Consider the following 72,089-nt stretch of genomic DNA (forward strand, 5'->3'; position numbering starts at 1 on the left):
CAGAAACGGTTATGGATTATATTAACTGAGTGGTCTAAATGCCAGATTTCAGATTACAATAAGAGGGAGCAGAGCCCAAATAGTTTCGACCAGCTAAAGTGCTATGGAGCTTGTGATCAGCTTCTAGCTTTTTTTGGCTACAGCTATGGAATCGATTTCTATGATTCGCCCAAGCTTATAAGTACAAACGAACTAATTCAACAACAAGTAGTAGAACATATCAACTGACTGATTATGGAATTGGGTCCCATGTTTCGTCCCCATCTCTTATCATTGCCCCAACAGAGAGAAGGGCAGCTTTATTAGCTTCAAGATCTGCTTCTTTGTTGTTGTCTCTCAATACATGGAAGTATTTCAGTTTTGGAACAATTTCCCCAAACTTCTAATTCTAGATATCAGCCTTGCCAATCTTAAATCCCGTGAGGATGAGTTGGTCACCATGGTTTTTATTATGACTTGAGAATCCCCAAAAATGTTTGCCTCCTTGATTTCAAGATTCAAGAGCAACTTAAGACCTTGGAAGAGGGCCAAAGCCTCAGCTTGAATGCTGGAGTTGATCCCCAGACCCCAAGCAAAGTTGTGGGTCGATATGCCTTCAGTGTTTTTTACAATTCCTCCTGCCCCAGCCTTGCCAGGATTTCCCTTTGATGCCCCGTCAAAGAAGAGAGAGTGTACCTTTTGATTGGAGATCCAGTCTTGAAAATCTTCATTATTTTTCCCCCTTATTTGCCAGTCTTTAGAAGAGGAAATATTTATGGTAGCTTGATGAAATTGCAGATTTAGGGAGGCACCCCAAACAGTATCTAACTGATTTAGATTTGAAGCGTCTTTTTGATCTCCCAAGCATTCTTTTAACTGGAATTTTATCTTAGCCGCTACCACCTTGACATCATGCTGAGTGTTTCTAAAAATTCTGCCTTTCCACTCCAGCCAGATTTACCAAAAACGGATTTTAGGAAGGGAAGACCAAGCCGCTTTAATCACTTTGTTTTTGGGAGAAGGGTCGGGATATAGGTTCTGCCAATTAGCAAAAAGATCAATTATGGAGCTGGGAAGAACAAAATTGGGGTTCCAATAACCCATTAGCTCACTCCAAACCTACGCACCGAATTTACAATTTAGATTGAGGTGTGTGGCACATTCCACATTCTCTCTACACAGGGGACACCTGGACGGGCCATGAAATCCACATTTCTGCAATTTGTCATCAGTGAGGATTTTCCTGTGGCATAAAAGCCAACAAAACATGTCAATTTTGGGCAGAGAGGAGAGACACCAGACTGCCTTCCAAGGAGCAGGATTAGGAGGGACATGCGGTCTCAAAGAGAGTTTAGCGTAGCCTTGAGCTACGGTATAGCCTGCAGACAACGAACCCCAGCCACGCGAGTCTCTTCTGCGCACATGTGTGGGAGCAATACCGTTCAGCATAGCACGTAGGCAGCTGCATTCCTGAAGAAGCTCCGGAGGCAAATCAATAAACTTCCAACCTGCCCAACGCGTCCCAGCCCACGTGGATATATCCCATAGAGTGACTTTTCCTGAAGCGGTCATCCAGCGACGCAACACATTCAAGGAGGAGCATTCACCAATCGGGTCTCGGTCCATGATGCAATCAGTCCAGATATTTATCTTCCTCCCATTTCCAGGAATCCAGTAAGAATTGGAGCGGATCAGGGGGGCGGCTTTGGAGCAGAGCCTTACAAAGGGAGAGATGCCTTGGGGGAGAGGCCCATCCAGGCATCTAACTCTTTCGCCTTTGAAATATTTCCTCCAAAGTGCTAATTAGGCCTAGCCGAGCTTGGGCGCAATAATTTTCCAGAGAAGTTTGGCTCCCATGGCAATGTTCTGAAGGGAAAGGTTCTTGAAATTTAATCCTCCCTCCATTAGAGGCTTGGAGTTAGTCTCCCAGTTTACAAGAGGGATTTTCCTCTCATTTTGTTTGCCTGCCTTCCAAAAGAAATTGCTTATATGCTGGTCCATTTTCTGAAGAATGCTAATTGGAGCAAGGAGAAATGAGAACTGAAATAAGGGGAGACTGCAGAGCACAGCTTTGATGAGGACTGACTTGCCCGCAATGTTAAGCCAAGTGAATCCCCATGCCTAGAGTTTGTTCTTGAATTTTTCCACTTGGGGGAGCCAATCCCTGCTGTAGGCCCACTTGAGGAAGATAGGGAGCCCAAGATATTTAAAAGAAGTCCACGCTGAAGAGGCTGCGAATCCAAAACATCTAGCAATGGAACTAAGCAAGTTGGGCGTAGTATTCCAACAGTAAACGTGGCACTTCCCCTTGTTGAGACTACTTCCTGACGCCATACAAAACTCATCAAGAGCTTCTTTAAATTTGTTGGCCGAGTGGATCGATGTAGCCCCCAGCAGTAAAGTATCGTCTGCAAAAAGGGCATGATTGATGCTTTTGACTCCTCTTGCAATGCTAATCCATGAGATCTCCTGCTCTTGCATTTTCTCGTTTAGATGGAAATTGAGAACGGAGGCTTGGAGAACAAACAGAAGAGGAGAAAGAGGACAACCATGCCTAAGTCCTCTTGAGGCTTTGAAGAAACCAGCAGCTTCGCCATTTACAAGGGGAGCAATCCATGGCTCCGAGATGTAGGCTCGAATCCAGTTTATAAAATTCTCCCCAAAACCAAACTTTTGCAAAACATTCAAGAGAAAATTGTGCCTAACACGATCAAAGGCATTTGCTAAGTCCAGTTTCACAGCCATACCTTTTTTCTTGCGCTGCTGGCTTGAAAGGATAGCCTCTTGAACTAAAATGAAGTTATCCACTAGCTGTCTACCATGGATAAATCCCCCTTGATTCACTGGAATGATTATGGGAAGAAGATATTTTAGCCTGTTAGCTATTACTTTGGTGATCAGCTTGTAGCCAGTGTTGCAAAGAGAGATGGGACGAAATCTGTTGAAGGAGCTGGCGCCTTTCTCCTTGGGGATGAGTGCAAGGAACGCAGAGTTTGTACTACCTCCAATTTTTTGACAGGCTTGGGATTTTTGGACCATTTTATAGAGATCTTTTTCCACAATATGCCAGCAGGATTGAAGAAATCTGGCGGAGAATCCATTCGGTCCTGGGGCTTTGTCTAGGTTCATGGCAAAGAGAGCATTCTTGACCTCAACCTTGGTGACTTTAGCTTCTAGTTGGTGGTTCATCTCAGCATTGATTGAAGGGGGAACCCAGTCCAGAAGACAAGAATTCTGAATCAGGTTCACATCCTCACTATACAGATTTTTGAAATGAAGAAATGTTGCTCGTTTGATGCTTGCAAAGTCCTTGTGATTGGTAGTATCTTCCTTGATTTCAGCAATGGAGTTGAAGAATTTTCTGGCTTGAGCTTGCTTGTGGAAGAAAGAAGAATTTATGTCTCCCGCTTTGAGCCAAAGGTAGCGAGATTTAATCCTCCAAAATTCTTCTTCAGCCAGGCAGGCTTTATGAAAGTGTTGTTGGAGTTGGACCTTCTTATCAAGGATTTCTCTGGTTACATATGCCTCTTCCGAAAGCAAATGATGTGCATCTAGCTAATTTTGGAGGTTTTTCCTTTTAGCTGCTGGATTAGGAAGGGTTTTGGCCTCGCACTTTAGAGCATATTTCATTCTTCTGAGCTTTTCTTCCCACACATAGAAAGGTGATCCATTAACTCGCTGAGACCAACTTTCCTTGACTATCTGCAAAAAGTTGGTTTCCTTGACCCAAAGAGCGCTAAATCTGAAGGGGATGGGGCTAGGATCGGGATGGGCCCGGAGTTCAAGCTTGATAGGATTGTGATCAGATATGCTGCAAGAAAGGATTTGCATACTAGCGTCTAATCCAAGCAAAAGAAAGGAACTTTGGACAAAAAATTTATCCAGCCTTGCTGCAATGTGGCCAGGGCCTACTCTTTTATTTGACCAAGTATACTTACTAGAAGAGGGCTTGATGTCTAACAGGTCCCAATCTTGCAGGAGGTCTTTTGCCCATTCCCTTGCTGGATCTCGCACAATGCAGCCTCATTGCTTTTCTGAGGTGTGCAACATGAGATTTAGATCACCTGCAATAATTATGTTGTCTAGGTTCCCAAGGTCAGCTTGGCTTCCTATTGAGTCCCATCAGGCCTTTTTTTCTCCAGCATTGACTGGCACATAGACATTGAAGAGACAAAAAGATTCTTTAGTAATGAGATGATGCATTTTTAGCAGCAGCCATTGTGTATTTGAAGTCACAGATATTAATGAAAACTTACTATCATTCCAAAGAGTGCCCAACCCTCCAGAGGCTCCTCCGGCTGAGACAGCTTTTGCTTTACTTTTACTCCAGAGTTTTTTGCTTGTTTGGAGGAAGTTTGAGTCCTCCATCTTAGTCTCCTGGATAAGGAATATGTCGGGGCTTCTATTCTTATTAAGTTTCTTATGGCCTCTTCCTTGATTTTGCTCCCCATACCCCTACAATTCCAGGAGACTATTTTCATTATTTACCTTTGCTCTGTTGGGCTCCCTTGGAGCCTTGAGGCTGGTTTCTCGCCATCTTCGGCTTTTTTGCTAACAACTTCTCCAGAGTTGGTTGGCTGCCCTGTAACTTATCCTTGTACGTTTCCTGCTCTCTTTTCTCCCGATCTGTTTTGCGGCCTCTTGTGGATCTCCTTATAGAGGCTTGGGAGTCACCTATTTCTCCTTCCTCCTCTGAGTCTTCCGACTCTTGGTCCTCTTCCTCAACTTTGACAGGGATTCCTTTTGAGCTTTCTACAACACTTGCATCCTTGGAAAAGGTTGGTAGGTTACCTTTATCTGAAGACACTGCCTTTTGGTCCACGTCCTCCTGGGTGCCCTCTAGCTGCGAGCTAAGAGGATCAAACTTATTTTTTGGAACAGGCTTGGGCGGGATCTGCTGAGTAGAGGCCTGGTGATGACCTTTTCCATTAGGGCCTCCCGACTTTTGTGTCTTGTGAGAAGTTTTGGAGCGCTTGACTTGATTCCAGCCATCCTCCTTCCCCTGCATAGCTTCATTGTTGGACGGGCAACCTCTGGCAAAATGGCCATAGACATGGCATTTCTGGCACTTGAAGGGCATCTGCTCATAGTCCAGTTTCTGCACATGCGTCCAGCTTTCGACATTGATTTTGATGGCCTCTGGCAGCCCCACCTCCAGATCTACTTCTACATAGATTCTGGCGTAGTCGTATTGGTCCTTATTGTTTGCTCGGTCTATGAATTTCCCAAGGGCATTTCCAATGTGAATCAAGAAGTCCCAATTCCAACAATGAACTGGGAGATTTGGAAGCCTAACCCACATTGGGACTGCTTTGGGCACATCCACTGCTGGATCAAAGTCCGGAGTCCATTTATTTAGATACAAACCCTGAGGGCCCATGAAGTAGGGGCCGTTTTGGAAGATCAGATCTTTGTCATCCTTTGAAGAGGAAGAATCCTCTCCCCAGAAAATAAGAGGTAACACTTCCTTTAATCAACGACGCCCAGTTTCTGTTGACCCAACTCTCAGTGGTTTTGGGGGATGGCCATAGCCGAGTGAACTGGCCGATGAGAGCTTGCTCGGCCAAAGACAATGCAACCTAGATCGGGGTTTCTAGGGGAAGGGAGATCTCAGGTATATCATCCAATTTTTTGACGAATTTCGCAGCTTCTGAGTTCTTCTTCTTTGGAAGCCCTGCCAAGAGTCAATTGAAGGCCTCAACAGACGAGGACATCGGAGGAGGAGGAGGAGGCGCCTGGGGAGTGCCCAACACCTCCATGGGCGCGAGCCCTAGAGTGCGGACCTGTCACAATCAGAACGCAGTAGCAGGAAGCAGCGCCAGATCGACCGCAGGAAGCCCTCGGCGGACACGCCCGCAGGGATCAGAACTCACAGAGAGCGGGCACGCTCGCAGTCTTCAGAGCGCGCGGAATGCGGATCTCGCAGGTTGCAGAGCGGGAGCCGAAGCTTACCATAGGTGCCCAATATTTGATGCACTACAATAAACATACTTAAAAAATATAAATTATTATTCTAATATTTTTATAGATTTATTTTTCAAAACCTATATAATTTATTATTCTAATATTTTTAGATTTATTTTTCAAAACCTAATAAAACTTAATTTTATGATAAATTAATTTAAAAACCAAATAAATTAACTCGGAAACATGAAAAATAAAAATATCTCAAGATTTAGAGATTAGAATCTTTATTTTTTCATTTATAATGAGATTTAGAAAAAAATTGCTAGAGAATTTCTTGATAGTTGCACTGCAAAGTGTCAAAAATATTTATGATGATAATGATGGTTAATGTCCAGTGAGACCAAACTTTGGTCTATAGGACCTAAAGAAACGAAGTATTTAGTTTGATTTATGAAAAATCAAAATATCTCAAGAGTTTATAATGTTTCTTTTTTCATTAAGGATGAGATTTAGAAAACTTTTCCCACCTAATTCCATGATGTTAGTGGCTAGGTGTCAAAAATACTTATATATTAATAATATATGTTAAAATTTTGTATAATAAATATTAATTTTTTATTATTATAATTGATTTTAAAACATTTAAAAAAATATAAATTATTATTCTAATATTTTTATAGATTTATTTTTCAAAACCTATATAATTTATTATTCTAATATTTTTATAGATTTATTTTTCAAAACCTAATAAAACTTAATTTTATGATAAATTAATTTAAAAACCAAATAAGTTAATTTGGAAACATGAAAAATAAAAATATCTGAAGATTTAGAGATTAGAATCTTTATTTTTTCATTTATAATGAGATTTAGAAAAAAATTGCTAGATAATTTCTTGATAGTTGCATTGCCAAGTGTCAAAAATATTTATGATGATAATGATGGTTAACGGAAGTATTTAGTTTGATTTAAGATTTTGTTCCTATGCTCAAAAAACTTGGAAAGAAGCCTCTCGAGCTCACTGTAATTTTGACAACGTAAAAGTCATTTGATTTAAGATTTTATTCCTATGTTCAAAAAGCTTGGAGAGAAGCCTGCTAGCTCACTGTAATTTTGACAATGTAAAAGACTAGGAAGGTCAGTGTTGTAGCAAAGTTTTTGAAACTGAGATCTAATGTGGTTGTAAGCTGGGCACTCTAAGAAGAAGTGATTTTCATCCTCGATGTTCGTATTCTCACAGAGATGGCAGAACCTTCCATCCATGGTGTTTTAGGAATATATATATATATATTATATATATATATATATATATATATATATATATTAAAAATTTGTATAATAAATATTATTTATTGTTATTATTATTCACTGATTTTAAAACATTTAAATATAAAAAATATAAATTATTTTTTCTAATATTTTTACAAATTTATTTTTCAAAACCCAATAGAACTTATTTTTATCATAAATTGATTTAAAAACCAATGAAAAATCAAATAAATTAACTTAAAACTAATGAAAAATTAAAATATCTCAAGATTTCGAAATTATAATCTTTTTTTTTTAGGATGTGCTTGAGAAAACTTTTCCTTTTAGAATTTAGAAAACTTTAAAGGACAACACACTTCTTAGCTAATTCTATGATGAAAAAATCAAAATATCTCAAGATTTAGAAATTATAATCTTTCTTTTTTCATTTAGGATGGGACTGAGAAAACTTTTCCTTATTGGGTTTAGAAAACTTTAAAGAACAACACACTTCCTAGCTAATTCTATGATGGTTGCAGTGCCACATGTCAATTTTTATTTGGAGGGAGGAGGAAAAAATTACACCTATATTATTGGTCAAATCTACCCAACCAAACCTATTATATGAACACCTTCAATGTAAATATTAATTTTTTTTATTATTATCATAAATTGATTTTAAAACATTTAAATATAAAAAAATATAAATTATTATTCTAATATTTTATAGATTTATTTTTCAAAACCCAATAAAACTTAATTTTATGATAAATTAATTTAAAAACTAATTAAAAATCAAATAAATTAACTTAAAGACCAATGAAAAATCAAAATATCTATATTTATATATATGGGATTTAGAAAACTAGCTCTAGGGTTTAATTAGCTATAGAATTTAGAAAACTATAAAAAACAATACACTTAATTTCATAATAATCCATAATGATTATGATGATGATCGTTAATGTCTACTGAGACCAAACTTTGGTCTATCCGACCTAAAGAAAGAATTATTTAGTTTGATTTAAAATTTTACTCTTATGCTCAAAAAGTTTGGAGAGAAGCCTCTAGCTCAATGTAATTTTGACAACATAAAAGGCTAGGAAGGTAAGTGTTGCAACAAAGATTTTGAAATTGAGATCTAATGTGGTTGTAGGCGGGCACTCTAAGAGGAAGTGATGTTTATCCTCGATGTTCGTATTCTCACAGAGATGGCAGAACCTTTCCATCCATGGTGTTTTAGGAACTCCCCAACAACCTGTTTCACTATGGAGCTCATGAGAGTTAGTTCTAATCTTGGCTATATTAATTTTATTTTTTGAGCTAGTTAAAACAGAGAGATACTTTTGATCTTTTAGGGTGGGGTTGATGACCTTCTTATAATATCTGAGTTAGTTCTAATCTTGGCTATATTAATTTTATTCTTTGAACTAGTTAAAACAGAGAGATACTTTTGATCTTTTAGGGTGGGGTTGATGACCTTCTTATAATATCTTAATTTTCTTTTAGCTGCTAAATCTTTCTCACACCATATTTTTTCTTTGAATTTAGAAATAACAATATTTTTAATACTATTAATGTTTTGCAACAACATTCGTGTCGATCTTCATGTCTTTATACCAACCTCGTTTGAACCTTAGGAAACTAGCTTAAAAAATCTATGATCTCCTATATTATATGTCACGTGTCAATTTCTATGTGTACAATCTCACACCACATTTTTTCTTTGAATTTAGAAATAACAATATTTTTAATACTATTAATGTTTTGCAACAACATTCGTGTCGATCTTCATGTCTTTATACCAACCTCGTTTGAACCTTAGGAAACTAGCTTAAAAAATCTATGATCTCCTATATTATATGTCACGTGTCAATTTCTATGTGTACAAAAAAACTAAAATACACGGATTTTATTGATCAAATCTCTCCTGCCCAACCCATCATAAAACAAACCCATCATAAAAACACCTTCGTGTAAAATTTAATTATTTTATAAAAATTTAATAATAAAAATAAATCCTGTAAAATTAATAATAAAAATAAATTCTCCAAATAAATGATCCAGTAAACTTGTTATTCGAACAATTTTGACCAAGCACTATCCAGTGAATCGGCCATCGCAAATCTCTGAGCAGGGTTGCCTCTATTCAATGAATCTATATATGCCAACGCAGTCCTTTTAAGCTTCACTATTCTCATAATCTCTTTGGTCAGCTTTTTGGTTCAGCCTGCTTTTTCTACATTGAAAAGGCATTGGCATCTACGAGGAAACCATTTTCCATTCTTTATATGATGCTCAGAGCCATTACGCGGGCGCTCTCTTGTTTGGGCATTGCCTGTAGTACTTTATGCCTCATTTCTGTTCAGATTTTGCTTATTATTTCGATAATTTAATTGGGTTTTATTAACATGTTCCTAATTACTGATCACATATCTCTGTACCAACGCAGGTTCGTTTCGAAGGGCACTCGTCTGAGTAGAAAGAACAGTTTGCCCACATTTATTTACTGTTTGATCGTGTTGTGGCTGCTGATCTTAATATGGGTTCTTTACCAGGTGAGGAACGATTAGAGTATCCAGAAGTGAGGAGGGATGAGTCTGTGGTGGACAATTATCATGGGGTGCTTGTACATGATCCTTATCGATGGTAAGCTTCTTCTGCACAAAAAAAATCGAAAATCCATAGCTGCTTGTAACTGTTTTTAAATAACACGAGCCGCTGTGGACTGCACACTAAATCTAAGTCACCTGCCATTAGCCTGCTCCTGTAGCCATCTTCATAACACATATGTTCTGTTGATGAAATTTAAGAATTTTTTTTTTCTTAAATGTTTTTCAGAGAAATTGCTTCAAGAAAATTTAACAGCGTCTTCTTTCGCATTCGAATCTTCTACAATCTCCCAATATTTACACCAGCCTTTTCCTTCAAACTCATGCCAAAAATGGGTGGTGCAGATCACAGTGAGATTGGAAGCCGGTGAATGGCTTTTCCCCCCAACGCAATATTTTATTCTTTTCGGTGGGTAAACCCTTATTGAGTGGAGATGTTACAGAACTCCTTGCAATACCAGCTCTTTACAAGCAGAACACCTTCGACTAAAAAATCAGAACTGAAGTATTTATTCCATCAAAGTCAGCCAGTTCTTGCAGTTCGCCCGATCTGCAGAGACTGCATTAACGTGGGATCACCATGAAGAACGGTCCTGTGAACCAATGCCCATTTTTTTTTCTTCTTCTTCTTGTTTTACAGTAAACCCCTTTTGACTGGAGAAGATACAGAACTTATTTCATTTTCACCCGTTTTACAATCAGAAGAACTTCAGCTAAGAAGCTCTTACTTAGTGGTATCTATTCTGTCAAACTCACCCAGGACTTGCACTGATCTCATTTGCAAGACTGCATTAATACGGGGACCACCATTAACAGCACTTCTGCATTCGCATGGAACCGGTGTTTGTAACATTAATATGGTCTCACAAGTCTGGAGAACTTGATCAACCACATTATCACAGGGAGCATGGCTACTGGACTTTCACCGTAGCTTATTACTATTTCAAGTGCTTCAACTTACCACTAGACCACAGCTCGACAGAGTCTGAACCGATGCCCTGTTGGCAAACAAATGCAGATTTTTCCAATTGAAATTTTAGAAATTTTTACTGATTCAATTAAGAAAGTGCTATGTTTGAATATCTTCTTATTAAGTTCTGAAAAATATGTTAATATTTTATATTTTTTTCTACCAGGCTGGAAGACCCTGATTCAAAGGAAGTCAAGGATTTTGTTGAGAAGCAAGTGGTCTTAACTGAATCCTTACTAAAGACTTGTGAGACAAGAGAGAAACTGAGTGAGCGCATCACAGCCCTATATGACCATCCTAGATATGACTGTCCATTCAAACGTGGTGATAAGTACTTTTATTTTTTCAACACGGGGCTTCAAGCTCAGAGTGTTCTTTATATTCAGGTATTTTTCATGGTCTGAGAAGACATTGACAAGGATATTTTGTAAGGGCATAGTTTGAAGGAATACAGTCAACTTCTTCCTTAATGTGAATAGATCGTTTGTGAAAAGTTGATTTGTTGCTTGAGCACATTACTAGTTGGTTATTAATAATAATTTGGCATGCTAGATTTTTGTTTGCGTGTTAGTGAGATGTTAAATCTGATTGGCTTTCCGTTTTCTTAATCTGTTATATTCAGGATAAGTTGGAAGCAGAAGCACAGGTCTTATTTGACCCTAACAAGCTGAGTGAAGATGGAACAGTAGCATTAAGTATTTCTGAAGTCAGTGAAAATGCAGAATTTCTGGCTGTTGGCTTAAGTACCAGTGGCAGTGACTGGGTGAACATCAAGGTTATCAGGGTGGCAGATAAGAGTACAGAACCTGATACTCTTTCATGGGTAAGTTTTCTTCCCCTCTATTAAACATCGCATGAATCATTTTATGAGTAGACATTTTTAAGGACTTAACCAGCAAAGACTCCTGAATAGCACATTGCAAGGTGGTGCCGTTGAAAGTTTTACCAGACAGTGAACATCTGATAAGTCACAATATGAATCTCATGTAATCTTAATTTGTAAGCCACAAAAATCTTTTTTAAAGCCAAGTTGCTATTATTGGTGGTACAAATTTCCCAAATTCAATATCGAAATTAACAAATGACTGAAATTTGTCAATTATCTTTTAGGAGAGAGAAAAAGATAATCGGGTTATTTTTTCACATAGTGTTTCATTGTGCTAGCTCCTGTATATCATGCGGTCATAACGATCTTGAACATTTTTTTTTGGGATATATATGGTTGTTTTAGAGTGGTTTCCTCATGTTAGGTTTTGCGATTATCACCAGGTGAAATTTTCTTCAATTACTTGGACTCATGACAACAAAGGTTTTTTTTACAGCCGTTATCCAGCTCCCAAGTTCGTACTTCCTTTCAGATGATACTGTTGCTTATGTACCTTACTATAGTTGCTTTACTTTCTTCTACCTACCTATGTACTTTATTACGGTTGATTATTTCATTTCCGAACCTTCACTTGTTTTGTCCCGATAGGGAAGGAGATGGGATAGACGCAGGAACAGAAACGAATATCAATCTTGATCATCAACTATTTTACCATTTCTTGGGCACCAATCAATCTGAAGATATTCTCTGCTGGAAAGATTCAGAACATCCCAAGTGGTCAGTTGACTCTGAAATAACTGAAGACGGAAAGGTTGGTGGAATATTCTGCGTTGTGTTTCTGATAAAAAAAATGGCATCGTAGGTACTTTTATAGATGGGAATTTTAATTGTTTCGTTATAGAATATCGTTTTCCTTTTGCTTCACTCATTGATTCATGCAGCTTCTTGTGCATTTTCTGTAATCGGAATTCTTTCACGATTTTGTGGACTGTTTACGACGCATGATAAGGCCTTTAAATCCAACTAATTATGAGTCCAGGCTTGTTCTTAGATGAGATTTGGCAATTTCTTTTTGGGTCATGTTTAGAAAACTTTTTTTGGCATCATTATGTTTCAAAATAAACAGAATGAGTATTTTCTGTCACTGTTTTAGACCCCCAAAATGGTCATATTCTCCTACAATCAATGATCACTGTCTTCTGCTCTTGCATGTTACGTCCTCTGAGCTTTTGCAAACTTATCATCCCCCAACTTTCTCTTTTGTTATTCCTTTCAGTTTAATATTTCTTGCAATTTATTTTTCTGGAGGTCTTACATTCTTACATTGCTTGTTTTCCAAGAAAAGCTTCACAAGGAAACCTAAGGGATGCTTCTTCATATTCATGGATTGCTTCCCAATTATAACCGTAAGTGTAAATTAGTTTGGCTCACACAAGGGGATTTGAATTGGGCACCTACTAGCATGGAACTAGCTAAATGCCAAGCAACATTGACCACAACTAGTTGAGCTAACCCCCTGGGTTATGTTACCCTTCATATTGTATGAGGTTCCACTTTGTTATTTTCATCACATTGGAGGTTTGTTGCTGGTTCCTTGGATATCTTTAGCTTGGCGGAGTCTCACTTCTCCTTGATTGGATGATTGCTCTTGCTGCCTCGTGGTCTTCTCACATGCGCTTACCTTGTTGATCACCCTTTGGTTGCACTTATGGATGGTTGTGGAGCATATGATCTCATTATGGTGTGGTTTGGTACAATGTTGCCTACAGCAGGGCCATTTTGGAGAAGCAAAGTGTTGGAAGCATCATTTTTGAAAAATTATATATATATCAGAAGCATCATTTTCCAAAAATATTGGAAGCAAAGAGGTGCACTTCTCTTCCAAGATTTTGGAAAATGATGCTTCTGAGATCCAATACTTTGCCTCTCAAAAATGGTCCTACATATATTGCATTTATATTCAAAGAAAATATCTAGATAGAAATGACATTCATACTTCATAGTACATTAATGATCAATTATTCCAACATCAACTATTTAGAGTCCAACAATCACAAATAAACATCAAATTTTTAAGCATATCACATAAAGTAGAAAGTATAAAAATTTTAATCATACAATAGAAAATAGACCATTAAAATATTGAAATAGCTTATCTAGCATCTGCCAACATGACCAAATAGTAATGTTTACAAAATAGGCCATCTACACAATGAAGTAGGGAGATTGAAAACTACAAATTCAAAACATTAAAGTCTAATCTATCATCTATAGACTATGGCATATAAAGTACTGAACCTATCTACTATTCTCTCCTCCTTACACCACCATGACTATTACCTAGGCCCCCACATGGTAGTAGTGTAGTAGATGGTGGTCATGGAACTATAGATGAAGCTCCTACTATTGTTGTTGAAGTCTTGGACATGAGGACTATTACCCACCAAAAGTGGTGGGTACCCCTAGGAGAGCATTTCTCCAAATCATCTTCTTCCAGCCGACAACTAGCAACCCCTGACAACCACTCTCTAGCTGATGTGATGTGCCACTATGTTTTGTCACCCATTTGTCAAGAGCACATGTTAGAAGGTGGGCAATCCGACCCAAAAGGTATGTTATTCATTGTGCAGTTGAGTGCTTATGCTTGTTTTTCATTTGGGCATTTTGGCATGGATTATTGGGTGACTTGGAAGAAGGAAGGGCTTTGATTCTGGTTTTATTCTCTCACTTTAAATGGGGGGTTAATCTTGAATGCTAGTCCCATGGGATCTCCCCTATTGGCCTATGGCTTTAGGAAGTGCACTACTTGGGAAACCCCGATTTTGGTAGCATGGTCTCGTTTTCCCGTTTCATATTTATCACTTCCCTCTGCACATTACGAGCCCTATTCACAATTACCCTTCTCCAAGTCCACATGACCATTGGGTCCACAAGGTATAGCACACCCCCTCTCCTTGTCCACATATCTAGGTCGGGCTTGGAAACGTTGCCCTGAAGATTGATGCAACTAAAAGAAAGTTAAAAGCATATCATGGCCACAAGCAAGAAAAAAAAAAGAAAAAAAAATCATAAAATGCAAAAGATGGTCGAGACGTTAATATTAGCACATTGGCAAAAGCCTAGCATGAACTGTACCCCTTATCATTATGGCCATCACCTTGATTCCTAGGGCCTATAGTTGCCCATCACATCATCAAAGTAACCCATGCACGTCCCAACCCCTAGTGGGGGATGAAATGCCCCACCTTCAAGGGGGTAATATTTGCTATACATCATTCACAACATGCTTTCATTCCTTAGAGCTTCGAGCAGTAATACAAAGAAAAAATCATGAAAAGGTAAAAGGAAAATAAAGAGGGTTGGAAAAATAAAGGTTGGGGTAACTCATGTTTCCACGATTGCTCCCTCTTCAGATCTGTACACCCAATATGTGAACTTCCTCATTATTGCTACCAATGTTACCAGACTCGGAATCGACAATAAAACGAGGCAAAAGAGCGAAGAGTTTTAATCGGATCGGGAAAAAATCGGCAAAAAATTGGCAAAAAATCGTTGAATTCATTAAATAAAAATATACACATATATTGAATTAAAAAAACCATTTTTCATTAATATTGGGTAAAGGCATGTCCAAACAATGCATAATATCAATAGATGTCCAAAATATCATGAATAAATAAGTATCTCATATATGTTATGAGTCCAAACATGATCCAAAGCACTGAGTCTTGAGTCCTTAGAAGCATATGCTTCTAAAAGTTTACAAAAAACTGCATACTAATCAAAAAAAAATCAGCAACTAAGAGTCTAAGACTCTTAAGAGTGAGAACTAGAAGCGATTCCTTCCACTCCTTCGCTTGCTTGACTCTCAAAGTTCTCCAAGTCATGAAGGCTTAAAAGAGGAGGCTCATCTAATTGAACCCAGTTTGCCGCATTTGTAGCTTGCAAATCTATCTCTTCAAGGTCGATTGGTGAATGATCCATACCTGTCATTATCATGAGACATTGAAATGTGAATTAAAGTTTCACTTTGAAGTTTGAAGTTTGAACTTTAAAGTACGAACTAGATTATGAAACCTTCAAATTCAAGCTCTCGAATCTCACCTTGTATTTGTTTGTTGCGAAGTCGTAGATTGTAATGGACAAATACAAGGTCATTCAAGCGTTTTTGTGTCAATCGGTTGCGCTTCTTAGAATCAATTTTCTCAAACATGCTCCAGTTGCGTTCACAACCTGAAGCACTGCACGCTTGGTTTAAGATTCGAATGGCAAATCTCTTCAAATCTGGCGTATCACTACCAAAGTTTTGCCACCAAAGACCTAGCAAGTGGTAAGGGTTTGTGAGTAGAAGTACTAAATTAGTAAATAGTAAAAACTTAAAAAGAAAAGAAAATATAATAAAACATTTAACATACAAAATAAAGTTATCCAAATTTAATGAATTGATGAAGCCTTCAAGTTGGGTACCTGGCAACATCTTAGACCTTTGTCTTATAGCACTGGTATAGGCAAACAATTTAGATGGTGCCCTATAATCTTGTAGTTGGGAAAAGACACGACTTTGTTGTTCTGGATCAGGTAAGCACCTTTCCACGCATGTCATAAGTCCTCTGCCAACCTCCCCATCCTCATTAAATTTGCTCTTATCATAAAAATATTGTGGGTTTAAGAAGTACCCAGCAGCATGTAAGGGGGAATGCAATTGCCTATCCCAACGTGCATCTATAATGTCCCAAAGAGGCATATACTTTGTCTCATCATCCCCATATCTTCTTTTGATGGCCTCCTTTGCGAGATCCATCGCCTCATAAATGTAACCCATAGCGGGTTTGTCACCATCAACCATCCTGAAAGTTCAAGCATTCAAATTTAAAGAAATATGAAACATTGTAGATAAAAAGAAGCTTGAAATGAAATTTAAAAAATGAAAAAGTTAAAAGACTTGAAGTACTTGAGAACTCTAACAAGGGACTTCGTCACAGCAATAATCTCTTCGGTATCTTTCCAGAAACCATCATTAAACACAAGTGCAGCAATTTCGATGCCTTCAAGGGTCTTGGAATGTTTAGATCCCATGTACTCAGGTCCCAAGAACATCCTCTTCAGATTTATCTTTTGCTCAACCACAGATTGCAAAGATATGAAATTTGTTGCAAATCTAGTCACTACAGGTCGAACAATTTCTTTACCTTCAGTGTATATTCTCATAGTGTTTAGGACAATAGTGTGGTTGTATAGATATTTGGTTATGGATTTTGCCTTCTCCACAACCACATGTATCCAATGAAGCTTACCAATGTCCTCAAGCATTAAATCTATGCAATGGGCAGCACAAGAGGTCCAAAAAATAGTGGGGTGCCTAATCTCAAAAAGTCTACCAGCAGCCATATAATTAGCTGCATTATCGGTGACAATTTGTACAACATGTTCTTCTCCCACTTCTTGAACGACTTCCTCCATCATTTCACAGATAAGTTGGGCAGTCTTAACCTTGTCTGAAGCATCCATTGATTTGAGAAACATTGTGCCTGCGGGACAAGATACAAGGAAATTTATTGAAGTTCTATTCCTCTGATTTGTCCATCCATCACTCATGATGGTGCACCCTGTTTCTACCCATGATGAACGAAACTCAGCTAGCACAAGCATGACATCTTCAACACTCTCTAACAACATATTTGTCTTAAGGCTCTCTGATGTAAGGGCTTTGAACCCTGGACCTGCAATAGCAATTGCATCAATCATAGCTTGCCAATAAGGACTTCTGGCACAGTGGAAAGTTATGTCAGAATAGTACCAAAAGTTAGCAATGGCCTTCCTTGCTTGAATATGGATATTTTTTTTCCAACCAGTGGCATCTAAGGTAGGTTGGGAATCGGGTTTTGTGCGGGGAGCAAAAAAGGTGTTTATGTTTCCACCTCCAGTGTTGAAGGAATGAGTCGAAGGACTCGCATGGCTTTGAGTTTGACTTGGCCTTGGAGGCATGTGTGGAAAACATGGGAACGACATTGAGGATTCAACAGAGTGAGGTGACATGGGGCTAGTGGTAGAAAAACTATCAACTCCAAGAGTTCCTATTTCAGTATTTTGCTTTGCTTTCTTGGCATTATGCTGATCTAACATCTCAAGGGCCAAGGCTGCTTGGTATTTGACATTATCGTCAACCTTGTCGCAAAGACCTATATCATGGCCAGGTATTTGTGCAAGGTGGAACTTGAATCTATAAATGCCTCCACTACATTCATTTTTGCAAAATTTACAAAGGAGCTTGGATTTTCCGGGAATCTTGTCACAATACGCCCAAGCAAAGTCCATCTCTCTCGGCATTGTTGTTGCTTTGAACTTGTGTTTAATTTGTGGCTTCTGTTAAGATTTGGAATCGTGGCTTCTATTTAATTTGTGGCTCCTGTGAAAGACAACAAAAAATCAAATTTAAAAATGATCCAAAAATTTAAAATATGCTAGAAATTTAAAAAATTAAATGAAGACAGATGTCAGTAAAGTTGTAAACATATAGAAATGTTGCCTTTCAATAAAACTAGAAAACATGTAGAACCCTGGTTTTATTCAATGGAGCACAACATAGCTCTAAAAATTGGCACAAAAGCACACCAAGAAAGTGCCATCATTTGTCATCTATGCATATGAAGATCGCTGCAAGATCACTTAGATCTCTGCCATGTATCAAATATATGTGTCAAATCAATGTCAAGTCTATAACTTTGATCTATGTTGTGCTTGGATTATTTCTCTCTCTAGTGTACTTGTGCTGGGGTTTATTTTTCTCTGTAGGGCTGCACCTCTTTTGGCTGCCCTACTGTTGTTTAACTCTTTCTTCTTTGGAGAATTTGGGTTGGTTTTTGTTCTGTTTGATTGTCTTGAAAACACTTGTGAATCTCAAATTCTCAACACTTATGAGTATTTTAGCCTTTAGGTCATCCTTGCATGCTTTCCTACTTTCTTCACTTTTTTCAAAAACTTTTATCCTTTATGACTTCCTTGCATCGTCATGTTATGTTTGTAACTTTGCTTATTAATATTTCCAAAAAGATTTTCTCGAATCCTAAGTGAAACACTGAGGCAAATCAAAACTGTGTATGAAGTTTGAACTTTGAAGTTCAAACTACTTGGATATCACTCTCGGGGTAAATAATTGTTTCTGTATATATGACGTTTGAATTTTGAAAGAGCTTTTCTCAATGCATTCTCACGCCCGTCACAGTTCATGGTCACTTATAATTTTACATCCTAAAGCACATTAAAAATTAAATGGGGAAAATTGATGTTTTAGCCATATTAAATTTTAATCAACAACTTCAAAACTATGCTAAGTCAAATCTACCACTCGGTCATACTTCTAGACTCTATATGTTAAGACTTTAAGTTTATTTGTATTATCAACTGATGACGATAACTAAAATTTTTGACAAGATAATTATTGAACCCAATAGATAGAAATGTCGTGAATGAAATAAAATCTAAGAGCCATACAATGTTGTTGCTATGTAAAAGTGATAAATCTTTAAGTGAATGAATTATGATATTATGTTTTGAACTGCTGGGAAGTTACAATGTCATGATCAGTAGCATCTCGTGAAGAACTGTTGGTGGAAGCAACTCTTAAATGCAGACATCAGCACTGAAATGTGCATGGTTGAGTACATAAACAAGTGCGAAAAGTGCTGATACTGATTGACAGCCAGTAATTTTTAAAGCTCCAACAAGGAACAACAGTAAAGTGCATATAGAGTCAAAATCACAATGTCACTGCGTTAAGGCTGTTATATACATGTGACAGTGCTATATTTAAAATTTATACATGTGACAGTGCAGGCATTATTGTTGTATGCCATCGCAGTTATATGTATGGATGGAGTCGATGGACTAGCCGACTAGGCACTCGAGTATGACATCACAGTTATATATATGGCATTGCCGCATTAGCATCTCTGTTCTTCTCTGCTGTATCGCATCACAGTATCACGATTCACATCTATATCTCAGACATCATTATATATAAAGTTAAAAGGAATACCGAATACGTCACCGTTCACGCAGGTTACCTCAAGGCTGAAGGCTCACGCAGGTATATGAATATCTCAGCAATCCGGCTCTGCGGCGGTGTCGACTGAGGACTCTGCGGACTCGGGACTATGAAACATTGAAACAGCTAACCGATAAAGTTATAAACGCGTTACGCCACAATCCGAAACCCAAAACCCGATAAACCTAAACGCAAAACTGGCGGGACTCGCAAAAAAAACGCAGAATCGGAATAATCGCCATACTCGCGAGTCAAACTCGCGTTGACCACGAGTCAAACTCGGTCAACGCGATTTGACTCGCAAAGATTCAGTTCGGATCGTTTCATGGCCGAGCAGAGTTCGAATCGCGATTTTGCCGATTCCTGTTTCACTGATTGCTACCCCTTTGCCCATGCAATTTGGCTTTGAGATGCCTCTAACCCCATTTGTTCCATCATTATTCATATGCCACCTATTGTCTGAAGGATGTACCAGGGACATGTATTTCCCCTTAGGGGTTGGGAACACCTAATAGGGTCGTCTATTAGCCACTCCTACCTAGGGAGGTAACACATTACGTGATCAAAGCCCCAATATGAAGTGTCGATTTGCCCTTGATTAACAAGCTTGGTTCACTTAGATGCACTAATGATCTAGATCTTTTAACTCCAATTCGGATGATGGCCTGAAAATGGAGAGCTCAGCTGGAGAAATGGATGTCACCATTGGATTCGTGTCGTGAAATGGTATCAAAATGACTAAATTTGTCAAATTCTAGCACTGGCACCTCTGGTCCTCTAAGGGAATCTTTTTGGCATCTCAAGATACCCTTGCTCAGGGTTCCACCGCCCAGGCTGCTCCTTGTTTTGCTGCTCCTCCACTGTCGCTCTTTCGGGCAAATGAGTTGAGTTCTTTTATAAAAGAGTGGTAGACTAAACAACAACGAGCTGTTGGCTCATTGGTAAGTGCGATGATTATTGTGGGGGAGGTCGGTGGTTCCAACCCCCGTCCGACCGACTTGGCATATGGTATATGTTTTATGGTGCGGTGGTTACATTATTTTTGGAATGCGGTTAAGTTTATATGCTGTGGTTTTGGTGTGTGTGACAAGGCCGCCCTGTTGGTGGGTCAACCCCATTGGGCCAGGCGAGTTCAAACCCCGTTGACCTCACATTATTATATAACCATTGGCTTTACACGGTTACCTTTGTTATAACATGTGGTTTCAACAGTTATTACTAACGTGGTTCCACCGGGGTTGGGTGGGTCTGTCGGGGGTGGCCTGCAACCCTAAAAATTATATTTTTGTGATTTTTAATAACCAAATAGTCATTTTTTTGACCAGATTTTAAGGGTCATTGGACAAATTAGGTAGGCAACAAATTCGCTCGTCTGGTGGCCGGATTTCGTGTGCCGGGTCATTGCCAAATTGTTGCCTTGTTAAGACTGCCACTTGGCCAAGTTTGACCCGAACTTTGACCAGTTATAACTTGAGCATACGAACTCGGATTTGAGTTCCATTCACACTGTTGGAATCAGGGCGACGAGCACTACGATATGGTCTTGGTTTCGCTTCCATTTGATGACTTTGATTTTTGAGCTATTTTCAAGGCCACTTGCATTTCTAGATTCTCCTGGATCAACTAATGATTAATTGTACCTAATGGTGAAGATGCAACACTAGACATTGTGTGTTATTGGCCGGTGGTTTTCATCATGGTCTGGGCAACTTAATTAGGGCCCAGGTCCACTAGAGGAGTGTTATGAGTTATGACACCCTACAAGTGAAGCGTTGAGAGCCATGGGACTCCTATCACTTGCAGAGCATCACTCCATTCCATGGGCACCTACAACACCCCAACAGTCTGTGCTTTGCCCCACATTATTCAAGAGATGATGCACTTGGACCAACTTGCCCCTAGCTGTCTTAGCAGTATATAGGGTTTTGGTAGCTGATCTGAGGCCTAAATGAGGTTTGTCTCACCCCTTGAGACGTGGGAGGGCTAGCACCATTCTTTGAGCCCTCAATGTTGGAGCAAAACCAACTTATTCTATCACTAGGAGACCCATGAGACCCACTTTGTGCCCCGAACAAAAAGTAGGGGTCCCCAGGATGATTTGCATGGAGATTTAGGGGCCAACCCCTAGATACGAATGTATGGAGCCCTTTGCGCTCAACTTGGCATTGGAGGAGCCCAACGCATGCCCTAGAAGCGCCTATGCATGCATGACGTTAACATTTTGACCCTTTTGTGGGTTAATTGCTATGTTTTTACATTGGCTATGAGGTTGGCTTATAAGTTTACTTAGTTTTGCCCATCATTTTACAACTTGGAGGGGCTTTTAGGCTAAAATAGAGTTCATTAGACATGTATAAATTGGAGAGAGATCATTTTAATCTCTCCTTGTCATCACTTGGAGAATTCAAACCTCATAAAATAATCCACACCCATTCCTTCTTGGCTATTGGAGATTCTCGGAATGCATTTTGATGTTTGGAAGCTATTTTCGATTATCTTTGGAGCTATTTCTTTGGTGAATGGATGGATATACTACATGCTATCTTCTAAGTGCCTATCGTTGAAGATTATCTTTTTGAATTTGTCTAATGTATAGAATTGCTGCTTCTAGATTATGCTTGATTGCACCCTAATTTGTTGAAAATAAATTTTAATGGCTATCTAGCTGAGAATTGCATATGTTACTCATTGTATAACATGTAATGAATGTTCCTAGTGGAGGAATTCTTATAGCTCTCCATCAAACTCTATTTATCATTGAGTAGGTAAATACTAGAATTTTGATACCTAGGGCATCAAATTTTGACCTCCTTAGCAACAAATTTGGCTTATCTATCACATCCTTGACTCCATATGCCTAAAGGACAAGGCACTAGTCCAAGTCTTTGGTGATCATCCCAAAATTTTCTCCATAAATTTCTCTCTTTAAATTCGGTCCTTTTAAGGCTAGGGTGAAAATCTAGGGCTTGAAGCGAAAAATTACGGAGGAGGTTTTTTGTTGATTTGAGAGCCTAAACATCAAGATATAGGTCTAGGCTACTTAACCTATCAATTTGGTGGGCATCCACTAAAATTTCATCCATAAAATCTCTTACCCTAGGTGTTGCTCCAAGAGGGAAACCCTAGTCTCTTTTCCCCTCAACTTGAGGACATTCTTGAGGGTTTCATGAGCCTTGGCTTAGTTGAATATCATTGTAAGAATCCCTTTCCCTCGAGCCCTGACCTTGTGAATGCCTATCACTATCGGAAAATCTCGAACCTCAAGGTCGCGAGCCTTCTTTTCTAGGGCTTTTCTTTGAGTGTTTTGCTTCTTTGAAGCCTTGAACCATTATTGAGTCTCTCTTTTGAATGGATTCTAGCTTGATCAATTTGTGCCTTACACCTAGCATATCTATTTTAAGTGATCTCCCTCCTACCGGGACTCCTCCCATTGGTGAAAGTCCGTAAAGAGCAGGGGGTTTTGGTTGAGGTGACATTGGGCCTCTACCCCATTGTTAGCACTTTGTCTAGCTCTTGTCTTGTAGGGTTTCCCTCTCCAAGGCCTGCTAGATTTTGTAATAACAGGGACCACAACTTTGGATGGGGATGGCATCTCAACATAATCATCATCATCTTGGATAAGAGCATCCTTCAATTGCTCTAAATACAACACCCTAGGTCCCACCCAAACTCAAAGTTAAAGATAGAAAAAAAAATCAAGTCTGCGGAACCATGCAAGCTTTGCTGGAACCATGTGGGGAGCATTATGGAACCGTGGTGGGATTGTGTGTCGAACTGTGGTCATTTATGCAGGACCATGTATGAAACTGTCATGGTTCCACAGTGGCATGAAGTGTGTCAAATTCAAGGAACCACCATTTCAAATTTTTGGTTTGCAAAGCACTGGGCGCTTTAACAACAATTCCCGTATGGGGTGGGTTTCATTTTTTGGACTATTAGGGAGTTGTAGTTCCTACAACATTGGTTTGGTATATATGCTTATCTTGGATACAGATTCTATCCTCCCAAGGGGGTAGATGATGGTGTTACGAGATAGATGTTTCATGATGTTATTGATGTTTTGTAGTGACTTGGTGTGCCGATATATTATGTTGGTCTTGTTGCTTCAAAATCTAGCAAGCCTTGTGAGATGCCTCACAAGGCATGAACCAATCTAAGACATAACAATGAGGTGTTTGCCACTGTCATCTTAGCACTCTCTCTCTAGTGTTGGGGCTCCATCTGGTGCATCAAGCCCCCCTTAATCATCCTGGGGGATAGTCATCCTCGTTTGGGCTTTGGATTGTTGCATGCCCATCAAGTAGTGTCAAGGCCAACCTGGGGGCATGCTAGGTCCACCGATCATCTAGAATCCTAAATGCTAAAAATTAAAAGTAGCTCAATATTTTGATATCTGAGGGTACTTTGGAGTGTCCATCAACTACCAAGATCATCCAAGTGCTCAATGCTCTATTGAATAAGGGAAAACACTGCATTTGTTAGGTCACTGTGCTCTTTTGAAATGTTGTTGGCCTGGGCATCATGTGGTGTAGGAGTGGAACAATGTGCTTTTAAGGCCTTAGTTGCTCAAAACTATCTGGGAAAACCATTCAAACTCAAGTGAAAACAACCATCCATTAAAGACCATAATCATTGATGCATTTAAGTAGAACATACTTAACTGTTAAGGGCATAATAATACTTCAAACTAGGATCACCTTCAAATATCTAACTAGACCAAGTCCCATAAAAGTGTTTCCTACCTTTGTAGGAGTGGCTAGATAATTAGCCCCATTAGGTGCTTCCAACCCCTAATGGGGGATGGCATTTCCAAGATGAACCCTTTAATCCACAAGTGTTAGTGAGAATAGGTGGCAATGAAGGGGAATGACTTCATGGCCAAGTGCCATAGTCAGGGGACCAACTAATGAAAGTCCACATCCCGAGCATTTTGAAATAATGGAGGGAGCAATCATGGAGGCATTAGTTACCCCTTTCCTTGGCCTACTTTTTGTTGATTTTACATGAAAAATTCTACAACTACTATGATAAACAATTTGAATGTAATTCCTTTTCACCAAGATAGAGAATTTCTCAACAATAAGCAGTAGAATAAATCATAGAGATAAAGAACACAGTCACACAAAAGACAACTTTTCTTGGGAAAGCCACTTCTTGCTATAGAGTTTTATTGATAGAGTTGCGCAATCAGATTTCTTACAAGGTAAATAGTGACCTTGAGAACACACTTGTTTTCTGCTATACTAGTTGGACATACCTTGCAACTTCTTGCTTACGGCTTGCCTGGACCTTTTCCCTTGCGCGGGAGATCTCCTATTTCCTAGCGTAGTCTTGCCCCCTATTATTTAGGAAAAACCTCCTAAATCCAAACACAAATCTGGCAGCAAGAAGTCTCTCTATCACAACATATTGGCTGCTCCAAAGTACACACTCTCAACAAGATCTCTCACACACACAACCTCATGCATACAAGAATGAATAAATTTGTGCCTTCGTCCTTCCTTTATAGGCTTGATCCATGCTAAAATTGGCGAGTACAAATTTAGAACAACAGTTGTGATTGACTTGTTAATTGAGTTTAACTCGTCCTTGCCTCAATTAGAAACTGAAGCTCCCAACTTGTTTTATCTAAATTTATAACTGCCAATCAATTTGTAGTCAAATTGAAGGAAGGATCCTCATAATTGGTCCTCCAACTCTATGCATGAATTCTCCAACTCCATGAACTCATCCATGGTCAAAGGAAAGACAAACTCGGTCTTTCTGGCTAAGGCACGAGCCAAAGAAGACCTTCTCTCGCTACACATTTTCAACACTCTCTCTTAGCGAGCAATGTGCTTTCGAAGGGACCTTGTCCACTTGGATCTCTGTCCAACACCACCTGGATCTGTGTCCAACACTATCACATTCTCCACTATTGTAGTTGCTCCCTCTGAATTAGAAGAATTCCCTGCTTTCTTCTACGGAATCTAATCTGAAGACCTTTTCTTTCCAACCATGCTCTACGAGTCTACCACCTCAGTCAGAAGTGCCATGTACCCCATGTATCTCAGTGGCTGCTTACTCTGCCTAAACGTGGTACTGGAAGATCCAACTCTCTCTTGATTCCCCCTAAACAACTCTTCTGCCGACTTGGCTCAAACTCTTCATATACTGGGATTCACTGACTGAGTGGCTTCCTCTACTCACACTGAGCTCTCCTCATCATTCTGCTAGTCGACCCAGTTGCCAACTAGCTGAGACTCAAACTGAGATACTGGCTGAGGCTCCATCTTGAGAGATCTATCCTTCTCTCACTCAACCATAACTTCTCTACTCTAAGAGCTTCTTGCCTTGCTACTCATCCGGGTGGAATTTCTTAAAAATATTAATTATTTTAATAACTCCTCATCTGTGTGGAATTTCTCAAAACGATTTCTGGGTCTTGGTGATCTCATGTGCCTTAGCCTCTCCTCCAAATTTCAAGGCTAGAGCACATCCGATGATACCAAAAATCAACACTCCCTCTTAGCGAGGAATGTGCTCTAATAATGCTTCATCACTGAATCATCACACTGATCCTCTACATCGGTACCTGTGCTGATGCTAGGCCTACTGCCCCACATCCACTACACTGCTGCTTTCTGTACTGTTGCCCATGACACTGCCACTACCACTGCTACATCTGTACTGCAACTCCCTCTCAACATGTTATATCATGTTTCCCATAGCACTGCCACTGCTAATTGCTGCACTGCAACTCCCTTCACTTATCCATTTCTGCCACTGAAATGGATTCTTTACCATCCCAATCTTCTCCTTGAAATAAACAAACTTTGTTCTTCCTAGAGCCTTGGTGAGGATGTCTGCCACTTGTTCTCCTGTAGGAGTGTAACTCAATTGCACTGCCCCTTGTTGGACACAGTCTCCGACAAAGTGACCCCTGATATCAATGTGCTTCGACTGATCATGAAATACTGGATCCTTAAAGAGCTTGATGCAACTCTGATTATCACACATGATTCTGGTCGCTTCCATCCTTCTTCTGAATAGATTCACAAGCAATTTCCTAAGCCATATGGCTTCTCACGAACTTGTGCTAGCTGCCATATATTCTGCTTCAGTTGTGCTCAGAGCCACAGATTTCTGTTTCCTACTGCACCAGGAGGTCATTCCTGATCCAATGTTGAAACAGTACCCAGTTGTACTTTTCTGATCTACTAAACTTCCAACCCAATCTACGCCAGTGAACACATTCAGCTTGATGTCATTGCCTCTGGTGTACAATAGTCCATGCTCGACTGTTCCTTATATATACCTGAGAAGATGTTTGGCTATTGCCCAGTGCGCCCTCTTAGGTTCTACCATGAACTAACTGAGGGTGTTGATAGCGTAACAAATGTCTGGCCTGGTATTGACCAGATACATCAAGGACCCTATAAGCTGCTTGTACAAGGTGGGATCAATGTCTTTATCTTCTAATGCATCAATCTTCTTCTAGTTGGTGATCATTGGAGTAGCCATAGGTCTACAGTCCTGCATCCTGAATCTCTTCAAGATTTCTGTAGCATATCTCCCTTGTCCCAGGAAGATTTCACCCTTTTGCTGCCAAACTTCCAACCCCAAGAAATAATGCATCTGTCCCAAATCCTTCATGTCGAATTCTGTGGCTAGGTTCTTCTTGCAGTCTTTGATGAGCCTGGATGATCCTGTCAGGAAGAGATCATCCACATATAACACTAGGATTAGAGGCTCATTCTTTACAACTAGATAGTAGAGATTAGGGTCTGCGTCACTCTTGACGAACCCCATCTTCTGCAAGTAGCTATCAATTCGACCGTACCATGCTCTAGGTGCCTGTTTCAGCTCATACAAGGCTTTCTTTAATCTGCATACATGAGATTTCTTCTCATGTGTCTCAAAACCTTATGGTTGTTCGATGTATACTTCCTCTTCTATTACCCCGTTCAAGAATGTTGTCTTGACATCCATCTAGTGGATCTCCCACCCCATTTGTGCTGCAAGAGATATTAGGGTTCTAATAGAAGTATACCTGGCTACTGGGGCGAAGGTTTTTTCATAGTCTATCCCTTCCTTCTGAGCATACCCCTTAGCCACGAATCTGGCTTTGTATTTCTCCACACTGCTGTCTGCAACATATTTGACCTTGTAGATCCATCTCGAACCTACCACTGATTTGTCCTGCGGCCTAGGTACCACTTCCCAGACATCATTGACCATTATAGAGTTGTATTCCTCCACCATAGCATCCACCCATACTTTATGCTGAACGACCACTTGAAACTAGAAGGTTCTCCAACCTGAGCTACTAAGGCCTGGTATCTGTCTGGCTATCTTCGCTCCCTTTTACTATTCTTGGGTGAACCAATGAAGTCTTCTGCATCCAGTAGAATCTGTCGGAGTTCCTGACTTGTTCTTCCACTGGTAGTAGGCACATCTATCAGCTCTTCTTCTTCCTGAGATTCCTCTTGTTTTGAAGCTTTGTCTTCAGGAGAATTTCTGGTACTAGTTTCCGCTGGTTGAAGTGGTCTGACCAACGGCTTATCTTTCGACTGCTCCTTGGAAGGCATTTCTTGGGATTTCCTGAAAGCTCTATCCTCCATGAACTTTACATCCCGCCGAACTATTACCTTCCTACTCCCTGGAAGATAGATTCTGTATGCCTTAGCATTCTCGCTATATCCCTCAAGATATCCTATCTCAGCAGTTTGATCTAATTTCTTTCTCTTCTCTTTGGGTATACGTCAATACGCTAAACTCCCAAATATCTTGAAATGACTGACTTCAGGTGTCTTCCTAGTAACGACCTTCTCTGGAGTGATTTTGCCCAATGCCCTGTGAGGAGTCCTGTTTTGGACATAAACTACCGTGTTGCATGCTTCTGCCCACATGAATTTAGGCATATCCTGATCATACAACATTGCCCTAGCTCCTTCCACAATAGTCCTATTCTTCCTTTCTGCTACTCTATTCTACTTCGGATTGTAGGGAGCTATCCACTCTCTTTTGATGCCTTCCTTAGTGCAAAAATCGGTGAAGTCCTTGTCAACATACTCTCCACCATTGTCTGAGCGCAACACTTTTATCTTCTTTCCTGTTAGATTCTCCACTAGAGCCTTGAACTCTTTGAATCGACCGAAAACCTCATCCTTGGTTTTCAGAAAGTAGATCCAAGTCTTCCTGGAATGGTCATCGATGAAGGTGACGAAGTATTCGACACCACTAAGAGATTTTGTGGACATTGGTCCACAGATGTCTGAGTGTATCAATCCTAGCACACTCTTCGCCCTATTGTTACTTCTGGAAAACACAACTTTGGCATACTTGCCCAGAGCGCACCCTCTGCATACATCATCCCGTTCAATACTTAATTCTGGAACTCCTGACACTGTTTTCCTAAGAATTCTCAGAGCCCCATGGTGTGTCCCATCCTCCTGTGCCACAACTCATTCAAATCTTTGTCTCCATTATTGCGTATCAGTGCCATTGGTGATCCTAGCTGTAACCTGTACAACCTGTTACTTTTGATTCCATTCTGAGCCTTCTTTTACAAACTTGGGTGTTTGACATATACTTTCTCCTTAATGAAGAAAATGCCATAGCCCTTGTTTTGAAGTTGAAACAGGGAAAGTAAGTTCATCCCCAATACTGGCACATGCAGCACATTGGTTGCTTGAAGTCGCTCTCCTGCTTCGGTTTGAAAAACTATAGTACCTCTTCCTACTGGAGTACACTTTGCCTTATTCCCCATGGTTATTTGAAAATTCATTCTTTCTTCTTGATAATTTGAAAAACATTCTCGAGTTCTTGTCATATGCCAGGAAGCTCCACTGTCTATATACCAAACCTCCAAGGAGGCAAAGCTTGCAAGGCAAGCGACTTCTTCTTCCAATCTGGAAGCTAACATAGAATAATCGTCCCTTGTGCATTCCTCTTGGAAATCTGCGCGAGTCCCCTTGAGTGGATGCCTCTGCATCATGCTCTTGACCCATAATCGATTTTCCTTTCCTGTTTTCGGATCTCTCCTCTAATACCATGTGAAAATTTCTAAACTGAAATTCTATCATTGCAACAACTGATTTATTTCACCTACTTATTATTCACAATAAGTTATTTACGAAATTCCTTCAACAAATATTAAAATAAATTCTACTGTAGTTATCACACAACTACTTAGAGAAAAATACATGCACAAGAATCAATCACATCAACACAATTATTTTTGGACAATTGTCCCCGAAAAAACCCAATGTGGGAAAATCGATGCAGCAAATGAGGGCTTTATTAATCTTTAGCAGCAATTGCTTTTACAAGGAATGATTTTATAGAGAAAATGACGGAAAACACCTGAGACTTTCCCTCTGAGACCATTTGACACTTTGTAGACCCTGCTCCCACTTCTGCGTCACCCTTGCATCACTCTGATTGACCCAGCGTGGCTCTGCGTCAGCGTGCGTAGGCTTTGCGTCAACTTGCGTAGGCTCTGCGTCTCTCTTTCTGCACTGTCTTCCACTGTCCCTGCGTCACCTCCTCCTTGATCATTGCCTGCTGCTGAAGCCCTCCTCTTCCTCCACCCTGCAACTCCCTCTGAAATCGATCTCTTCTTCCTTGAGAATCGAATTCCCTTGAGATACTGAGTATCTGTCGGTGTGTCTCCAAATGTTCCTTAATTCTTCTCTTATACTTTTTCTGTTGATGAATCAATGGCCGAAATGAAGTCTCTAATCAATGGCTAAGATTAAAACAGACTTGATCCTCATCTCTTAGAAGCTTCTCACCCTTATCTTTATTAGTACCCAAAAATATTTTTATTTTCCTAAGTTTAGACTTAGGAACCCATCAAAAATATTAATTATTTTAATAACTCCTCATCCGGGTGGAATTTTTCAAAACGATTACTGGGTCTTGGAGATCTGATGTGCCTTAGTCTCTCCTCCAAATTTCAAGGCTAGAACACATCCGATGCTACCAAAAATCAACACTTTGGCTAGCCTGTTGGAGTCATCAGTGCATGTAGATTTTATGTTGTCTATGGACCATGGGTTTTGGTTTCAGCTGGAGTTTGAGTTGCCATTTTCCAAGTTTCTCTTTCTTCAGAATGGTGAAAACAAATTTTAGTCATTAAGCCAACTTCTTGCATGGTGGCATTGGGTTTTTGATTTCACCTGATTGGGTAGAGACTTTAGTAGGTTAGAGTAGGAAATAGCATGCAATGAGTTTGGTTTTTCATTTGTACTATATCGTGAGAATAGTCATAGTTGCGAAATTCTTTAAGGATACCTGAAAAATAAACTAATCCTCATCTGATGTCTTTGGAATTCTTTCAATTACATTCCTATTCTTGACTTCCCAAATCTTTATTTTGTCAAAAGAAGCTTGAGCTTCTTTCTGATCTTCTAGTTGAGATTGAATCTCATTAGAAAATTCAAACAACTTATCACATTGCCACTTTATCTTGTTTTACTTGTTATAAAACATCTCCTGCAAACTAGAAACTTAGAATTGATTACTAAAGCTTTAGCTTTAAGGAATTTTTGTACGACCCTCTTTTGTCCTTCAGCTCTTCCACCTGCAGCTCTAGAAAATTGATTTGCTTCTGGTACTCACCAGCAAGATCTTTCAATTGTAATTCTTGTTTTTCTTAAAGAAAAACCACATGTTTTGAGTGTTATTCCTTAATAGATTCCATCTCCTTTTTATGAAGATCCTCTGCCATTGTCACATCTATGTTGTGCTTTTCAATAAGCATATTCACTCATTGTTGGTGTTTCTCAGCTAATACAATTTCAACTTTTCAATTGACTTTGCAATTCTGAGGCTCAATCTTTTTCCTTTTTCAGCTTGTTGATAGGGATAATGACCCAAGAACAGTCACAAGGGTTCTCTTTGATATGAGGTCCCAATTAGATGTCACACCATTTTGGATAAGAGACCCATCCAGATTCTGGCTCAGTAACCATGCTTGATTTCGTTATTGCCGTGAGATATTGAATGATCATTACAACAGGGATCATGCAAACTAAACTATAGCTATTTAATGTGGAAATAAAAGTACTGTAAACTATCAAATGCTAAAAGATAGATGAAGATAGGAAAAGATGAGCTACTAAGCACGACAATAAGCTGAATCAAGAAAAGCATTAGTTGATTTTCTGGTACTGGAATTTTTAACTTACTAGAGAAAATAGAAAATAGTCAGTGTATGTTCTAACAAGAACTCATTGAAGACAGCAATAGTAAAAAATTAGTAACAATGTGAGAAAGAATTATAATTAGTAACAATATGAGATAGAACTATCTATTTCACACAACAATCCATTAGCTAATATTAGTAAATCTCATAGAATGCACATACAAATGAAAATACTTGAGATTACTTTGAAGCAAAATCACAATGTATGCTCATTGCTAAGTCATAATTCTGGCAGTGGCCTTCTTAGGCTTCTCAATAGTATTTGTTAATAGATATTAGATATAGTATACACCAATCAACTTCCTAGATATTTTTATTTAAACTCTGCAAAATTTTACTAAAGACTTGAAAGTTCAAAAGTAAAGCAGTTAAGGAATCCAAAATTCCTTATCAGGTGTTTCACTTCATTTATAGATTACATCAGTAATTTCTCCTAGGAATTGTTGGGCTGCCACTAGGCAGTTACAATCTTTTCATATTCTCATCATTTTCAAATATAATTAAGAAAATAATTTGTAAACTCCTAGAGTTTGAAAAAGACAACTACTACGATGTGATAGGCTACTCAGATCTTGTCATAGAAGAAGATCATCTTAATCCTACTGGATAGCAGCCCTTCCATGTTGACATGGTATTTTGACATGCTCTGTGATAGGGCTTGTACATCTTTCTTCAGTGAGACCATGAAGGAATTAAAAATTGTTTTGCTGCTTTGAGGGATCCAGAATGTGTTGCTTGAGATTGTATTTTGTGAGTTTGTTGGCGAAGACAATTCTTTAGCAGTCAACAACTCTTCCAGCTCCCTGTCTAGTTCCTCATCTGGCTTGGCTTCTCCCTAGGAACTAATAGTTAGCAACTTGTTCATCTTGATTAATCTCTCAGCTGAGGAATAATGTTGCTGGTACTAAGCTATAGACTTGGAGATGTCTTTCTCCAGCTTTTTTTTGGATCATATGGTCTCTGTTGACATTGATGGAGTCATATATCAATTTTTCTTCACTAATCCTAGGGACCTCCAGCGGAGCTTGTGGATTCCTTCGGCCATTGCTCTAGCTAGTTCACAGCATTACATACTCCTTGAAGCTGAGTGCTTCAGCCTTCTTTCCTTAGCCAATTCCCATGGTGGTAGCAGCTTGGTGGATATCTTCTTGAGTTGTTGGTGGCATGGGTAGACTTGTTCGACCATGGTTTTGTAGGATTCATGCACTTCAAATGTACAAAACCTGTAGTCCTCCATGCTACTTCCCTTCTGCTTCAGATTTTTGTTGTCAGACTTTAATAGCTTGACCTGTTGCTCCAGCTCTACTATGCAGTCATCCTTTTGCTTCAGCTGTTCAAGGAGGTCTTTCACATTTCTCTCAGCAGCTTGAGAAATGTTGTGCTTGTTGAGGCCATAGCAAGTGGATCTTTTTTGGTGTCTGGTGATGAGCCCCAAAAATGGGTAACTTATTGGGCTCATTTTGCCTATTGTTCTCCATTAATCCACCATTCTTCATAGTTTATGCATGCTTTTGAGTATATTTATGTTGATTGAACGAATGAGGATAGTCACTTGACCATGAAGACTAATACGTGTTTATTGCAGATTTTTGGACAGCTTTTGGACCAAGGTCAAGCATTTATGAGCCATTTGACAGCCGAATGCAAGGGGACAAGGCTGAGGATTCGTAGGGAGGGTGCCTCCTGCACTAAATGGCCTCTTCCTCGAGTTCTCCACCATCAGCTCGGAGTTCAGCAGCCCACCAACGTTGATTCCCAAGGGCAGCCGAGCAACTTTTATGAAGTGATTGAGTACTAGCAGTTTGGGTAGCCAAGCCCCTTGAATCAAGGAGGACTGTTGGAGGTCCTCGTGGTGCATAAATAGGAAGGCTTCCAGCCTTTGTAGGTTACTTTTTGAACAGTTGTATTCTGCACTATAGTGCTGCTAGTTTCTCAGCTCATTTTGTAGCTTCTGCTGTACAACTTCTTTTGTGACATGGTTATTTTTGAGTAATGGAAAGCAGTTTCATTTGGCACCAGTTCTGAGCTTCTTCTTAGGAGCCTGCAACTCTTGGGGTTGGGCCCAACCCAAGTGCCAAGGCTTCCTTTGTGTACTGTTATGTGTTGTTGATGTCTTTATCAAATAATTTCTGTTAAGTAGATTAAAGTCTTGCTTGGTTACCTAGGTCATTGTTGATGATTAAAAAGGCTTTTCATGTTCAGATTGGTTTTATAGGTTGATAACGGAGAAGATATTTAGAAAAAGTGTTAAATTGGCAACTAGGGCCAAACTCCATGTGGATCAGCTTATTTATGACAGCTGATATTTTTATTGGATCCCTCTCGTCGAGAGGTGTAGGATTGATCCAAAGATCATCCGATTCCGATAAGTATTTATGGAGATATGAATTTATTTTGTTTATATAATTATTACCAAGCCGACCAGCAAACTTGAGTAGGCTCAGAAGCCGAATAGACGTGTCTATTCATCATCTACGTTCTAGTATAAATTGGTGAGGATTTGAAGTCATTTTAACACACATTCTTGGTGTGTTCTCCTCCTCTCAACGTCTTGGGTTTTTGGAGAAGGAGGGACACCTAAAATATACAGTAGCTGATGCCCTAGCCACAGTTCAGTTGTGCCCTAGCCGCAGTGCAGATGATGCCCTAGCCGCAGGCTTATAAGAAGATCTAAATGCAGATAAGAGGAGACTTATGTGCAGCATGAATAAGCCCCTATACGCTGTCTCAAGAGGCTCCATCCGCAGATGAGAGGAGGGCTAATATAGGCCCTAAATGAAGGTTTGAATCCATTGTCTATTGACCCTATATGCAGCAAGAAAGAGACTCCTTATCCACTGTCATAATCTGCCTTAGCCGCAGTCAAAGAAGGAGGTTCCAGCCACAGCAAATGGAGGTCTTAAGCAGCTGTATAGTAGTGCCCTTAGCCGCAGTAAGGAGAGCCCTTATACGCAGCTCAAAGAGACCCAGTTGCTGTCACCTAAGCCGCTGACATAATGCTACATTGCTGTAGGTAACAGCGTGGCCTATTTCAGGATTGTTTGGGCAAAATCAAGCTGTTCTTGATCTCGGTGTGCTGAGCAAAAGAATCCGCAAAAGGGAGGAGCTAGGGACAGTAGTTTAAGGAGCTGTTTGGATCACTGTTTGAAGGGACTAAAGTTACAGTCCACTGATGGGCTAGGCCGCAGGCCATAGCCAGCAGTTGGAGGCCTTTATTTAGTAGCTGCGTTCAGAAGGTAAGCAGCCCTATAAGGCAGCGTATCATTGGAGGATTGTATGAAAGCTAGCTGCAGTAATCAGGTGAACTGTGGGGCATGGTTAAGGTGTTGTGGCTCTCAGAGGGTGCCCTAACAAATGACCAGGTCTGCCATGCACCAGTCCTTATGAAAGGTACCAGATTAGCAGCCTTGACATGATCAGTGAATCGGCAAAGGAAGGAGAGTCTTATGGAAGGAAAGCTTCAGTAATATGGGTAACTGACTGAGCTGTTCATCTGCTACATATCTTCAGTCCTTGGGATCAGATCTGCAACCTCATTGTGTCATCTTCAAGGTGAAGATCTCTGATGTCTGATCTCCTATTTGGCAAGTCAAGTATTGACTTAAAATCATTGTACTCTATCTCTCTCTCTCTCTGCTGAACTTTGAAGATAAAAGAAGATTTGATCAAAGGGTTTCCCCACACATTGTGGGGTTTGTCCCTGGCTTGCGCCATATCTTGTGTCCTCTTGTCTTGGCTTGTCTTCTGCGTTTTATATTTATGTTCTATCTGCAGTTTATCATAATGCTGATGTGATTGCCAATTGTGAAAATTCAAATAAATTGCTCTAGCATAGAACATACCAAAAATTAACATGGTATCGGAGCTGAGGTGAAGACAATGCCCAAGCAAGAGTGAAAGAGCAATCACCAAAGGCAGTTGGGACAAGACAGAAGGATCAATGGGTTCCCCATAATTCACCTAGGGTGAAGTCAAAGCAGAGAATGTTATCAGAATGGCGCAGCAGAAGTTTCTGATGGCCCATCTAATGATCCCTTCATTGGGAAGTTCGGTTCTAAGGGTGAAAGGAAAGGCAGATGCCTTGTTGAAATAAGTTCGGCCGTTATGCGAAGGAGTGTCCGAATGGCAGGGACACATCTCTTGATGAAGATAACAATCATTCCTGGGACATCTTCAATAATCAAAGGAATGACTGGTAATGCAGGTCATCAAGGAAGTGGTCGACTCCTCCACGAAAGCAAGAAACCCCTGAATCTCTTTTATGTACCTGATCGCAAGAAGAACCCGATGACCATCTCGGAAATGGAAATCAAAGGTTACAAGATGGCACTTATCAATGGAAAGGTACGTGTTTGAAAATATATCTTGTTAAGATGTTTTGAGTTCTGGGTTGTATCAAGTTGCTAGAAGTCCACTGGGGACCATGTCCGTTGACTCAGCACTGGAGGTCTGTGAGTCAGATGGTGACTCGGATGCTTGAATTCAAAGAGGAGCATGTAGGTACATGTCTGAAATGTACCGAAGGAAAATATTATAAGGGGACCATTCCCTTCATGCAGCAGGTCCACAGGCTTGGAACAACCCGAGGAGTTTAAGACTCATGATCGGGAATCCCATGTATACAGGTGGAAGAAAGCTCTCTATGGCTTGAAGCAAAACACCTCGGGCATAGTATGAGAGGATTGATAGCTGTCTAATGCAGCTGAGACTCACCAGGAGTGAAACTGATCCAAACCATTACTCGAAGGTTGTGGATGATAAACCTCTCATACCGGCACCTATGTCTGACAGGTGCAGACCCTCTCATTTATAGGAGATAGAGGGAGTTGGATTCTGAATGTGAAAAGATAAGCTGCAAGCCTGTGACTACCTCAAGGGTCTTAACTTTCAGAAGTTATATGGTAGTGATGTCGGACCTGATTTGGGAAATGCCTCTGAGTTTTATAAACTCATTCGCGTTGATGTTCTTGGAGAACCTCTGTCCGGACATCTGTGTTGCAGTTAGCATGGTGAGCTCATATTTGATTGAGCCTCACTGGATTGGTGCCAAGAATCTTCTGAGGTATCTTCAGGGCACAATCTCTCATGGATTGAGATACACTGCCGAAAAGATGAAATTGCATTATTATTCGAATGCTGAATGGGCAGGCAGTGTGGAGGATCACTAAAGCACTTTTAAGTGCTCTTTCTCTTTGGAATCTGCCTCGATACCCTGGATGAGCAGGAAGCAGACGTCGGTGACTCTGAGCACCACCAAGGCAGAATACATTGCTGCTAGTATGGCCTTCTGTGAGGCAGTCTGGTTGCTGAAGCTCTTCAGTGAGCTGTTTGTTCACATGATGAGTACCACTGTGATTCTCTGTGACAACCAGAGGTGGGATTCGATTATTGAGGAATCCCGTATTTGTCGATTGCTCCAGCAGATAGACATCATGGTAAGTCGATGAGCAAGGAGGCTCCATCGCATTAGGATGATGCACAGGACAGAGCCCCTAGGAAAGATCAAATTTGTGATTTTCCTGAACGACTTGGAGTCGTCGAGAGACCTTTGAAGAAGGGTCCTACATGTTGTATACATTGAGCTCTGGGAGCTCTGGGGGGCTTGCAGTTCTACTGGAGCAACATATGACCACAGGGTGACTCACCCTCCCCTGGTGGTGTGCACTGGAACAAGATGATTCGCTCTCTTGTGGGACAAGATGATTCGCTCTCTTGTGGAACAGGATGATTCGCTCTCCTGTGTGGCAGGATGATTAGTTCTCCTGTGAGGCCTGGATTGATGTGTTCTCCATGGCGATTGTAGCAGGATTGATGTGTTCTCCTGTGAGGACAGGATTGATTAAGTTCTCCTGTCGAGGCATCCTACCCATGCAGTCTGGGACTCATGGGAAGTACCTCTCATCTGATCAATGAGCAGGGAAATGAAGTTAGGGACCATAGTAGTACCGATGGACGCATCGTTGTATCTACCGTACTCCCTATGCTAGGATGACCTCCATTGATCTGGGATCAATGATACTGGTCTGGGACCAGTGGTGGGAGTTGTACATACCATGACGCTGACTTCGGGTCAGCTGTGACTGGTCTGGGACCAGTGGTACATACTCCGAGACTGACTTTGTGTCAGTGCAGTACTGGTCTGGGACCAGTGAGAGTGGTACATACTATGACACTGACTTCGGGTCGGTTGAAACTGGTCTGGGACCAGTGGTACACTCTCTGAGACTGCGATACTGGTCTGGGACCAGTGGTAGGAGTGGTACTTACTATGAAGCTGACTTCGAGTCGGCTGAGACTAGTCTGGGACTAGTGGTACGCACTCTGAGACTGACTTCGGGTCAGTGGAGAATGGTATGAGACATTCTCGATCAATTCTTCTTCTTCATAGTTCAGCAGAGCTGAGCAGAGCAGAGCTAGCAGAGCTGAGCAGAGCAGAGCCAGCAGAGCTGAGCAGAGTTGGGCAGAGCAGTGCAGGGCACTGATGGCCGAGATTGTACAGTCGGACTTATGGATCACTGGATGGAGTTCTCCCTAGTTGAGAGGGAGTGTTAAATTGGCAACTAGGGCCAAACTCCATGTGGATCAGCTTATTTATGACAGCTGATATTTTTATTGGATCCCTCTCGTCGAGAGGTGTAGGATTGATCCAAAGATCATCCGATTCCGATAAGTATTTATGGAGATATGAATTTATTTTGTTTATATAATTATTACCAAGCCGACCAGCAAACTTGAGTAGGCTCAGAAGCCCAATAGACGTGTCTATTCATCATCTACGTTCTAGTATAAATTGGTGAGGATTTGAAGTCATTTTAACACACATTCTTGGTGTGTTCTCCTCCTCTCCACGTCTTGGGTTTTTGGAGAAGGAGGGACACCTAAAATATACAGTAGCTGATGCCCTAGCCACAGTTCAGTTGTGCCCTAGCCGCAGTGCAGATGATGCCCTAGCCGCAGGCTTATAAGAAGATCTAAATGCAGATAAGAGGAGACTTATGTGCAGCATGAATAAGCCCCTATACGCTGTCTCAAGAGGCTCCATCCGCAGATGAGAGGAGGGCTAATATAGGCCCTAAATGAAGGTTTGAATCCATTGTCTATTGACCCTATATGCAGCAAGAAAGAGACTCCTTATCCACTGTCATAATCTGCCTTAGCCGCAGTCAAAGAAGGAGGTTCCAGCCACAGCAAATGGAGGTCTTAAGCAGCTGTATAGTAGTGCCCTTAGCCGCAGTAAGGAGAGCCCTTATACGCAGCTCAAAGAGACCCAGTTGCTGTCACCTAAGCCGTTGACATAATGCTACATTGCTGTAGGTAACAGCGTGGCCTATTTCAGGATTGTTTGGGCAAAATCAAGCTGTTCTTGATCTCGGTGTGCTGAGCAAAAGAATCCGCAAAAGGGAGGAGCTAGGGACAGTAGTTTAAGGAGCTGTTTGGATCACTGTTTGAAGGGACTAAAGTTACAGTCCACTGATGGGCTAGGCCGCAGGCCATAGCCAGCAGTTGGAGGCCTTTATTTAGTAGCTGCGTTCAGAAGGTAAGCAGCCCTATAAGGCAGCGTATCATTGGAGGATTGTATGAAAGCTAGCTGCAGTAATCAGGTGAACTGTGGGGCATGGTTAAGGTGTTGTGGCTCTCAGAGGGTGCCCTAACAAATGACCAGGTCTGCCATGCACCAGTCCTTATGAAAGGTACCAGATTAGCAGCCTTGACATGATCAGTGAATCGGCAAAGGAAGGAGAGTCTTATGGAAGGAAAGCTTCAGTAATATGGGTAACTGACTGAGCTGTTCATCTGCTACATATCTTCAGTCCTTGGGATCAGATCTGCAACCTCATTGTGTCATCTTCAAGGTGAAGATCTCTGATGTCTGATCTCCTATTTGGCAAGTCAAGTATTGACTTAAAATCATTGTACTCTATCTCTCTCTCTCTCTGCTGAACTTTGAAGATAAAAGAAGATTTGATCAAAGGGTTTCCCCACACATTGTGGGGTTTGTCCCTGGCTTGCGCCATATCTTGTGTCCTCTTGTCTTGGCTTGTCTTCTGCGTTTTATATTTATGTTCTATCTGCAGTTTATCATAATGCTGATGTGATTGCCAATTGTGAAAATTCAAATAAATTGCTCTAGCATAGAACATACCAAAAATTAACAAAAAGGCTATCAAGCACCCCTATGGGACCATGAGCTAGGACCAAGGCGTCCTTGCCGCCACCAAAAACACTGTCTTTGCTTCGTCATGCAATTGTTAGTGTTAGATTCTCATTTGTGGAAGTTGATACCAGTTGCGGTTACATGCTCAGGTCCATGATTGCTTAGTTTGCATAGCTATTTCACATGATTTTGTTGCCAATAAACTTCTGTTCATTTTCTTTGCTGATATTTAGGTCAGATTAGGTTAAAGTAGCTAGGTCTTTGGTTTTCCGAGTCTTTGTTTGAATAGTTTGGAAAATAACTTGCAGAGCACCTGTGATACCTCTTTTCCTACCCCTACTCCATCAATACCGCCTGCTCCGTCCTCTAACTCTGATTCTTGCCTCACATTTGCTACGTTCCCTCACTTTGACCTAATTTCCATATTTTTGTGCAACATTGCTCTACCCCTCCTTGAACAAATCCAACCATCCTTATCACTCACCCGCTTCGTTTGCCAGGTCCTGGACCCCTCCACATCATCATCCAACCTCTGTACCCACTTCTTCACCTTTCTTCCACCATCAACCCTTCAAAATCCCCTTTCGGAACATCCTGTAGAAACATCCTGTAGAAGCCATAGAACATCCTATAGAACCCCTGCAGACTTCTTGTAGAAGCTCACAAAAGCAGTTTTGAGATCCGATCACTATGAACCTCTCTGGAAGGGTGCTAGGGACCCCCTTAGGCCCTCTTCTCACCTTTCCAACCTCTTGCAAGCGTCCACTCCATTTCCTTTTTCCAATCAACCTCTGCACAGTCAAAATAGTCAAAACCCCTGCAAAGTGATTCCACAAATATTATTCGAAAATACAAAAAGATGTTTTCTTCATATTTCTATTCAGAAGTAGCTTAGTCACATGCATTTTACTTTTCTAGAAGTCAATGGCATCCGTTTTTGTAGTTTTCATCCTTTTACTTGCACCAGTAGGGTTAGTCGGTAAAACTAGGGTTTGTTAGGGTTTGCGCTCTTTTTAAGCTTTCAACTTCTTTTTGCAAGTAGATTAGCCTCTGGTTGAGTTAGTTTTCTTCCATCACAGTTAAAAGCTTGTTCTAAGAGCTCATAGAAGTTGGCTTAAGCTCCTAGCAGACTTGTGCCAGCTGATCAAGTGATAGCCTGTGGCAAGAGCTAGTACTTGTGCATATAGCACTGTCGCTTCCAAGTTTGTTACGAACTACCGGATTGATAAAAGTAAAGAAGGGAGTCCTAGGAGTTGCAGCATTATTGCTGCAATACTGGAGCCCACCATCTGGCACAATGGGCCTTTTTGTGATGACTAGCACTGGAGGCAAATAAGGAGTTGACTGGGTCTTCGCCTTGTGCTCCACTATCCTGTAGACATCCTATTCTTGTGCTTCTTGTTGGGACTTCAAAGCTTCTTCATTTGTCATTGTTTTTTCTCTTTTTCTTTTTGTGCTTTTCTCCCTTATTCTGATGCTTTTCTCTTTTGTTCTTTGTCACTCCTCATTTCCTCCTCTTCCTTCTTCAACTTAAGTTCTTCGGCTATCCGATCTACTTCTTGCTCGTATTTCAACATCTCCTCCTACACAAATCTAACTGCTTCCTACTAGGCAACTTGCTTCTTGACAAGTGCTTCTCTTTTAGCTCGAGCTTTCTGCTTTTTTGCTTGAGAAGAATTATAACCTATCTTGAAATAACTTTTGAGAAGTTTAAGGCATTTTTCTATTTCTCTTCCTCAGCCCATTTATCTGTGGAATGTTAGATCACCAAAATGGAATAGTGTTGGGACATCAGATCTGCTCTAGCTTCTTTCATGTCTTTTAACTGACAGGAGCCCAGGGTTAATGGCTATTGAAGAATGTAACTAGTGTCAGTCTTCATAATTGTACTTGAGTCATAATGTAATATATTTGTCAAAAAGAAATCTTTATTATTATTAATTTGACTTATTAAAGCATGAATTTCATGCTTGGGTCAATTGTCATAGGTCCAGCCTCCATTGTAGGCTTTTAGGATTTTTAAGTCAAAGTCAAAATCTATTTTGTCATGTCAAAAGCTTCCTCCATCAAGTCACCTTGCAAGTTGGCCTCCAAACTAATCTACTACAAGTCGGCTCCACAAATAAACTCATGTCAACTCATTTTACAGTTGGAAACAACTATAAATATACATGTAAATTTCGCTCAACAGAAAGGAGTAGAAACAAGTTCAGTTGATTACAGAAAGGATAATTCCAAGGTTGTAGGCCGAGACATCAAATCCACTACAGAGCCGGAGCATGAATAAATTGAAGTATCATTGAATTGAAGCATCACTGATCCAAGCATACTGGGTTATCATAGGAATGAAGCATGTTTAGGATTGCCACAGGACTGAAGCATGTTTAGGACTTCCACAGGACTGAAGCATGTTTAGGACTTCCACAGGACCAAAGCTTGATTAGGGCTTCCACATGATCGAAGCATAATTGGGCTGCCACAAAACTGAAGTATGACACTACTGAAGTATGACTGAAGCATGACATAGTTGCAAGATTGAAGCATAATACCAAATTTTGTCAAGGGTTGCAGGACTGTGTTATCATATTGTTGCAGGAACAAAGTATTGAAGAACGAAATACTAAATACAAGACTCAGAACTGAAGCATGATGTAACAAGGTTGACTTGATGGATGGAAGAAGTCTTTGGTCTAGGTTATAAGGGTCTTGGTCATCTCAACTTTTTTTTTGAATCTACTGAAGGAAGAGTTCTTGATTGGGTTTTCCCCTACCTAGGGGTTTTGCCCTAGTTGTGTGCCTACATCTTGTGTCCTCTGTTTATTGATTGGCATTAGTCTTGATGATAAGAACAAGATAAATTGAAAGAAGAAGAACTGATAATGAAACATCACAAGATAATGTCATAATAAGAGAAATCAACTAAATAAACACCCAAGTTGCCACCCTAATGGATTTCTCAACATGGTATCAGAGCTATGGTGGAAGAAGGTTGAAGATCACCTTGTTGGCAAGAAGGAAAAGCAGTCTTGGAAGAAAAAGGTTACTCCCTGGCAAGTTGTTTGAAGATGGGTTTCAATATCATGAAAATTGCAGGAAGCTGAAAGAATCATCTACAATCTATCTAGAAGAATCTAAATACCCAAGGTCGAGTTCCTTAAGGAAAGACTAATGAATTTTTGGGCTCCCCTAATAATCCTAATCATAATACCTATAACCGTAGATCTATACAAAGAGGAGCGAAGGTGTAAGGCTCCTTTAAATAGTCTGAAATCATCATTTAAGAGTTATTTTCTATGCTACAAAACTTGTGAATATATCGTCATCAGTCATCAAAGTAGCAAGCTGGTTGTGTATCTCACAAGTTCATTTTTCACTGTGAAAGGGAGTTGATCTCCTTCAAAAAATTATGAGCCCTAAATCTGGTCACTGCCACTTTCAGAAAGGAGCCAAAAGTCTGAGCAAATCACTCTCCTTCACATCATCATTTTGAAGCAAGCTATACAGTAATATATTGGGTGATAAAAGATCCTCTGTTCAAAAGTATATAAATACAAAGTTTGAACCTCGACAATGATATAGAAAGTTGACCTTGGAAGTCGAGTATATATCTAGATAAGTACAACAAGAAACCAAACTCAGAGATTGTCATAACAAAAGGGATCTCTTCTCTTATAAAGACTGTCATATAGATATATATTCAAAAGCAGAAATCTGAATGAAAGAGGTTGATTCTGGTAACCAGAAAGAACAGTCATCCTAGGCATATCAAAAATATGGACAGTATCCAATCTTGAAGTTTCCTCAAACAAAGGGCATTCAACGCTCTAGGAATCAACTCGAAGAAATCAAGTATTGTCACTATTCCTTACTTAACAAATGTATATGCAACAAGTCTAATGGATCATCAAATCAAAGGTATGTAAACATGAGGTATGTATATTTATTTTGTTTAAATGAGTTTCTAGGACTTGAAGGATTTCAATGTATCTAATATTATAAAACCCTAGATGGTCCATATAAAAATCCTTGTTTATAGTTAGTCTAGGGTAAAGATTGTAATCCCTAGGTGACATATGAAAAACACTTGTCATATAGAAACCTTAATCCTTATCTTCTAGGGTTTGTAGGTAATCTAGGGTGTCAAGTAAAACCCTAGTGTTGATTGAAAGAAAAGATAACTTGATTTTTGCTATATCTAGGGTTTATCCTAGGATTCCATCCATTGTTGAAAATCTAGATTGAAAATTAACATCATGTTCTTGGTATCACATGTTTTGCTTGGAAGTATTTATTGCAGGTATAAAAGATCATGGCTTAATTCAAAGAGAGCACTTCAAGGAATCCCTACAAGGTTTGTTAAGGAACATCTCAAGGTACGTCTTAGACTATACACTTTTTTATAAAGTTCTCTTAATATAAAAGGTATGTTCATTATCTTTTGAAATTTGCGTTACATTACTAACATCATTATGTCAAAGGTTTTTGAATCTTAAAAGATTCTTATTTGGGTGATTAATCATTAGATTGAATCTACCCTCATTATATTATCATTTGATCATTTTTGTGGAACCCTAAAAGGTTCTCTGTAAAACCCTAACCTAAGGGTGTGTCAATATTGATTATAAAACCCTAGTCCTTTAGGGTTTGCTATTAATGTCTAGATGAATCCCTAGATCTTTAAGGATTGGTAATATAAGGGTTTATAAGCAAGACCCTTGTGATAGTTGTAGTAAAGATTCTAGAAATAAAACCCTAGGCATATATTCATTTGTCTATTTGAAACCCTAGCTTGATCAAGGTTGTAATATATCTAACCTTGATATTGTGATATGATTTATGATTATGAAATCCTAGATATGTATATGTGAGTATGTTGACTTAATTATTTTAGTTTGTGAAATTCTAGGGCTTGTGATAAAACCTAGTAGAAATTGATATTCTAGGACTTGACGATATTATGATGAAGAATCTAGGGTCTGGAACAAACCCTAGTAGAATCTGTCATAAAATATATTTTAGACATATAGTACTATGATTGGATTATTATTTTGAATTATTGATATCTAAAGCTTTGTGTCTCGAGGTGGAGTCTAGGGTTTATGACAAAACCCTAGCAAAAAGTTGATGTCTAGCATATAAAAAGATGTATCTCATGAACCTTACTAGGTCTAGCTGTTTAATATCCAAAGTCTAATGCTTCCATTGACATAATTTTGATATAGCTAACTTCATGCTTTTGTATATTTGTTTTTGGTTGTACCTACTATTAAAGTTTTGTAGGTACATAATCTTCAAGATAGTAAAGATGTTTGTATAAGCATGATGAAGGAAGCATATGAATAAAGCCATAAGAGAAGGAAGTTGTTGATCTCCCTAAGTTAAGAGGGAGCCTAGATAGAAGAAAGAGTACATCTCCCCAATTGAGAGGGAGGGCATATTATGATAGTCATGATAGATACCTTGAAAAAGAAATTGGAGAATGAATTGGTGTTGTTGAAGAAATGAAAGAAGAAGAAAGCTTCCAACAAATTGAATATGGATAACTTGATGATGATATTAGCAGCATCTGAATAATTGAGGACCTCGAAGGTTTGTGCTTACTTGTATATTTGAAAGTTTATTATTGATTGGGGTTTGTGTTTGTACAGGTAAAATCTCTCCACAAGAAGATTGAACACTTTGGAAGCGTGCTTGGACAAATGGATATATCTAGTTTGATAAGGAGAGTTGAAGCATCTAATGGCGGATGCTTGGGAGGACATCTTGCCGACCTATGTGTGTTTGATGTCTAGATCCCGAAGAGGGAGGGTGGCGTTGGTCTTGGAGCTCTGACCTTAGATATGCACCTAGATCCCTAGGTTGATGGTTAGTTAGTAAGCCTGATGGTACCTAGACTGGTTGAAAGCTTTAGTCCATCTTAGTCCCACCCAGATAGATAACTCTGGTAAGGTTTCAGTTCATGTTATTTTGAGATCTTCCATGCACCTATATGTAATTATGAATACCTCCCAAATTCTTTTTATTCAAGTGAATATCAAGAGTACATAGAAGCAGAGCTTCCCCAAGCACAATAGCTCATTGCAAAGATACAATATGAGAGCCCAAAGCTGAATTATATAGAAGAATGGGTGGAGATCCCAATGAAGAACCAAATGGCAAGTGTGATGATGACAATCCGAAAGCTCTCTCATGCAATTCGAATTCCCCAAAGAGGCCTACGTAATCCTTGAGAGGAGCTAACTCGTTGTTGAGGAGGGACAAGTGTATATGGGAGTGGAGTGGTAGGAGACCACTCTCCACTCATCTTCAGTGAAACTCCAAGTCAAAGGTCACCAAAAAGATGACTCACCAAGGAAAATCGAATTCCTCTCCATTGGGAAACTTGTGGCCCCCTCAGAAAAATTGATTTTCTTGGAGCACACATCTTTTCCTTGATTTTAGGAGTCCACATCAACTTGAGACCTCACTTTAACTCCTCCATGATTTTCCACCTCATTTCCACATCATTTAGCATGTGTGGATATTTATTTTTCTCCATTTATTTAATTGCTAGTGTAATTTATTTCTACTTTTTCCACTAAACTTGGGAAAAGTGGGTTTTGAGGGTCTAGAACACATTTTTAACCCCTCAAAGTGTGTCGTAGTAGAAATTCGAGGGTGAGAGGTGCAATTTTTATTATTCATACCCCATACAACTTCTCTAGACATCACTTGTTACATTTCATATACAAATTTTATTCCAATTTCCACCTTGTGGGAAATTTTAAAATTAAAAAAAGATCTCGTAGACCTAATCAAATTCCACAATTTTTTTTTGTGTGATCTAGTATGGTAATATACAATGACCCTAGACACTAGGACTCACCTAAGGCCTCACCTAAGGCCTCACCATCAAGCTGTACGTCGGCTTTAAGGTTATGTTTGGAGGTAAAAACTCAATTAACTATTAAGTCCTTGTGAGGAGATGATAATTAACCAAGTGAAAAAATCCTCCCAGAGTAATACTCACTTGATGATAAGGTCCCATGCTACCCAGGCCTATTACATGACTCGACTTCTAATACTAGTATCACTTTTACATTGTCCCCGCAGGGATTGTGGAATTTGAGTACAACAAAAAATGATAAGAAGTAGAGTTCAAAAACTCTGGAAGTATGATGATCTTTGATGGTACAAGCGACCTTTGGCACATCCTTCGGCATGGAGTCTTCAGATAATCTTTTGGTGCCACTCCAGTGGTTAACAGGTCCAATTGAAAACATGATAGCGTAGGCTTGGTAAAATGTATTTTATAACTTAATTGATGGAGAAAAGATGTGAAGCTAGTCAATATAGCGTGGGAATGATTTGACCATACTTGAGCTGAGGTGGTTGACACCTTAGCGCTGGCAAGGAGTGAGGAAGTGCTCTCTCCAATCTATGCTCTTCATCTCACAGGAGGAAGACAACATTGAATCATGTGAGGGAAGAGCGAAATATGTTGTCATTTTAAAGTGTTTATTTGAGTATGGGTGTGAAAAATCAAGTATTAAATGTCCTTTTTACACTTTAATTTAACTAATAACCAAACCAACAACGTATTTGATAAAGATCAGGCCTAGTGTGCCATGGCAAAGAGGCAAAAGAAAGGATTGGCAATATCACTGGGCTGAGCATCACTGGAGTGATGTATCATTAAGATAATGATTACTGGGGTGATATATCATTGGCTTGATCATTATTTGAGCGATAGACACTTAGATAAAGAAGTTTGTAGAGTGAGTTTTAAGTCAATTTTGGTGAGTGTGTTGTTGGATTGAGCAACAATGGAGGGCTTTATTGCTAAGATAATGATCAGTGGAGCAATATGGTGCTTGAAGGAGGTTTAAGAAAATGATCGAGCCAAGTTGAGCACCTTTGAAAAAGCTATATCATTGCCCAAGTTAATAGTGGAGTGATACAATGCTTGAAAAAGAAAGCTTGAGAGAGAAAACACTGAATTTAGTCATCCCTTCATTGTTGTGTTGCGGGGCTAACGAGGACTACAATGCTATATCATTGGACTAGTCATCATGAGGGTGATATGGCATTGGAGGCGTTGCAAGACCAATTTTATGAGTTGTCACCTTTTTTTTTTAAGTGCCATGTCGTTGAGATAACACTTAGTGAAGTGTTGTATCACTAGGATAGTGATCTCCCTAGTGTTGTATAATTTGAGAGGGCATCATCTAAAAAATTTGCTCGAAACTCATCTCAAGGGGTGGTAGGGCCAACAAACAGGTGCTTTCAGCTAGGTCAATTAAGCTTAGAAGGTGTATGAAGAGTCTCGATTAGGTGGGACCCTCATTTCCTTCTAGGCATAGTGGTACTTGGCGAAAATGAGGGTGGTTGTTGTAGTTGCTACAACATTTAGCGATGCACTGGTAGAACCTCTGAATCTTTAAGGGCTGCCTGTTACCCACCATTTTATGGGTAATATCCCTAGGAGAATTTTTTTCTCCAAGATGGTCCTCAATTGGCAACCAACAACCCCTTGCAGCCACCAGTTAGCTCATTGTGCTATTTCTCCGCCACTTGAGCTAGCCATGTGGTTCCTCGCCCATCTGCTATGATCATATGTTTGAAGGTGGGCCTCCCGAATTTAAATGTATGCCTTGTCATTTGGAAATTGAGTGTTGTAGTTTGCTTATCTTGGACACTTCTGGGCATGGATTAATGGGAGGATTCAACGAAAAGAACGGGCTAGGTCTGTGCTTCTGTCCCCTATATCCCTCTAAGGAATTAACCTTAGATTCTAGTCTCATGGGATCACTTTTACTGACCATTTGGTTCTAGGGATGGTATCTCACGGGAAACCCCGATTTTTGTTGCGTCGTCCCGCTCTCTTATCCGCATATATTACTCTCTTTCCATTCATTATTACCCCATTCATCATTTCTCTCGCTTGGGTCCACATAGGGTTAGCTTGCCCCTTCCCCTTGCCCACACCTTGGGTCATGGCCTGGAATGAAGCCCGGAGGTTGATGCAGCTGAAAAGAAAGGTAAAAGCATATATGGCCACATTCAACAGGAAAATGTACCACAAAATGGAAAAGATGGCCGGGACAAACACATATAGCATGTGGGCAAAAGCCAATACATGAGCTCTACCCTATCATCATGACCATCACCTTGGTTCCTACAGGTTCTATGAACCTTCTTCATCATATAGGAACCCATAATTGTCCCAACCCCTGATGGGTGATGAAACGCCTCACCTTAAGAGGGGGAATTCACTGCTACATCTTATACATCATGCTCTACCCCCTAGACCCCCAAGCAATTAATCAAATAAAATCATAAAAAGGCAAAAGGCATATAAAGAAGGGTGAAAAAATCAAGGCTGGGGCACCTCATGTACCACGATTGCTCCCTCTTACACATTATAAACCCAACTGTGGGCTTCCCTTTTGTTAGCTACCCTTGTACCCCAACATGTGACCCAGGGATGCTCCTTCTCATTCCCTACTTCATTCATCTATTTGTCACATGCCACCACCTTTTGAAGGATGTACCTTGACTATATTATCCCCTTTAGAAGTAGACACCACCTAATAGGATTATTGGTTAACCCCATTTGGACTTTAGGAGACATTGGCACATCCCGAAGCCCATTATGGAAGGGCAGGCCATTATGAAGTCCCTACCTGTGGTCCATGATTAGGTAAGCTCATTCACTCGATTTCTCTAATTATTTGTTGTACTGGAAGGCTAGGGGACGCATTGGATTTTATGCAGAATTGTAGATAGTATCCATCTTGGGTTTGGTTTCCCTATGCGGGGTCCTAATCCTCCAGAGGGCTACATTGGCACATGTAGGGTGAGCGTTGAGAGCCATGGGCCTCTCCAACAAGAGATTGCACTCCATAGATCCCCACAACCATTCAGAGATTACTTGTGGTTCACTTTTTTGACGAGGAGGATGCACTTGATCCACCATGCCCAATTGGCCCCAAATCTACACCATACACTTGGTAGATGATCCAGGACTTGCGTGATGATGTGGCATAACATACACCATCATCGTAGCCGTTGCAGGCGATCTACAGGCATCTTTGATTTGTTTGGAGACCCATGATGACACTTGTGTGCCCCCACATGTCATTTGGAGCACCACAGGTTATTACAAGGGGCCAACCCCTTGTCCACTTCTTTTAAGGGTCTTACTCTTCATTATAGCACCCATGGACCTCATTAGGCCTCCTAGAGGGCCCTACGACATGCATAGATTATTATTTGACCTCTTGAGAGGATTATTCTTTCATTTATGAGTTAGTTTGGTAGGCTTGTCACCAAAAGTTGGATTATTAGAACATTATTTTATTCTTGGGGCTTATGTAGGCCAAGGAGGCTAATTCGAACTCCTCATTAGTGTATAAATACAAGTGTGATGAATTCATTTGCTCATCATCACTTTGGATTGGATTTCTTCGCTCTCTCGAGAATTTCACACTTTTTCTTGGAGGATGAATTGGAGCTTTATGGATGAATTTTGATATGTGGATTTGGTTTATCTTATCTTGGAGCTTTTCTCTTGTCAATTGTGAATGGTTGGATATACTCCGTTACATGTAAGTACATGCTTGTTAATGTTATTCTTGTTTACTTTTGTCATATACGTTGTATTGGGATTTCCGCTGTTCTAGGGCTAATTGCTACATGCATTTACTGCTTAAAATTGTGGAATTTATCTTTATTATAGATCTCTCAATGTACAGGCCATGTGTTACGTTACCTCAGAGGCACTACCGAGTATGGATTATGGTACAAGAGGACAGAGGGAGTGAAGCTCCAAGGCTTCACCGATGCAGATTGGGCAGAATGTCCATCATACAAGAAAAAAACTTTAGGTGCTATCTTCAGTGTTGGGTCCGCAACTATTTCCTGGTACAGCAAGAAGCAGAGGTCTGTGGTGCTCAACTCAGTAGAGGCTGAATACATGGTTGCAAGTCAAGCAACATGTGAGGCCATATGGATGAGGAAAATACTTATGGGTCTTTTCAGTTAGGAGATGGATCTGATAGTGATATATTGTGATAATCAGAGTTGCATTAAGCTCTCTGAGAATCTGGTATTTCATGATAGGTCCAAGCACATTGATATCTGGTATCATCATTTGCGGGACTGTGTGCAAAGGAGAATTATGTTGCTACAGTACATTCCAACTGAGGAGAAAGATGCTAACATCTTGACAAAGGCATTGTCAAGAGGTAAATTCGAATTCCACAGGTGTAGGATAGGGGTGGTGAAAAATCCCTTTCTTGCTAAGAGGGAGTGTTAGAAAGTGTAGCAAGAAAGGCTCAATTTGACTTTAGCCTTAGTCAAATTGAGTAAATCGAATTTCCACATCAGCAGGACAACTTGGAGGCAATTAACTAGTGTGACATGGCTCTTGTCACTCAGTTAGATTAGCAAATTCGAGTTAGTGGGCTTGGAGTTTAGTCATGCATGTGTTGATTGCTAAATTTTAGCAATCTAGTTTAGTTATTTTCAATTGTACTTAGTTAACTGACCTCTAACAATTAATAGAGTTAGTTGAAGGTCAGTTGAGCAGTGAGACAACAGTCTAACTTAGAGATTTGTCATTTAACTAATCAATCAGCCCAAAATAGCCCAAACATGCATGGAATTCGAATTGCTCAGTTGGAGTGGAGGAGACAAAGGCTAGTGTAACATTAATTGTATACTAGTTGAGTGTACAGTTTTTGCATGCAGTCAGGAGATCAATTCCTTGGGAATTGCGCAAGGAAATAGGGACTTCCCTATTGTTTAGGAGCTTGAATTAGCTTAGAATTGCGCAAGGAAATAGGAGGTTGGAGGAGGTAGAAATTGGCTAAGTGTTGGCCAGAGGTTCTCATTCAGTAGAGAGAACAATTTTGCTTTTGCAGGTGGTGCTTAAAGCTGGAGCATGCAATTGTAATAGTTTCTCTATTCAACTGATTAATGCAAAGAGGCTTGAGGGGTTTTTCCTAGTTGGGTTCCCCTAGAAATCACTATGTACTTGTGGTTTTGCTTGTTGCATGTCTATGCATGTTGCTCTAAATTGTGATTCTCATTCCGCAGATTAGTAGAATAGAATTTGTGTCTCGTGATTTTAGTTCGATTTCTTGAGCAGTTGCAATTTCTATCAAATTTCTACATGAAACGCCAAAACATTTCAGAGTTTCCGAAATAGGTACATTTAGAAACATCACCTCCCAAAACTGTAAACATCGTCCAAAACATCATATATATATAATAAGACCCATAGATGATAATTTAGAAGGTAAACCAAGTCTATATTAACTCTCATAGATGATTACATGATGGCCAATTTTCGGCCTTTTTGGGTATGGGTACGGCCTGAAACGCCAGGTTTCTAGAAGTTTCGTGCAACATAGTCTTTAAGTGTTGGATATGTCTATTTCTCACAATATCTATATTCCTCAAAATCCCTTTTTGTGTTTGAAGGATTCATGTTGGTTCATAAAACTTTGCTCTCTTTGTCTGTTTGGGCAAGCCTTATTTAAAATTTGAGGGAAAATGTGGCTGTTTTCTTTTTCTTTAGGCAAGGCACAAGACACCTTTATGTTGTGTAGCTTGTCATTGTTTGGAATATTGAGTGCATATTGACTGCAATTTTTTTTGTCTCAACCAGAGGATTGTAGAAATTTTACCATAGTTGTTGTTTGCCCATTGTATAAAGTGATTTGCCTATAAGGTGGTAGACTAATGAATACCATAACAATAACAATTTCAAATTGGTGTCTACTAATTGGTTTCCCAAGAATGTGCTGCATTTTTCTTGGAGCGACTCAATTGTCCATTGCCCATTCAGCACTCTCTTTCTTGATTCTGCTGCATTGTCTTGCATTCAATCCAATTCACCTGCAGCAAGTGAAATACCCAACATAACTTTCCACCTTTTCCCTTATTTAGCTTTGGTGGCAGTAATTCATCCTATCTGAAAAATACAGCATATCGACCATTTGTGCTGGATTGTTTTTCTAAGCAAACCTAATGTTTTAGAATACTTAAAGAACGCAGTAATTTTTTTGAATGAAACGTCTATAATTTTATATTTTAGAAAAATAATGGTAATTTTCTTGTATGAAATGTCTATAATTTCATGGCAGTTTGTATGTCTGGCCTGATAATTATCCATTTTCTTTGTTGCAGTATGTTCTTTTATCTATTACAGAAGGCTGTGACCCTGTGAACCGGCTCTTTTATTGTGATCTCACTGCTCTTCCTGAAGGCCTTGAAGGTTTCAAAGGCAAGAAGGAGATGCTTCCTTTCCAAAAACTTATTGATAACTTTGAAGCACAGTATGATCTTGTTGCAAATGATGGTTCTGTGTTCACTTTCCGAACCAATAAAAATGCTCCTAGGTATAAATTAGTCCGCATAGACTTTACGCAGCCAGAGGCTTGGAGTGACGTTGTTCGAGAATCTGAGGACGTGCTTGAATTAGCTTGCTGTGTCAATGGCAATCAACTTCTATTAAGCTATTTAAGTGATGTCAAATATGTTCTGCAAATACGGGACTTGCAATCAGGACACTTGCTTCATAATTTGCCAATAGATATTGGGTCACTTGATGAGATATCAGGAAGGCGTAAAGACAAGGAGATATTTATTAATTTTACAAGCTTTCTTACCCCTGGCATTATCTATCAATGCAACTTAGATGTGGAAAAACCAGAGTTTGTAGTGTTTAGAGAGACTTTTGTTCCAGGATTTGATCGGACAGAGTTTGAGGCTAAACAGGTAAAGGTTTCCTTCTATTTCTTGCTTCTACAAATTTTTGCTTGACTATCTTTGCTGAGGGGGAAGGGGGAATGTTCTCTATTGAGCATTTTAAACCCTCTTTAAACACCGTAATCTGGCTGTAAAAGCAATGGAGGCTTCACAGTAGAACTTGTTTCACAAAAATGCATTATAAAAGAAAGGCCTAATGTTGTTTATCCCCGCAACAGGACAGATGTATCTATGTTTGTCACTCAGTTGAAGTAATAACGATGGCATTGTCCTCTTAGAATATGAAATACTAATGGGTGATATTATGCTGTTCATCCAGATTGTGTATGGACATGACAGGTTTCTTATATTGTTTTGCGCCTAATCTGCCTTTGATTATTGTTAGGTTTTCATAGCCAGCAAGGATGGAACTCAGATTCCAATGTTCATTGTATCCAAGAAAGGCATTGTTCTTGATGGTTCTCATCCAGCACTATTATATGGTTATGGGGGCTTTAATATTAGCATCACCCCATACTTCAGTGTTGGTCACATTGTTATTTCAAGACATTTAGGGGCGGTCTTTGCTATCGCAAATATTCGAGGTGGTGGCGAATATGGAGAAGAATGGCATAAAGCAGGTTCTCTTGCAAGAAAACAAAATTGTTTTGATGACTTCATTTCTGCTGCCGAATTCCTTGTATCAGAAGGGTATACACAACCTAAAAAGTTATGTATTGAAGGTGGCAGTAATGGTGGACTTCTTGTTGCAGCTTGTATAAATCAGGTATGCCCAAGTATTTGATGATAAGATGCATAGTTAAGTAATAGTCCTGTATAAATCAGTTGCTTGCTTCTCTTCTTCCTCCCCTTTTGTGTCAATGTACATATCAATTTAAAAGTTGTTTATACTTTATATTATTACAAAGCAAATGCTTTTGAGTCTCTGTATTGTCTGTCTTTAAAATCATTCGACAAGTGTAGAGATGACTTAGCAGATCATTTTTTTGTGAAATAAAGGGTGACGGGTCTTGATTTTATTTATTTATTTCCGAGTGTAAACAGAGGCCTGACCTATTTGGTTGTGCACTAGCTCATGTTGGTGTTATGGACATGTTGCGTTTTCATAAATTTACTATTGGTAAGTTTTGATGGGAGAATATTCAACCCCTCTTTTTACCCCTTCTGGTTAGGGACATATTCTTAAACGCAGGCATCTGCAAGATGACTGATGAAGGGACTTGTTTTTAAACCTGTAGGCCATGCATGGACTTCTGATTATGGCTGTTCAGACAAGGAAGAGGAATTTCATTGGCTGATTAAGTAAGAAGACAAATGGAGCCTGTGTCTTAAGCTAATGAGTAGCAGATTGTCTTACTGAATTTCAAACTATTAATAAAAATAAAGATGAATTAATTGTTCCTTTTCCGTTTTCTCTATAGATCATCCAAAAAGTGTTTTGTTAGGTTATCAGAAATTTCTTCTTTGAAAAGACATGATCATCTGTTTGCGGACACATACTCCATTGCTGCAGATACTCACCATTGCATAATGTAAAGAGACCATGGGAGACACGAGGACAGAATTTACAGTATCCTGCTACAATGTTATTGACAGCAGATCATGATGACCGTGTTGTGCCACTCCATTCTTTGAAACTCCTAGCAGTAAGTATTTTATTTGAGCATCAAGTGTCTATGTCCCTGTATTGATTTGTGAACTAATATTTGATATTTGAATGTTTAACCTTCTAGGCAACTGTAGATGCTCTTAATTTGACTTCCTCTATAAGCAACCATTGGTGGATCTTTTGCCTCTCCTTTCACAAATAGATATAACAGTGCTTCATTGTTTTTCATCTATAGTTGATTTGATTAATTGAATTTTGAACTTATTGTGTATACAGACAATGCAATGTGTTCTATGTAAGAGCATGGAGAATAGCCCACAGACCAACCCAATTATAGCCCGAATCGATACAAAATCTGGACATGGTGCAGGAAGGCCAACCCTAAAACTGGTAAGTTATTATTTTTCCTCTACATTCCGTATGCAATAATTCAGTGATTTCATTAATTTTCTTATAAGAAATACTGTTTGTGATTAGCTAGTTGAGGGTGTTAATTGTTTTTGAAGTTTCGACTTTTGAAGCATATTTACCAATCCACGCCTTGTGAATCACATTGTTTTGTAGATAATCATTAGTATCCCATTTATCCCATCCATGTGTGCTCTATATTGCAGAAATTGCTTCTAGTAGTAAACATAACACCTTGTCTCCTGCAGATTGAAGAGGCAACAGACAGATATGCATTCATGGCCAAAATGGTGGGTGCAACATGGATTGACTAGCTTAGGTTGTGGACTTCTTGGAAAAGCTTGAAGTTGTCGCCGACTCTGATATTGCAGGATGAACACGGAAATACTCCATGAATTTCCAAGTTTCTGTTGTAGAAAGGATTGCCGTTGGCGAGGCATGCTAATAAATTTTAAAGAGCTTTTTAATCTGCCACACTCCAATGGTGCTCATGAATGATATGTGTTTTTCTGGGAATTAAATAGATACAAGTCACCTTATATGTGGAAAGTACTGTAGTTAATGATATTATGGCTGAATGTCAAAGCGTACAGTTCAATGTACGATAACTAAGCTACTTTAATGTGGTAAATGTGACCAGCATTTTTTTTTTTTTTTTAAATATTTCGGTTGTTAAGTGACCACTGAAAATTTTCCTGTTACAACATTCATCATTTGTATGGTAAGACTTTGTTTGAGTGCACTTGCAACTTCAGCAGTCATGCAGATAGACTTCTTTATATCCTATATGAAACATATAAAACTTATTAATTAAGTTGACAGGGGTGTTTAATTTAGAATAAAGCTTCTAAAATTTTAATTTAATTATAAAAATATATTAGATGAATGGTAAGGATTTAACCTCTATGGAATATTTTAGAATATTCTTAGTAGTAGTCACAAATTAAAAGTTGAAATTTATCTCAAAAGTAGTTATGTTTTTCTGTCATTTTTAATTAAATTGATTAATTACAAAAAAAATGTCAAATTAGCATGTGTCATATGAACGTGTCTTGTGGTTTTTTTGGCATGTGGTATTAGTAAGCCATGGCATTGTAAAAAAGCCTATTTACAAATTAATAATCTCGATAGTAAAGTGGGGTGAATTTCCATGGTTAAGAATCTTATTATATGTTTTCTTAAATGTATATATGTTTAATTTGTATATTAAATTTTTTAATATTATTTTTAATTGGAATAAGAATATTCCACTTAGTGGAATTGATAATTTTAACAAATTAGAATAATTTTTTCTTAAATGCTTCAAAGACCCACTTACATGTCTCCGGAGACTTGAACCCACTCACACAGTTGGGGACATGAAATGTGTGCCATACCACTCAAGCTAAGTTTTTTTTTATAATAATAATAATAATTTAAAATGAAGTTACAATTTAGTTATATTTTATTCTTTTTCTAGTTTCAATCTTGACAGTGTGGGACACGACACATAGACCCCTAGGAACAAGACACACGACACATTATATATATATATTAAAAATTAATACTAAATAAATATTTCAATGATTTCATATTACACAAATTCTGATTCATGATACAAATTCAAACATAGATCTATATTCTACATTGTAAATTTTGTAAGTTGTACAATGAAACATTATGCATACAACTACAATTGTGACAGATTCACCAATGATCCAACTGGAGAAAGACAAGAAACAACAAAATTCTCATTAAGTCATTAAAATCAAAATGTGCTACATCTAAGTATCGAGGACACCTAACTAACAATGCCAATGGTAAATAGAAATAGCAAATACAAAATATAAATAGCAAAACAAGATAGTAGGTATAGCTCATCAATCCTCATCATCACAATCAACATCACTTTCATGGTCACCACTGCTCTCCTCTGTTGCATCCTCCATTGTATCCAATATAATCTTTGCATCTACTGGTGTGGAGGGTAACCTCTCAAGAGTTTCACCATCATCAAAAGTGATAGGCTCTAGCACTGGCTCGTTAAGATCCAACTTGGCTAATGCCAATTCGACACTGTTGTTTAGATCCTTGTCATCAAGAAAAACATCCCACCCACATCTTTGTCTTTCCCTTCAACCACTCATCCCTTTGCTTGTAAATAAGACGAAGGTTGGTGTGCACATACACCATTGTCTTTGCCTTGCACTACTCAAGCTTGTTCGTCTTGACATTACACAAATTCCCATATGTACTCAAATTCCTATCGCCACAAGAGGATGAAATAACCTGGGAGAGGAGCCTCATGGTTAACTGATATAGAGGAGGCCCTGTTGCCCCATGAGTTTTCCACTAAGAACGAGGCTTCTTAACACCCCTGTCTCTAATCACATCATAGTTTGCAAATTACCTAGTGCCAGTGGAAAACTCTGCAAAGGCATACTCCACCTCATCAAGGGATTTTCTATCTTGAAATATACGCCTCAGTGCATCCTTCCTCCCTTGTGAAATTTCACCATCCATGTGAGGAGGGAATTTGCGAGAAGATCCACCATATATTTTGGTTTCAATGAGTGAGCTAAACAATGCAAAGGTGTGCAATGCTTGTCCCATCTGCTGACAATAATATCTTGTATGGTGGTGAAGACGACCTCCAATAATGTCTCATATTCAGGGCACTCACTATGTAAAGTAATGGTCCTTATGGATTCAATCATGGAATCTCATCCCTCATAAACCTTTCCTAGGATGGGTTGGTTTATATGTGTGAATCGTAGCAAAGTAATGATAGTGTCCATGATGTTAATAGTGAGATCAACCCTCTCCCAGTGAACATCATCTAACTATGTTTGAGGCTACTTGATTTGTCTTTCTCCAAAAAGACCAAAACTCTGAAATAACCATGACCCCAAGGGCGGCCTTGACCTCCCTCAACCTCTTCAACATGATGAATGAAGAGACAAACTGTGTATTTGCAATCTTCAACAATGATAGATGGGTATACTCCTTGTAGTTTGTGAGGGTATTAATATGATTTTGTACAGAGTTGCGGACATGCCATGCATCCTCAATAACACTTCCAATCCAAGGCACATAAGAAGCAACAGTTTTAAGTGTTAAATTCAAGGAATGGACAATGCAAAGTGTCCAAAATACTTTTAGATATTTAGCTTCCACAATCATGCCAACAACCTTGCAAACAAGTGCATTGTCTGTAATGATTTGCACACAAGAATCAACCCCTACATCTTCAATAACTTTAATGAACAAGTCACCCATATATTGTGCATCATTGTATTGTTCAAGTGCACCCACTGATTTCAAGAAAATTGGTCCATTCAAGGAAGACACCATGAAGTTGATGAGTGAATGGCGTGCTAGATTTGTCCATCCATCAGAGACAATTCTAACCCCAGATGTTGGCATTGCTGATTTAATAGGTTCAAGCATTTTGTCCACCTCTTTCTTTGCCTTAGTCAACAAGGTGGTTCTAAGCTTCTCTAACCCAAGAGGCACATACTTTGATGGAGCCCCTTGAGTTAGAGCTCATCACATCTCAAGAAATAAAGGTGAATGTGCAACGTTAAAAGATACAAATTTCAAATAGAAAAAATAAGGCAATGGTGATTCCAACTCTTTCTGTCTCTCCTTCTAAAAACTCTTGTTCATTAGACCAAGTGCCACTGCATTTCTTTTTGTTGCTTGACCTACACCCCCACCAAAACTCTCAAATGGAAATTTGTTGTTGCTTTTCCTCAAGAATGGAAAGCAGATCTTCATTCTTGTTTTTTTAGATGATGCGACCACCCTTGCCACACCAACATTGGTCTCTTTTTTCATTTCTTTTCTCTTAGCCACAAACACATTTACACATGCTCCAATTCCACAACTTGGTAAGCCCAACAAATGAGCTTTCACACGGAAATAATTGCTCTTGAAATGATTGTTACAATAGTTGCATGTCAAAGAAACATTGTATTCTCCTTTCAACTTGTTGTCTAGCCCGTGATCTCTTGTGACATATTTCCACAAGGGATATTTATTTTCTTGACCCTGTTGCCTTTCTAAATTTATTCTGCGCTCAATATTTGAAATTGTTGTTGCAACTCCACTTCCAACAAAGAGAACACTTGAAGACCTTGATGAAATTGGAATAAGAGGGGCATCACCAATGGGAACATTTTTTCCCTTCTTTTGCCTTTTCCCTGCTGCCCTTGATTAAGCTATGAATGCTGTAAAAAATAAAGAAAAAATGTACAAACATGTAAACAAAATGGACATGCAAATTGCTGTAGCATAAAAAAAAAAAGAAAGTAAAATGCACTTACCTATTGCTTGAATCACTTCCAAAACGCTCCCAAACCCTTCGCTGGTCACTCCCACACCCATAACAAGAGAGGGGCACAAGAATGAGACATAAATTGGCCCAAATCAGGTTTTTTAAGCCATGTGGCATGCTTTTCAGTGGGACACATACCCTGGAATCGAGATTCAGTAGCCCATTGAATCTGATTTGTGTGTCCAGCGAATCTCACGTGCCAAAACGCGCATGAGCCCAAATTGGACACGTGTCCTTCAAGAATCGTATCCGACACGTAGGATTTGGAACACGAGGGGGAGGATGAATCCGGTTTCTTACTATGTTTGTTGAAAAAACTGTTTTAATCCCTATAGGTGTCTATCAACTTTACTAGCCATTTAATTACGCTAGTCTATGTCCTCTTAAATTTTAATTATCTCTACATATTTTATTTGGACAATGAAGTTGTTTAAAGAAAGGGCATGGCATAATTGAATAAATGAAGAGAATTTAATTCCCAGTCTTCAATGAAATCTTACTGGCCATAGTGTTGCAGAATCAGTTTTAATTCCCTCTTACGTTGATACCTGTTCAAGTAAAATTGGTTGGTAGGAACATTCTGGGAGTCAAGGAAGGATCGAAGATGGGCACAATAGTAGCAACTGAGAATCAGAGAGGAGTAGAACAATTTGATGGCACAGATTGCAAACTTTGATAATACTAAGGATTTTATTAACGAAAAGGGATTTGCTTGCAATTGTGTAAAACAAGGAGAGAGCTAACGAGGAGACACGATGAATTCAAGAAGTCGAAAAACAAAGGACATAAAAGTTCATTCAGGCGTCATTTTAAATCTAAGTGACAACATTACTGTGTATGAGTGAGGCGACACCATCAGAATATGCCTGGGATTGATTGATTGCTATGTCCGAAACATAGTATTTTCATCGTCAACACTTGACTTCATCTAAGAAGGAAATTTTTTAAGATGAAAAATGTAAGAGTCAGGGAGTATGGCAACGTACAACCAGATCAAATCTCTTGAGCAGTTAGTACCATGTAATTTAAAAGTTAATTTAAAAGTTTTCGTTGAAGATTTTGTGATTACTCTACTGGGAAGTTTGTCAGTCGTATAAAATTTTGTTTGTGGTTATGGAAACCTAATCGGATTTGGTTTTTTATTATAAGGAATGCTCAACCCTTTTGCAACAAGAAGTCAGGAGAAATATGCCGCACTGATCACACGATGAACATCGCTTAAAGGCAACGAAAAGACGAAAGAGAGGGCAATTTCACTTCAACACCAAAATAAGCCCACAAAAAGTCAAGGTGCCGAGAGAAATCACAGATGATTACTGTCATGACCCGAGGGCTTACAAAGTATGATCATTGCCCTTTTTTGTTTTTTAATAAATCTATTAAGGCTGGAAGGATAGGTGTCAAGTTGGAGTTAGGTTGGAGTCGTGGTCTTGGGATGTCTCGATCTAGGTTGAACTATGAGTCTCTGAGATATGTGGCTTGAGAGTTGTATATCTTGGGAGGTTGCTAGTTTCTTATCAACCATTTTATCTTTTGAAAAAAACAAAAACAAATTTACTCTAAGTTTTGATTTAGATGCCCAATGCCTTGGTCGCCATTTTAATCATTAGATATGTATATTATATGTAGTAGTTGATTTCCATTATCAATGCCTTACCCATAGTATTCAAAACTGGAACTAACGACCGGATCGGTCCATCTAATAAATTGGGTTTCAAACTAGAACCGGTCAAACTGGCACTGCTTAGATCTCAATGAACTTGTTTTAAAAAAATGCACGGAATAATTAATTTTTAATGAAAAAAACTATTATTAAGATTTAAAACCATGATTTCAAACCAATAGACACAAAATATGTAAAGTTTGCTCATATATATACCATGTAAAAGTGAATATATCAAAATGACATCAAATGCATACATATCAACAACAAAATATATAATCAATGAGGTTCTAAATGACCTCTAGAGTCCAAAAGCAAAGCCTACAAGCCATGGGGCCACTGGCCTACTACAAGTCTACACATATGGTATTAATGATCAACATTTTCACATGAAACTTCTCATCATGATCAAACTCAGTTGGTTGACTCTCGACTCCCAAAATTTGCAATTGCTTGAGTCACAAACTTCTCCGTTGGTTTAGTGACTTGAGCCCCAAAATTCTGAATGTATTCTGCCCTAATATGTCGTATTATTTCATTTGGTGCTTTACATGGCTTTATATGGCTTCCTACCCCAACCAAGTGTTGTTTGAACATGTTAATACCTCCTTCAATAATTTTTTTGCAATATTTGCAGATCGTTTTTCCATCAATCATATCACAATGAGCCCATGCAATATCCTTGGCTTTTGAAGGCATGGTAGCTACTACTTAGCTCAAGCTCTCTGCTATTCCACTACTCCAGCAAAAACTCAACACTCTCTAAGCTCGCAATGAATCTAACAAAAACTCCAAATGAGATGTGTGAAGCAAATGAGAGGGGAGGACTCCTTTTATTGGCTTGGAGGGGTTGTTTTTGGGGGGAAACAACCCTTATTCTTCCTCAAAACCACCTCACAAGCCTCCAAGAATGCATTTTGTGGGTCCACGGCCGACTTGGCAATGCACTGGCCGGTTTATGCCTTGTCTAAAAAATGGCGAGGGAGGCTGGTTGACCAAGTTTTTTGACTGGTTCGGTTGGTTTGGACAATGAACCAGTCAGTTTAACCGATTTCCGGTTCAGATCGGCTGATTTTTAATACTATGGCCTTAGCACATGGTTTTTTCTAATGTTTAACTTTAGCATATCCATTCACACCATGTTGGTTCGTGTTTGTATCTTAGTGCCCATTATTATTATTGGTGGGTTTCCTTGCATCTAGCAATGATTTCCATCATTAATTATAGGCTATATAGTTTCTCCCATGCTTGACCATAGCTTATTATTGCATTATGGAGATTTGTACAACATGATGGCCATGTTCTAGAGCTAATTGGAGACTTCCAGGTATGCACAAGTCCTTTCCAACGTTATTGTGAGCCTTCTTACCTTAAGTGAGCTATTTTTGTATCTTCATGCTTCCATACCATGGGCCTCCTTTACTATAACTCTATGCCCACATCATGCTATATTGTTAATTCATCACATGTTTTAGATGGAAGCAAAATTTATTTTTAGGTGTATTCTAACCAATCTCATATGTACCATGTTAAAAATTTATTGTTCTCTATGGTACTTGAGTATTACATGAGCATGGGTATCCCACCTCATTTGAAGAGATTATATCTAATAGATAGATAAATCAATAAATAAAAGATATTTTAGAGTTTGAAATCACAATATACTTCAAATTATTTTATACAAATTTAAACATAAACAAAAAATAGAAAACTCTTCATAGTTCCTACATTGTCCTATCACTACTTGAGCACAATCTTCCATGGCTCTAAAAAAGAAAGCCTTCACATTTCATTAATAAAAAACTGTAATTCATTTCAAGCCTAAACTTTTCAACTTAAAACACATGAAACATACTCAGTGAAACTTAGATCAAGCTTAAATCTAGAACTAACATCTTTTGATTTTTAATAAAAATACCTTTCCATAGATGATATGAGAATCCCTTCTTTCAATTCATGCTTAGAAAAAGCACTCGCATGTATCGAAATAGATTCTTTAGAGAGTTAATATGCTTTTGTGTTGAATTCCTTGTATATATGAAAAAAAGAAATATAAACAAATTCGTTTTTACCTCCAAGACCATATTCATAATTGAAGCTAAACACAAGTTTCAATTCTACAATTATTATTTGCCCAATCCATCAACAATTTGGAGTTTCCAAATACTTCCAATAACTTTAATCATTTATCCATTGTTGTTTTCACTAGCATCCATAAAGCATAAAATTCATCTTGGTTATTAGTCCCTTTTCTTGCAAAATATTTTAAAATCAAATAGTGTGATTATTAAAAAAAAAAACATAGCCCCGACTCCACACATACTCGGGGTTCCTTAAAAGTCCCCATTGAAAAAACTCCATGCCTTTTCATAATTAATGGAAGACTCCTTTAACTTTTTGCAATTGATCTCTTTATGAGGTTTCAAGTTACCTTCAAACGAGACCCTGATTTAATGGGTTGTTTGAGCGTAAGTCAAGACTATGCATGAAAAGATCATTGGGTACTTGAGAGCCAAATCCCATATATAACAAAGCTTTTCTTTTCAACATTAACTAGGAAATCGTATTAAGCAAAATCTATGGATATAATCAAAATAAAGTTACATAAAGAGAAACTTATTGTTGTTACATCAAGTTTAGGAAAAACATCATCATGGTACATGTCCAAACCATCTATGTTATAATGTTAGAAACATAATTTTTAGGGATTGTGTAAATTTGGACTATTCACTTATGAGGAAGGTGAAACCCACAAGTGATTATGAAGAGTCATGAGGATTCCATGAGACCTCTTGGAAGGTGAAACCAAGAGTCGTAAATTGATGTATATATATGTATTAAATAAAGCATCTCACACCTATCTAAAACCTATCTTCAATTTCATCAGTCTAACAATGGTATGAGAGCCATACGATTTTTGCAACTTGGGTGATCTTCATGAGAAATCGTGTTATTCTCTTGACCTGCGAGGAGATACTAGAATACCAAATATGCGAAGAAATATAACCCAGAACACAGAACAATGAGAAATAACAACATGTATTTTATTATTCAGAAAGGAAAGCAATGTTCACTTGCCTCTTCGAGGGGGCAACCTCCAATAGAGCAGGGCTCAATTACAAAATAAGACACCACGCTCCTCACTGGGGAGTCTCTATCCTTTATATAGGATTCATACATGCAATACCATGGGTTAGTACCATGGTTCTTATTAATACCATCTATCTAATACCATGGCCCATTTGCAACTAACTGTGGTCCCTTCTTTAAATGTGGGTCAACCACTTACAATTATTAATATGGGCTTTATTGCCTCTTTAACTAACTATAACTATGAATCGACCCTATTACATAAATAAGGGGGTTAGGGTTGGACCTTAACATGCCCTCCCCCATAAAAATAGCCTTGTCCTCAAGGCTGAAGTTGTGGAAATTGTTGAAGAATAGTGGCTAGTTCCTAGGTCGCATCTTCTGGAGAGATGTCTTTCCACTTGACGAGGACTTCCTTGATCGTGCAGTTGCGCAGGTGCCGTTCTCGTGTGTCAAGAACCTGTTCAGGTTGGAGCCAGATTGAACCTTCTTCATCCAATTCTGGTAGACTGGTTTGAATTCTGCAATTGTTCCCAACCACTTTCTTGAGGCATGAGACATGGAAGATGGGATGGATTTTTGCAGTGGGTGGCAAGGCTAGCTTGTAGGCTACTTCTCCGATGCGCTGAAGTATTTGATACGGTCCATATAATTTTGGAGATAATTTTTGACAACCCTTGTCTTTGAGTGATGTTTGCTTATATGGTTGCAGCCTCAAGAATACCTAATCCCCTTCTTGAAATGTGCGCTCTGAACGATGTTGGTCTGCCTGTTGCTTCATGCGATTTTGAGCTTGATGGAGATTCTCTTTGAGGTGGGCAAGCATGGTTGCACAGTTCTGTAGGAGTTGATCCACTGCTTGTACCTTAGAGCATCCCAGGATATAAGAAGTAGGTGAAGGGGGGAGTTGACCATAAACTGCTTCATATGGAGTCATCTTGGTGGTGGCATGATAGTTAGTATTATACCACCATTCAACTAGAGGTAACCATTGTACCCATAGATGTTTCTTTTCTGAAGTGAAACACCCGAGGTAGGTCTCCAGACATTTGTTGAATGCTTCAGTTTGACCATTAGTTTGGGGATGATAGGAAGTATTGAGTTGTAGTTGGGTACCTTGTAGCCTAAAGAGTTCCTGCCAAAAGTTACTGATGAAGATCGGGTCACGATCAGACACAATGGAAGTGGGCATGCCATGCAATTTGAAGATCTGGTCCATGAAAGATTGAGCCAGCAAAGCAGGTGTAAAAGGGTGGGGTAGGGCGCAAAAATGAGCATGCTTAAAAAGTCTATCCACAACCATCCTGATGATTGACTTGTTGCCTGACTTCGAAAGACTAGTAATGTAATCCATAGAAACCTCCATCCAGATTGAGGCAGGGATGGGCAATGGCTGTAAGGTGCCTGGGGATTTGACTGTTTCTCCTTTGTGGCACTGACACACATCACACTCAGCTACAAAAGTAAGAATTTCCTTTTTCATGCCTGTCCAAAAGAATGAACGCCGAGTGTGAGCATAAGTCTTTTGAAAGCCTGAATGGCCTGCAGTGGGAGATGAGTGCAACTCTACCAAAATGCGACTTTTGAGGGTGGATGTTGGTGATATCACTACTTTTTCCTTGTAGCGAAGAATCTCATCCTGTCAAGAGTAGCCCGCTGTGGAATTTGGATATGCCTGCAATTTATTAATGAGTTGGGAGAGCGAAGGTTGTGAAAACCATTCCATTCCTTGCGAGCCTCTTCAATCCACTCTGGAATGGGAAGAGAGATTTCTAGCAGGGTGCTTTCCTCCTCAAATTGGCGTGATAAAGCATCTGCTACAACATTTTCACGCCCTTTCTTGTAAATTATCTCATAATCATATCCCAACATTTTGGCTAGCCATTTATTTCGAAAATTATTAGAGATGTTAATGAAGACTTTTCCAAACAAGAAGATAAAATACAAGTACTCGTTAAGGGAGGGTGTTGGAGATTTAACTCTTACTTGTATTGTGCATATTGAATGACATCCCTCAACATAAAATGTAATTGTTACATAAGTTGTTTGATTGTTAGTTAGTTGGATTTAGGACATTTAGTCCAACTAAAATAGTTGCTAGTTTGGTGTTTGGTTGAAATATTTTCTCAATTAGTTGATTGTGTGGTTAAGATAATATTTCTATCTTAGACCAGTGCTTGATGTATTTATATGTGATGTTTAATAGAGTATAATATAGTTTTGACTGTGCAATTTTTTCTAAATGCTACAATACCATGGGTCATTTCTACGACTTATCAATAACGCAAGCTAAAAAAAAATATAACACATTTTAATATATATATATATATATATATTGAAAAGAAAAAAAATGCACAATTACCATTGAGACAAATCATAACCCTTTATCCTAATTATTACTACAAATAGTTTGTGAATATAATCTCTACCATCCATTTATTAATTATTGATAATTAAATTAAAATTTTAAAAGCTCTATTTCAAATTAAACACACTTTTCATAAACATAATATTAATCTATTTCATAAGAAATATTTTAATTTTAAAATTTTTATCAATTCAATACCTAGTTAAACCTAGAGGCATGTCTATTTTGGAATAGGCTTCCATAATTTTAATTTAATTATCAATGATGGTAGGGATTTGACCTTCATGAAATATTCTAGAATATTGATGCAAAAACCTTGTGAGGGACATTGGTCTACTGCAAAAAGAGTTCTAAGGTACTTGAAGGGAACTCAAGACTTTGGAATCAAGTATACACAGGTGGACGACTTCATCTTGATTGGATACTCTGATTCAGACTTCGATGGAGACAAAGAAACTGGAGTATCAACTTCAGGATATGCTATGAGTCTTGGATCAGGAGCTGTCTCCTGGAGATCACGCAAACAATCAGCTCCAGCAGATTCCACAACAGAAGCAGAATACGTGGCAGCAGCTGAAGCAACTAAAGAAATTGTGTGGCTCAGGAAAATTCTTGAAGATTTGCAGGTAAAACAAGTACAATCAACTCCACTCATGATTGACAATACCTCTGCAATAAAGTTGGCCAAGAACCCAAAATTCCATGATCGAACGAAGCACATCAATACTAAATATCATCTGATTCGACATCATGTTGAGGCCAAAACAATCCATCTCCGTCATTGTTCCACAAATGAGCAAATTGCAGACATCTTCACCAAAGCGCTTGGAAGAGAAAAGCTTGAACGATTCAGAATGATGCTTGGACTCACCAACATCCCTTCAGATTAAGGGGGGGAATGTTGACACCTAATCCTTGTGATTGGGTGAATTTATGTAAATAAATAAATTAGAAATATGAACAGTCATCGGGAGATGAACTGAACAGTCTCTCCCTCATGTATATAATGAAGACCTACCTTGTGAAATAATACACGAATCAGTTTTTGCTTTGTGGAGTTACTGCCTGGCCTGACATTATTTTTGAATACTAGTGAAGTTCTTTTGACTGTACACACATTGCTCAATTAATACAATTTTGTTTTATGGTTGAACCTTCGTGACAAGAATTGGTGTTTGATCAATAATTTTTCTAAGTTTTCTATTTCTCGTGCACCTTAGGAGGGCCCCTACTGACTAAAAGTTTATATTAGTTTTTCTTATGTTTACTTCCTGCATGATAGATTAGTTTTCCTTATGTTTTACTTTCTCCAAAATAGATTAGTTTTCCTTATGTTTAATTTCCACAAGGTTTCTTCTAAATATTTCATTTAAATGCTCTGTTTCGCTATGTTCATTTACACACTATCTTTTAATCATTTAATTCTTGTCCTTTTGCAGATACAAGTGCTTGAATAAACTTTTGAAAACAACAAAAACATTTATTAATCACTTCTTGTTATTAGTCTTTTACCTCTGCATTTGTTTTAGTCTCAAATTTATAGATATTGCACAGACATGAATGAACTCTAAACTTAGTACACACACACCATTCAATTTAAGATTACTTTGATAGTTGTCATTTCGAATTAATCCTTCCTAAAATAGCATATGTTCACTTCCTTACAATATAGTTCACTTGCTTCTTTAGAAACACAATTTAAATGCTTTCCTAGAATAGAGTTTTCAATTAAGTTCTCATAAAATAGATTATGTTTGCTTTCATAGAGTAAATCATGCTTTTATATTCATTAATTTAAGAGTTTTCATAGAATAGATTTTTAATGCCTTCATAAAATAGGAACTTTAAATGCTTTCATAGAAATAGAAATTGGAAGTCTTTCATAGAGTAAAGTTTGATTGCTTTTATAGTATAAGAATCTAGTTGTCTTTTATAACATAGAATTGGTTTCATAGAATAAAATTGCATTTATTCTTCATATATAAGAATTGCTTTCATTTCACTTGGATTAAATTTTCATTGCTTTCTAGTTTAGAATCTATTACTTTCTTTAGATTAATTTCTATTGCAATCCTAGAATAATTTGTTTTTTTCTTATATAATAAATCTTTGATTTTCATAAGAAAGTGTGTGTGCTCATTTTGGATATCATTTCATGAGTAGGATTTTATTTTAAATTCCAGTCTTCCAAATTTTTTCAATAAATTAGATTTTCTTTTAAAATGGAAAGTCAATTTCCTAGCATATATTGTGCAAATGTGCTTCACAAGTATATGAACCTCGATTGGCAATTTAATGTTAAGTAATTTAACTCAATTAAATAACCCAACAATGATTAACACTGCTTCTCATAACTTATGCAATTTTTTTTTTAGCTTCCTCTTATCACGATGATGATGAACCATTAACATCATTCAATTTGGTTGCCTTTGGCTAAGCAACTACAATTACAAGACATCTATTTTGTGAAGGTTGTGTAATACTTGCATTTGATCATAATTCTCTTAGGGCTGACTTGGTGGAGGAGGCACAAATTACATATTTGACTCAATTACAAATTTCTTTCCTTATATACAAAGCCCAATAAGGGTCTATAACATAATGACAAGGACCATGACATGTGACATATACCCTAGAAGCACTCAATGGGTGCTTTGACCTAGAAACAAAATAAATGAAGCATGAAAACCATGCTTATAAATAAATTTTCTTTTTCTTTCTTTTGACAAATGCATAGGAATTACATAAGACAACATTACGAAGACCAAAACTAGTTACATTTCTCAACACTCCCTCTTAACTAGGAAGTTCTTCATAATTGTTTAATCGGTGCAAGGTTGACCTCAATTTGAAATGTTCCAAGAAGAGTACAACATATGCAATGCTTGGGACACTAAAACTGCTAAGGTATCCATAACATCAAAGATCCAAGTGTCAATCACACTATTTCTAATATCCATCAACTTAGGGATCAAAGTGTCATTTCCAAGACACTAATACAAGGATATAAGACACTTTCAGGGATGAAGGTGTCATCAAGGCATCATGCCACTATAAACACCATCAAGCTACAACCCTAGTATCAATGTAACTGGATATAGATACCATCTAGGCCTTCATGCCAAGACTCCAACCCTCAAGGATCCATGTATCATCAAGGTCAAACACAATAACGAAGCTCCACATGACTAAGATACCCTCACACGCCGAGATCCAGACATCATAAAGGCAAAACATCAACTGATATCTCAATATTAACCAAGCCATGATGTCCTCCCAAGTACCATCGTACATGAAATTTTATGGTACTCATCTTTCCCTCTCAACCAAATCATAGATATCCACCAATCCAAACATGCTTCAAACTTTTTTGGGAGAGATCCACACACCAACTACTGAACATAATATAGTCTCGATCACTTCAATATATAGGTTCTTAGTATGAATATGCCAGCACAATCTTCAGGGACCTCAACCATTCATGTTGCTTAGGTCATCATAGTATCCAAACAAATCTTGACGGAATCTTCTTTATCCAACTTATCCAATAGCACCAATCTTAGCTTCAACACTTCTCAAAACAACTAAATTTTATTCACAACACATCAATACCAACCATCAACAATGCCTTGACTATTCTCTGATTCTTTTCCTTTATCAATATTTTCCAATATCATGTTCTTTTTCTTAACTATGGTGGATATATATTTTCCTTCATCTAAGCTCCCTCTCAACTTAGGGAAATAAGTCCATCATCAACAATTGTATTCTTCTAGCTACAAGGTTCTTTCTTTTGCATCATCTCATCATCAAAGAACTTCAATCTTCCAAAACATCATTCTTCATATGACAACAAATTCACCTTTCAATCAACAATGTAAACTTCAATTTCATCGGCATTCTTACAATTCCATCTTTTCATCATGCTCATCAACATCATAAGGCCATCCCTAAGTATGAGGTAGCGATATTTCTTTATAACTTCTCATAAACTATGTATGTGCAAATCTCAACAACAAGTACAACTAGACACACAAATATATATGTACAAGAGCATGCAATTAACTTTATCAATAACATCTTATCACAATGAGAGCATCTAGGGTTATCAAAACTTCAAACAAGAAAATAAACCTTAGATATTCAAAACCTAAGCCTTGTTAGGGTTTCAATTATATGAAGGTATTCACACCTAGGGCTACACTCTTATGCCCTGGATTCTTATAATAATATTTGTTATGGATTCATCAAAACTTTAATATTAAACATTAGATATACAACAACTAGACCAAGTTATTGTTTCAACCATACGAAAACATATATACCTAGGGTTTTGTTGAGAAATCTAGGGGGAAACAAGTGTAGGTGATTTCTTTTACTTTGATAACTGCTTGTGATGTATTTTTACTTTACCTGATTAACTTCTCCTTTCTTTTATTATTATTAGTGTTCTCTATCATCAAATAACTACCAAATCATAAAGAACAATGAGACAATAGGACACAAGAGATATAGGTGATCAACCAGGGCCAAAACCTCTCCAACTGAGAGGAAAACCCACCATGATCCCTCTCTTCTTATAGAAATTCAATTGATGAATTCCAAGACCTATGACCCTTGACCAAGACCCTCCAAGACCAAGTCATCGTTCCTTCTTAATGAGCTTTCCTTAGACATCTTCCAATGACAAACTTTGACCTTCCAACAGCTTCAAGCCCAAGAATATTTTTTGCAGCTTCGACCTAGCAGCTTCACAACTTCGACCTATCAGCTTCATAGCTTCGATCTAGAGGGAACTTCACAACTTCGACCTTGCAACTTCACAACTTTGATGCACCTTCATAATTTCGTGTAGCCCAGAAACTGTAGAAACCCTAATGAAAGAGAGAGAGAGAGAGAGAGAGAGAGAGGCCTAAAAACTTCGATCTTGATCTTCTTCTT

At 38.8% G+C, this 72,089-nt stretch overlaps 1 protein-coding gene across 3 annotated transcripts; it reads left to right on the forward strand.

Annotated features, from left to right (window-relative positions):
• The first annotated feature begins 9,218 nt into the window (after positions 1-9,218).
• LOC149186724 (uncharacterized) lies at positions 9,219-56,365 on the forward strand. 3 transcript variants are annotated; one of them, XM_089411103.1, is made up of 13 exons: positions 9,219-9,474; positions 9,587-9,783; positions 10,883-11,102; positions 11,339-11,539; positions 11,986-12,056; positions 12,191-12,353; positions 53,111-53,701; positions 54,078-54,458; positions 54,737-54,812; positions 54,931-54,994; positions 55,206-55,338; positions 55,578-55,691; positions 55,958-56,365. In XM_089411103.1, exons 2-13 carry the CDS (start codon positions 9,677-9,679, stop codon positions 56,021-56,023), a joined length of 2,187 nt encoding a protein of 728 aa, XP_089267229.1. In that variant the 5' UTR covers positions 9,219-9,474; positions 9,587-9,676; the 3' UTR covers positions 56,024-56,365. The 3 variants fall into 3 exon arrangements, with proteins under 3 accessions (XP_089267229.1, XP_089267228.1, XP_089267230.1); XM_089411102.1 differs by lacking the exon at positions 9,219-9,474 and adding an exon at positions 10,092-10,729 and having other exon boundaries at positions 9,651-9,783; XM_089411104.1 differs by lacking the exons at positions 9,219-9,474; positions 54,737-54,812; positions 55,578-55,691; positions 55,958-56,365 and adding an exon at positions 10,092-10,729 and having other exon boundaries at positions 9,651-9,783; positions 55,206-55,287.
• Positions 56,366-72,089: the final 15,724 nt, after the last annotated feature.

Source organism: Pinus tabuliformis, chromosome 3_1 (genome assembly GCF_031772625.1).
Source record: "Pinus tabuliformis cultivar Carrire ecotype Pingquan chromosome 3_1, CPIR1, whole genome shotgun sequence".
In the NCBI taxonomy this organism is placed as follows: Eukaryota; Viridiplantae; Streptophyta; class Pinopsida; order Pinales; family Pinaceae; genus Pinus; species Pinus tabuliformis.

Coding starts and splice junctions, on each gene's coding strand:
- LOC149186724 (XM_089411102.1), top strand. CDS start 10,578: ATGGAACCGGTGTTTGTAACATTAATATGGTCTCACAAGTCTGGAGAA. Junction 12,354..53,110: donor AAATAACTGAAGACGGAAAG/GTTGGTGGAATA, acceptor TCTTTGTTGCAG/TATGTTCTTTTATCTATTAC. Junction 53,702..54,077: donor CAGAGTTTGAGGCTAAACAG/GTAAAGGTTTCC, acceptor GATTATTGTTAG/GTTTTCATAGCCAGCAAGGA.